Raw genomic sequence first — 72,089 nt, 5'->3', positions numbered from 1 at the left:
TATATATCTCTCTCTCTCTCTCTGCATCAAGCGAACTGAAGTCTCTCTCTCTCTCTCTCTCTCTCTCTCTCTCTCTCTCTCTCTCTCATCACACCCACCCATACACCCACACACTCCCTCCCCGACTCCTCTTACCCGTCTCTCGCTCGCCATCATCTCTCTCTCTCGCTCCCGGTGAAACAGCCCATGCGGGCATAGTGGAATATCTCCCTCTCCCTCTCTCCTATACAGACACACACATACCCCATCTCCCCCCCCGCCCCCCACCCCCTCAGCTCTCGTTGTCTCCCCATCTCTCAATCCCGTTGACTTCCCCCCCCCCCCCCCCTCTCGTTCTTGGTGTCGGCACAAGTAGCCCATGCGGGCGCAGGCAGTAACTCTCCCTCTCTCTCTCTCTCTCTCTCTCTCTCTCTCTCTCTCTCTCTCTCTCGTTCTCTCTCGTACACACACACACACACACAGACTCCCCATACCCCTCCAATCCCTCTCACACCCTCACGCGCTCCCTCTCTCGCTCTCACTCACGTTCTCTGTAATTAGCAGGCCAGCACGTAAAAAAATATAAAAATATATTATTTATTACTCCCGTTCCCACACACTCCTATCGTACACATACACACACACACACACACACACACTTACACACGGCACACACAACCCCATATACATGCACTCACACACTCACAAGCAGATACACACGGCAGTCACATACACACATACAGACACATACACTACACGCACATATGCACGCACAAGAAGACAAAAGAAAACACCACACGAAGCTCGACGCCATCGACAAAGGAAGGAGACGACCAAAGCACGTAGTGGCAACACCAAATCAAGAAGTGATGCCAAAGGCATGCCCCGACCAGCACCGAAACTGGCTAGCGCGCTACACAGACGCACCAGCGAGGCCCGCCATTCATCGGCATCTCGTCCATGCCGCATCTCCGTAGTAACATTCGTAGGGTATTATTATTTTTTGGTTTCAAGCCAAAAATCTTGTATAAAAACCCATTCTATATTGCCACCTCTCTCTAGGTGATGGTCACAAAGGCCCACCTAGGAGATATCATTTTAAAAATTCTCCTAAAACAAAGCAAGGGTCAACCATCTAAGACCCACCTCCTTGCTTTGTCTCTCCTGATTAGGGCCCTAACCTAATCATATTAACCTAGACTAATACAACATGCACCTATAAAAGGGCACTGAGAGGTCACAATCAGGGGGAAGCATTTTGGGAAAGCACTCTGGGAGAGTGGTGTAGCAATTTGGGGCGGCACTTGTGGCACTTGAGCACTGGGACTTGGGAAGCTAGCATTATGAGAAGGAAGCTATGCACACACCCTGACTCCAAGGGTCGCCACATACAAGAGTAGAACCTCCGTGTATAAGGAATTTCCTCTTGAGAACGCACTTAGTCATCTCTATCTCTCACTATCTCTCTCTATCACCACAATCGCCATCTCACCGTAGCTAAGGTTACCGTAAATATTGCTTTGAATCAAGTGTCCCCTCACATCTCGAGGGGATTTCATCACCTACACCTCTCTCTCTCTCTCTCTCTCTCTCTCTCTCTCTCTCTCTCTCTCTCTCTCTCTCTCTCTCTCTCTCTCTCGTGGTGTGTAGTATTTGTGCTATTTTAGATTACCATTGTCCGCGTCCTAGCCGCTCCAAGCTAGGTGGTGCCCCTGTTCATTTACCATGGCCAGCTCGGCGTGCACGGTCCTGACGTTGAGGCTGTTGGGGTCTATTTTACGCTTTGCACTCGTCATTTGGTGCCCCACTGAGGAAGGCTTCTCAAAAACCTAGTTTACAATGCTGAAAACAACGTACATCGTCGACCATGGATGAATGGCTGAAAGAATTCTCCAATTGGAGAACGGAAGAAGAAGAGACTGAAGAAGCACTGACCGCCTTCATTGAAATACTACTGCCAGGCTGTAGCGTCATCAATATCCAAGAGGTAAGCTCCCCATCTTGCATTGCTCGTTCTAACCAAAAATCAAGAGCATCAAGTGGGAGGGCTACGAAATGCGATCACTGCTGTCGACCAAAGCACACAATCAATGAATGCCAGCAACGAAGGTAACGAAGAGGCAGAAATCATCTACATCGACGTCCACCGCGGGGAGGCTATCCATATCAAGGGAGGAAAAAGATCGGTAAGGCCTCTCTTTCCTAAGGAATCTGCAAGTAAAGGTATAGCCTCTGCTCCTAAGTGGCCAAAAGGGGTTGCTCAAGCCAAAGGAAAGGAAGGGCTAGGCCAGTCCTAAAACTCATGACCCCAAGGAAAGAAGCACCTGGCCACACGAGTGCTTCAAGTTTGGAAAGCAGAATCGTGCCTAGTTTGCCAAAAAGAAGGCCATCCGAGGCAAAGCGACGAAAGGTTGCCTACCGATTCATGCGGCACATGCGAGTGCTGCCAGTCCACTTCAACAACCCTGAAGCAGAGGTGGTGAGAAGATTCCCATGACCTAAAGAGGAGTAGTTTGGCTACTGTCCTTGCTGCTTTGGAGGATGAGTAGAGGGTCTTCCTCCTCTCCTTGTATAGCTCATCCTGAAGAAACTGTCCACCACGGGTAAAACTTGGTGGGCTGGAGATGAGTTACAGCTAAATGGAGTGGAGTTCATGCAACAAGCCGACTACGGTAACTACTTGCAGCTGCTGCTAGCTAAAAGGCTAGGAGTGGTCAAGCGCGTCTCCATCACTCCACACGTGTTGAGCGACGAAGGGAAGGTGGAGCCTATGAAGGGCGATGACCTCCTGTGGATGTGCCGACTTGTCAACACCGGCGTGGTAAGAGTGTAAGTAAGTGCTCTACACTCTGTGCATCATGGATAACGGACCAACCTCCTTCCATTTAGGTTTTTGCAACACATGCATGTGAATATATATGTAGATAGAAAAATCTTCTATCAACAGAAGATTGTGTATTTGTTTGGTGTTGCAGTGCTAGGAGAATCCTTAGCTCCCCAAACCCTATTATCCTCCCCGTGTTGGATTACCACTCTATCAATGTTTTCATTTTTATTCTGTTTTAAATCTATCCACCCAACCTTGTAAGAAAGCCGCTGAGTCATTTGTGATATATTAAAAAAAAGGTTTGTAATTTCTTGCTCATTGATTTACCACCATGGCAACTGTCTCTTTTCCCACATTCAGTGGAAAAACTCATTGCGCACTTGCCACAATCAGTGTCGGCATTCCAGATAGGAAGCTTCTGAAGCAAATTTTATGCTTTCTCAAGCGCACCACATTTGGCATAGATATCGACCAATACAATGCCAAGCACAACATCTTTTTCAACAATGTAATTTTTGTGCCTATATTAGCATCTTCCATAGAGCCACCTGCCTTCAAGATGTCTGTGTCGGTGATTGGAATTGGAGAGTTTTGGCCCTGCTGTTGTTGCACAATCCCACAATTACTGCATTTCTGCGAGGTGACATTTCGGATAGGAAGCTCCTCCAACACTTTTTGTGCTTTCTCAAGCACACCACATTTGGCATACATATCAACCAAGACAATGCCAAGCACAACATCTTTTTTCAATAGACTCTTACTAACAAAATAATCCCGCAATCGGTGCATTCCAAGAGGCGACATTCCGGACAGGAAGCTCCTCAAGCACTTTTGATGCTTTCTCATGCACACCACATTTGGCATGCATATCCAGCAAGATAGTGCCAAGCACGACAACTTTTTTCAATAGTCTCTGACTAACTGTTAAGTTTTGTGCCCATATTAGCATCTTGCGTAGAGCCACATGCATTCAAGACATTGCCAAGCACGACAACTTTTTTCAAGAGTCTCTGACTAACTGTTAAGTATTGTGCCCATATTAGCATCTTGCGTAGAGCCACATGCATTCAAGATGCATGCGTAGGTGATTGCATCTGGAGAGGCTCTCACTTTGCATCTTCTAAAAGCATCCTAGAGATTTCTAGCCCTGCATCATTGCACACATCCCACAATCAGTGCCGACATTCCAGTCGGGAAGCTCCTGAGGCAATTTTTGTGCTTTCTGAAGCGCATATCAGCATCTTGTGCCCATATCAACATCTTGCATAGAGGTTGCATCCAGAGAGAGGCCCTCGCTTCACATCTGCTGAAAAAAACCGAGAGCTTTCTAGCCCTGCTCTCCTTGCACACATCCCGCAATCAGTGCCGACATTCCAGACAGGAAGCTCCTGAAGCAATTTTTGTGCTTTGTCAAGCACACCACATTTGGCATACATATCGACCAAGACACTGCCAAGCACGACATTGTGGCACGGAAGCTTTGGTCTGTTACAAAAGGCTGTCGAAAAAAGATGTCGTGCCCATATCAGCATCTCGCGGAGAGCCAGATGCCTTCAAGATGCACCCGTAGATGATTGCAACTGGAGAGAGGCCATTGTTTCGCATCGAACAGAAGTTGTGAGTGTTGCCTTCAATCCGATAAAAAAGAGTGTGCGACATGTTAAAAATAAGTATGCAGTCAGTTGTTTGGAAAGCGATGCCACGTGACAAAGGAGCTGCGAGATTTTTAAAAGAGGCTGCTACGCTAACGAAGTAACAAAAAAAAAACAAGGAATAGCGAGAAGGACTCAAGAGGTCTTGGCAAGATGCTTGCTATGGCTCTTGCAAGTGCAAGTTACCACCTTCCACATTAGGCATTGGCTATTATATTGGACCATGGGCCTTCTTGCAATTCAAACTTGCGAACGGTGGTAGGGGAACATGCATCACCACAAAAGGACCTTGCAATTCAAATCACACACAACAATCCCCTCAGTTTTGCACAAAGAGCAAGACCATGAGTGAAAAAGTCTAGAATGCCTAGACCACACTGAGCTTTAGGTTTAGCAACCGCTGTCCATTTTCCACATTGCCATGGTCTCCCAGTTAGTTTTTTCTTCCACGAGAACTCCTTGATTGGCTTTAGGAAGAAATTCCAATTTATCCGGGATAATTGAAGAAATGGCAAAGTGAAGATAATGTCACGAATGAAGAAGGTATTAATTATTGAATCCCTTCAATGGAAAGGAGTTAGAACGAATTCTCAGTGCTTCATTTCCTTTTCAATTCTTTCTTGAACCCAATCAAAGGCTTGCTTGTGAGTTGTTCTTCCCCATAGGTACCCCCAAGTGTCGAAAGATGATTCCTCTCTTCACAATCTCTCCATTCCATCCTGAAGAATCAAAATTGTATTCTTCTCTCAAAGAGATAAATCTTGACTTTTCTATGTTACATTGTAGCCCGTGACACCATGGAAAACACTTGTACTATCTCCAAGGCCTTCCAAATGTTATTCTCTTTCCCTTGGAGGAGAAGTAGAGAGTCATTAGGGAACATCTTAATAAGTAGTTTCTTATCATTCTGGATTTGTAGCTGTTTAACCTCTCCTCTAGCCACCGCTTGCTCCAGTAAAGCAGTAAGAGGGTGGGTGCAGGCTGAAAACCATAGTGGCATAAAGGGATGCAACCTAATATTCTTGAATTGAAGAGCAGTTCAGAGGAGCTTCCTTCCCCAAGAGTACTTACCGCTTGACAGATTTGTGGACCGAACCCCAAGGTATGCAATGTTTCTTGCACAAGTGACCAGGTTATTATTTCATACGCCTTATCAAGGTCCAGTTGTAGTAAGATACATTCTTGTTTCTTGAACTTAGCATATTCCATACCAATCATGGCCGCCAGGATGCTATCATAAATTTATCTTCCTTTAATAAATCCATGTTGGTAGGGGGAAATACACACACACTCTCACTCAAGGCAAGCCCACGACTTAAGAGGCAACAAGGACACATGTCAAGCACCTACACATGCTACCCTCATGTAGTGCCTAAAGCCTATCGGTTGACCTCTAAAGGGGTCCAATGATAATTTAATTTATTTAATTAATTATTTAAGCATTTTTCAAGCCTCTCTCTCAAAGGGGCAAGGAGGAAACTTGTTCAAATGCTACCAAGGTTACTTTATATGTCTAATGCATGTGATTGGCTAGTCTAGAGAAGGTCCAATCAACTTCAAGCTTGAAATAAGAAGAGGGGTCAATCCAAGCAATGAGGGGGGTAGCTTGACTATATACTCTCTCTCACACTCTCTCTCTCTCTCTCTCTCTCTCTCTCTCACACACACACACACACACACACACACACACACACACACACACACACACACACACACACACACACACACACACACACTCATTCTCATGGTGTGTTGAGCAAGAACTCCATCTCCTTCTCGAAGCTTGAGAAGTTGAGAGTCTACACCAACAACTCTTGGCTATGGAATGCAAATCCAACCAAGAGTCATGCTCCAAAGTGCAAGCTTTCCATCTTATTCATCTCCATTACTATGCTACTATGCTATGCTAAGCTACAAGAGTAATAGAAAGTGAGGTGATTATTTCTATCTTATAAGTTACTTCTTCTTCCTCTTCCCTACCCTCATTCCTACTAGCTCTCTCCACCTTCGATGGTGTTTGAGGTCTTGGGACTGAGGCCGGGGACAAGTTAATACTTTCATTTAGCTAAGTTACGGGAATAATTGTGGTGCATGAAGCTCTCTATCTTCATTGCACCATCAAGGTCTCAAGGAACACAAAGCTTGTATAGTACCAAGTCTCTCTCTTTATGGGAGAAGCTATCATACAAAAGCCTTTTGGAGGGGGGACCAGCTCCACATAAATCCAATCCTCAAATGTTGTCAAGTTCTCTAATTCTCTCTCTTGCAACGTATTTTTCATGCCAAGTTAATTAGGTATAATGGTTATGTTGGTATCTCTAATCAAGTTCTCCCGTCATTCTCCCTCTATTTTCTCAAAGTATTTAATAAAAATGCTCGCTACAATTTTTTTAATTATGCTATTCTCAATGTTCATAGTCCATTTCCATTACATTGGTATCAGAGCTATTGGTTTTTCTTTTATTGCTTAAGAAGAGAAGTTGTCCATGAAAGTTGGACCTGTTCATTGCAAGGGGGTAAGTGGGACAGGGATCTATTATCTTGGTTGAAATGGACTTAGTTTAGGTACACCATTGGGAACTATAGACTTAATAATGGAGTCTCTTGGGGCTTGCCTTTGACCATTATTGAGCTACTAGCAAGCTCAACAGGAACCATAATCAACCAAGCAATGTTAGACCCTCCCCACTATTCTTTGCAATCAACAATCTCTAAACCACGGGTGTGGCTGCTTGAGATCTAATTCTCAAAGGTAAAGAAGAGTAGCAACTGAGGTTTTTGAGGGCACCAAAGCACAAAGTAGCATAAACATAAGTTTAGCTAGCATGGCTGACAATAATAAAGAGAGTAGAATGAATATTGACAATTTTGATTTTGCACATGAAGGTGCTATTGAATGATGCCCCAACGTTTGTGAACTATCTTGTTACTAGGTTGCAACAAGCTAAGGGCAACCCTACCTTGCAAGCCGAAGTTACCCAACAACTTTATGCTTATGAGATTCCTTGTCTCTCCAAGAAGAGAGAGAGCTTAGGGCGTCTTGTTGAGACTTCCAAAAGAAGACTCTCTCCAATAAGAGAAGAGGACGAATCCAATGAACGAGAAAGAAGTGAAATTCTTCGAATTCGTCTGAAGATATGGCTCCATGAAGACGGCGGTCTCGACGATCCCCAACTCCTCCCAAGAGGAAAAGATCATCCTTTAGTCCTTCTCCTCATCACTCCAAAAGGGAAGAGAGGAAACAAAGGAAGAAAAAGGCAAGAAAGAGGTCACCCTCTTTTCCTTTTTCTTCCCCTTCCTCCAATGGTTATTCTTCAAGAGAATACAAGAGGAGAGGACATCGAAAATCCTACCTTGCTTGGAAAAGGTCCCACAAGCTTAAGAAGTTCAAAGAGGGAGGAAGGGGTGTCTCTTTTCTCACCTATGATGGCACCTTTGGTGCTACTGACAAAGTATTGACCTTCATCCAGCAATTCGATGCGGCCTTTGGAGACGAGGGCTTCACTGAATCCTCCAAGCTAGGTCATGTAGCTATGCACTTTCAAAAATATGCTTGTCAATGGTGGGCTAGCCTTCGCAGCAATGGTGAAGCTCCAAAGACATGGAAAACTCTACGAGTTTCCATCATGAAGCAATTCCAAGCGACGCCAAAGATAAAGTGCTCACCAAATGGCAGAGTTTGAAGTTACTTTCCAATGAGTCTATCCACAAATATGTTTTGAGACTTACATCTCAAAGCTACAACCTTTCAGAAGATAGACTTCGTCAAGCAAAAGCAACAATTATGTGCGGGATTACCTCAAGAAATGGCTGAGTATGTCAACTCCCAATGGCCCGGTTCTATCACCAAAGTCATCCACCACACTATGGTTGCATCTCGAATCAATTTCCAACAAGAGGCTAAAAGGAATGCCAAGCCTATGGAAAACAAAGATCAAAATGATGCAAAGGGGAAGAACAATGCTCAAAGTTTTTTTCCCAAGGCAATTCCAATAACAACAACAACAAGACCAAGGAGAAAGGAGTTTACAAAGGTTAAAATAAACTCTCTAGTGGAGAGCTAGAGGCTTTTTGTAAAGATCACAAATGCTTTAAGTGTGGGGAGCAAGGACATGGCTATCGTTCTTGCCCCAAAAGAAATACCCGCAATAAGACTCCTAGAGCTTCCACGATTGAAGCTCCAAAAGAGGATGCCCATTGCAAAGGATCATCCCTTTCATATGCTTGGGGGAAGGTGAGGGAGCATGATGCCTTCATCCTATTTGATCTTGGCTCTACTCACAAATTCATATCAATGGAGTTGGCCACAAAGCTGGGCATACAAGCTTTCGAGATGGGAGATATTATAACTGCCAATGGGGATTTGAAGGGACAGCAAGCCTCCATTACTCCTTGCTTGGGAAGTTGAGGCTTCATGTCCAAAACTACGTCAACAAAGAAGACTTTTTCATCTCTCCTCTCCAACATGAGGATGTTATCCTAAGGGCACCATGGTTCAATCGCATGGCTGCCAACATAAAGTTCCCTAAAAGGAGAATATACTTCACCTACAGGGAAAAGAGCATGTATATAGATGCTAATGAGTTCGATCGTACTATACCACTTGTAAATTCACCTGTTTTTGATAAGTCAATGAAAATCTCGATTTCCTCGTACATGATTTTTGTCAAAGAGTCTCTAAATGATACTAATGTTTTAACAAAACAATGTGGTAGGAATCAAGAAGAATTAGACTTGTCTAATTTTCTAAATAAATTCCAAAATGTATTTATCAATGACATCCTATGCAGTTTCTTTCAAAACAAGGGGATGATGACCATAAGATAGAGATTCTGCGTGGGAGATCACCACATAATAAACCTCGTTATAGATTTTCTCAAGCTCAACAAGAGGATATTATGAGGCAAGTCCATAAGCTAGTAGACAAGGGGATGGTGAGTCCTAGCTCCTCTCCAATTTGTTCTCCAGTCCCCGGGGGATTCACCATGGAGAAGTTACCGCACCACGTAAGTGCAGGGGAGGGGGTTTTTTTACAAGTTACATAAGCATATAAGGTAGGGGAAGGCCCCCAATAAATTATCTCCCAATCTTAAGAATAACGAAGGGGGGCATCATATGTGTGTGTGTGTTGGGGGGGGGGGGGGGGGGGGGGGGGGGGGGGGGGGGGGGGGGGGGGGTGAAGTGAGAAAAGGGGAAAATGAGAGGAATTTTTTGTGTTTCAAAATCATGGCTTCCCAAAAGAGTCTTCCTTGACCTAGTGGGTCAATAGCTACAAAGATACATGTAAGAACTAACACTGCTTTGTATCAATTGCTTGTTTTGTGATTATAGTTCATGTGCTGAGGGATGAAAGCTATAAAGAGTTTTTCTAGATGAAAATTTACACAAAGAACCTAACACAACTTTATAACCATGGTTTTTGAGTAATTTAGATAGGTCAGAATTGGATGAGTAGCAAGAGTGTAGGCTGATAGGGCACATAGTTTGAAAGTAAAACTAAGATACATTGAGGGTACATCTACTTATCAACAGAAGTGGTTCCTTAGTATGCTGCTAGTCATTATGCTACACACTCTTTGACTAGTTTTACTCAGTTAGATAATGTGAGACCTAAATTTTATATGTAAGATAGGGGTATGCTAGTTTCTTCATTGAATGTCATATAAGTGTAGAAAAGGGGATCATATTCCCTATTATGAGTCGTATATATGGATTTTATCAAAGTTGTCCGCCCGCAGGTGGCATCCCGTTTTGTATATAGAGTGAATCCCCCGGGCTCCAGTCTTTTTAGTGCAAAAGAAAGATGGCACATACCCCATGTGTGTGGACTATCGAGAACTAAATCATATCACTATCAAAAATAGATTTCCCGTACCCCGGGATGAAGATCTTTTTGATAAGCTACAAGGTTCAACCTACTTTAGTAGAATTAACCTTAAAAGTGGCTATCATCAAAGAAGGTTAGTGAATGAAGATATCGTAAAGACCGTGTTTCGTACAACGTTTGATCTTTATGAATATCTTATCATGCCTATTGGTTTGACAAATGCTCCAATCACGTTCAAGAGTTTAAAGTTCACTGGAGTATTCTTCGACGACATTATCATCTACTCCAAATCTTTAGAGGACCATAAGCAACATCTCCAGGCAGTTTTTCTGAAGGAGTACGAGCGGAAGTGCGACGCGAGAGAGAGTGCGAGAAGAAGAGCACGATGATATGGTGATCTCGCTCTACTGTAATGTGTAGAGCATAGTGAGTTCTTATTAGGTTTTTACAAAAGAATATGTGTACATACCAAGCGGCCCGCCCACTTACCTGGGCGACCACATTGGGCTTTATACCCCAACAACCTCCCACTTAAAGTCCAATGTGGTACTTTAAGTGTGAGAGAAGCTACTATACAAGCTAATATACAAGAGATGTAGAGAAGTGATGTACTACCCTACACCTAACTGCTTGCGAAAATGCGCAAAGCTCTCTGAGGGAAGTCCTTTTGTAAGTAGATCAACAGGATTTTCTGTGGTGTGAACTTTGACAAGCTGAAGTTGCTTATCCTTGAGAATTTCCTTGATGAAATGATACTTCACATCCACATGCTTTGTCTTTGAGTGATAAACTGGATTGCGATCCAATTGTATAGCACTTTGACTATCACAATATAACACAGGCATCTCTTCTTTGATTCCCAAATCTGTTACTAGTCGATTAAGCCAAATTGATTCTTTGCATGCCTCTGATGCTGCAACATATTCAGCCTCTGTAGTAGACTGAGTAACACAATCTTGTAATCTAGAACGCCATGACACTGCTCCACCAGCCAATGTAAAGACATACCCTGACGTAGACCTTCGGTTGTCTAAGTCACCTGCATAATCTGAGTCTGTAAAACCCTTTACACTTAGCTCCTGACTCCCATAGCATATACGCATACTCTTTGTAGCTTTCAGGTATCTCAATATTCCTTTCACTGCCTCCCAATGTTTCTTGCCTGGGTTTGACATGTATCGACTTACTACTCCCACTGCAAATGCAATGTCTGGGCGAGTAGCAATCATTGCATACATCAAACTACCCACTGCAGACGCATATGGAATCTTATCCATTTCAGCCTGTTCTTCCTCAGACACAGGACAATCTTGTTTGCTAAGTTTCACATATGGTGGCAATGGAACACTCAGTGCCTTTCCCTTCTCCATATTGAAACGTTGCAAAACCTTGTCAATATACTCTGTTTGAGATAACCAAATCAACTTCTTTGATCTGTCTCTCTCAATGCGCATACCAAGTATATGACTTGCCTTACCCATGTCTTTCATGTCAAACAATTTTGCCATCTTTGACTTCAAAGCTGAAATTTCTTCCAAGTGCTTGCCAGCAATCAACATGTCATCCACATACAAAATAAGGATCAGCCAACTACCATCCTTAGCTTTCTTTGTATATAGACAGTGATCGAACTCACTACGTTTGTATCCTTGAGAAAGCATAAACTTGTGGAATTTATGGTACCATGCCCTCGGTGATTGGTTTAAGCCATAAAGACTCTTTAACAACTGGCATACCCAATCTTCCTTGCCTTTCTCAACAAACCCTTCTGGCTGCTGCATGTAAATTTCCACATCTGAATCACCATGCAAGAACGCTGTCTTGACATCCATTTGGTGCAACACCAAATCTAATATGGCAACCAATGCAAGAAAGCATCTCAATGTAGTCATCTTGACCACCGGAGAGAAGACTTCATCAAAGTCAATGCCTTGTTCTTGCTTAAAGCCCTTGGCAACAAGCCTTGCTTTGTACTTGGGCTGACTATCATGAGCGGTGATCTTATACTTGTAAACCCATTTACAAGGTAGAGCCTTTTTGCCCTGTGGTAATTTAACTAGCTTCCATGTCTTGTTTTTATGCAGAGCTGTCATCTCTGACTGCATGGCCAATTGCCAATTCCCGGAGTTCCTCATTTGCACTGCTTCCTTGTAACATGAAGGCTCATTGCAATTAGTCAACATGACATAGTTCATAGATGGAACAAACCTATCAGGAGGTCGCGTGACACGTCCAGATCTACGTACAATAGGTGGCTCAGGCTCAGTCACAACCTGTGGTTCCACTCTATCTTGCCCTTGCTCCTCTTGAGCCCTGACATTTTGTCTTGCACGTGCAGGTCCATCTTCTTGGAAGACAACTCTTCTAATCTCCTCAACCCTCTCTGGTTTAGAATGATATTTGGATTCATTAAAGTGAACATCATTGCTGCGGACAACCTTTCTGGATTCGGGATCCCAAAGTCTGTACCCCATCTCACCAGAATTACCATAGCCTAGAAAGATGCACTTTCTACTCTTTGGCTCAAGTTTGTTCCTAAATACGTTTGGAACGTGAGTATATGCCTCTCAGCCAAAGACTCTGAGATGCTTGTATGAGGTCATTTTGCTTGACCATACCATCTCTGGCACTGAATCCTTCTGCAAAACCTTGCTAGGAGATCTGTTTATAAGATGAACAGCTGATGATACAGCTTCAGCCCAAAACCCATTTGGCAGCTGTGCATTAGACAACATACTTCTGACCTTCTCTTGTACGGTCCTATTCATCCTCTCAGCAACACCATTTTGAGGAGGATTGTAAGGAGCAGTAAGTTCATGTTTTATATCTTTTGACCTCACAAAAGTCCTGAAAGGCCTTTGAAACATACTCTCCACCATTGTCAGTGCGTAAGCATTTAAGCTTCTTGCCACTCTGATTCTCCACAAGTGTCACAAACGTTTTGAAAACACTAAACGCTTCATCCTTGTGCTTGAGAAAGTAAACCCATACTTTCCTCGAGTAATCATCTATAAATGTAATAAAGTAAGAAGCTCCCCCTAGAGATAGGTTAGGCATAGGTCCACACAAATCACTATGAACAAGTGCCAACTGTGTCTCTCTTCTACTGCTTCTATGCTTATGTGGCTGCTGTGTTTGCTTACCATACCGACAATGTTCACAGAATTCAAAATCATTAAATGAAAAGCCAGGCAAATAACCAGAACGAGACAAGATTTCCATTCCCTTCTTGGAGATATGTCCTAACCGGCTATGCCACAAAGAAACCTTCAGCTGCTCGGTTACATTGATTACATTTTTAGAGACATTTGATACATAAATCATGTAAAGTCCTCTAGACTTTACTCCATGTGCTACTGTCATAGAACCCTTGGATATCTTCCACATATTCTGTCCAAAAGTGGTGATGTAGCCAGCATCATCAAGTAAACCTGTGCTGATCAAGCTCTTTGTAATTGCGGGAACATGTCTCACATTCTTCAACGCGAAAGAAGAGCCATTCTGAAACTTCAATTGAACATCTCCAACACCTAAGATCTCACATGTCTGCCCATTGCCTAGCCGAACATGATCTTTAGTGGTCACATAAGAGGTAAACCACTCCTTGTTTGGAGACACATGACGTGATGCCCCTGAGTCTATAATCCAGTCACTCAGTTCATTTCCATCAGATGCTGTAAGAAGAGCTGAGTCCATTGTATTCTTCAAGAAGTATATGTCTCCTGACACTAGACTGTCATCCTCTGCAACAGTGTTTGTCACATTTATTTCTTGAATCTTCATTGAGGACTTGTTCTTCTCACCATGGTCTTCAACTTTCTCTTTGCCTTTTTCTGCTTTCCATTCTCTGCAGTCTCTTTTCATGTGACCCTTCTTGCCACAATGGTAGCATTCTATGTCACTCTTGCCTTTAGCACTGCGGGACTTGCTACGAGACTGATTCCTCTTTCCACCTTTGTACTTTTCTTTGGTCCTTCCCCTGACAACTAAGGCTGTTCCTTTGCCTTTGTCCATTGTCTTTCTATTGGTTTCTTCAGTAAGCAGACTTCCTTCTACACCTGCTATGTTCAAACCATCTGGAGGTGCAGAATTACTCAAAGCATAGGTGGACATAGGTGTCCCTTCTTTCATCTTCAAGTCAACAAGCTTCTTAAGCCAGTATACCTGTGAAGCTGCACTCTGCTTCTCATAAAGATCACTCAGCTTTAACCATGCTTGATAAGCCGACATCTCGTCTGCTACATTGAAGTAAACGCTTTCTGCGAAAGTCAGCATAATGGTAGAAAGTGCCAATTCATCCATTTCGCTCCATTCATCTTCGTCCATATCTTCTGGTTTTATCCCCTTGAGCTTTATAGGTTTTATCTGCTTCTTTTGTACCAACACGTGCCAAATCTGCTTCTTCCACAATGGGAAATTGGTTCCATCCAGCTTCTTGATATTGTAAAGAGCAGTGTCCTGTGATCCAGCCATAGCTACGCTTCACAGTAGTTTACTTTCCTGGGAAAAATTCGGCAGAGTTTCCCCTGTAAACTGACCTCTGAACCAATATCAACGTGTCAAATGAACCAAGAAAGCTTCAGATTCTGCAGAAATTTTGGCAGAGTCTCCTTTGTAAAATGGCTCTGGTGTACTAAAAACAGACCAAAAAACAGCTCAAAAAACCACTCTCTCTCTAACACTGTAAGCTGTGGGTAAACCTGTCGTGCACCTGTACTGTCTCTGACTGTCCTGTCACTGTCCTGTAAGCATAGATTGCGACAATGCCTCAACGGCAGTAAAGCAAAGATGCAATCCCAACTGTCTAACTCACAGTCAATACATCCTAGCTGCCTATCTAAGGGTGCTCGAGGGATCGTTCCAAGACCTGTATCACCGAAAGGATCTCAACATTCGAGAATCCCCCAGCTCAATAAAACCTCACTCGACCCTCAACAAAGGCTGCAGTAAATCTGACAGTACATAGACTTCCCACAAAGTCATACATCCACAAATTTCCCATTGTATGCTGTAACCGCTGCGGCGGTTGTTTGCTGCGTGACTCACAGCCATCAAACCCTCAACATACATACATCATCTCTCACAATACATCCCATGTGGAAGTACCTGCAATGTCAGGATGAAATCTAGAATATCAAGCAGCAAACACAAGCTACCTGATGAACTAGTGGATGTCGCCTACAGTTTGTGTGTAGATGCGTCCGTGTCGTATGTGACACGCCTCCAAGAACTATGAGCCGTCCTTCGATGTGTAGACAGCCACAAATCAACACTCTGGGAGTGTCGATATCCTCAACACCTGCAGTCGTAGGCCGAAAACCCCAAATTTGCAGAGTCGGATCTGCACCCGCTGAGACCACGTAGTCGAAAATGACATGCGCAGAGCTTTGTCGAAGCCGAACGGTGACCGAGATGACCTCAGAATGAAATTTGGGGCCGTGTCTTTGCCTGACGAGTTTGACTCGAATCTGAGCTGGTGACTCTAGCCTCCTGCAGTGCTGCCTCGAGCCTCGATGTGAGCTCTGATACCAGTTGAAGGAGTACGAGCGAAAGTGGGACGTGAGAGAGAGTGCGAGAAGAAGAGCACGACGATATGGTGAACTCGCTCTACTGTAATGTGTAGAGCATAGTGAGTTCTTATTAGGTTTTTACAAAAGAATATGTGTACATACCTGGCGGCCCGCCCACTTACCTGGGCGACCACATTGGGCTTTATACCCCAACATTTTCAAGCTATGAGGGAGAATAAACTTTTCATTAACCAAAAGAAGAGTGAATTTTTCCTCCAAGAGATTCAATACTTAGGCCATATTATCTCTCAAGATGGTATCCATATGGATCCAACCAAGCTTGAGGTAATAAAAGGATGGCCTGACCCAATGAGTCTACATGAGCTACAAAGCTTTGTTGGTACGTGTGCATACTATAGATGCTTTGTAGCTAAATTCTCCCAAATAGTAGGACCACTACATGACTTGACCAAGAAAAATGTTAAGTACATATGGAGTACTAAAGAGAAAAGTGCTTTTGAAAAGCTTACAGAAAAGCTTACCTCTTAACCCGTGCTTACACTACCAGATCTCTCAAAACCATTTGAGGTCCAATGTGATGCTTGTGGAGATTGCCTTGGAGAAGTTTTGCCTTAAGAAGGTCATGCCATAGAATATGAGAGTCGAAGACTTATTTCCGACGAGCGAGTATTGGGCATGTACAAGAAGGAGCAACTAGCTGTCCTACATGCCCTTGACACCGTGGAAGCACTATCTTTTGGGGACTCCATTCATCCTATGCACGGATCACCAAAGTTTTAAGTACTTCATGACGCAAACCAAGCTCTCCGACAAACAATTGAGGTGGAAAAATTTTCTTTCGCAATTCGATTTTCATATTGCTCACATTGTAGGCAAGCACAATCAAGTAGCTAATGCACTATCACGACGACCAAGAGCCAATGTGGTGTCCATAGCAACTCACAATGATCAATCTTCTATGATAGATAAGTATGCTACTGACCCCAATTTTTAAGATGTAATTTCAGCCCTTGTGTTAGGGAAGAAAGAAGAACCATTCACCTTACATGATGGTTATCTTCTCTATAGCAATAGGCTATGAATTACTCACTCTCTTGGTGAGAAAGTGATGTATGAATCCCATGCTCCTCCCTATGCGGGTCATTGAGGGATTCAAACTACCCTTCGCGGAGTAGCGATGTATTTCTATTGACCTACCATGAAGACGGACATACAAGACTATGTCAAAATGTGCGGTATGCCAAAAAACAAAGTATGATAGGGGGAAGCAACCTGGATTGCTCCAACCTTTACCAATTCCTAATTCACCATGTGAGAGCATATCCATGGATTTTATCTTTGGATTGCCCAAGTCCATCCATGGGAACACGAGAATATGGACAATAGTAGACAGATTTAGTAAACAAGCGTATTTTATACCTACCAAAAAGGCTATCAAGGCACACCAAATGGCAACCCTCTTCATATCCCACATTTTTAAATACCATGGCTTGCCAACATCAATAGTGTTGGATAGAGATCCTTGAATGACCAGTAATTTCTGGAAGGGTCTCTTTGAGAATCTAGGTACTAGGCTCAATTTCGCTTCGGCCTATCACCCACAAATGGATGGCCAAAGTGAAATAGCCAACCTTACAATCCTAGATTTACTTAAGACCTATGTTACCGAAGTAGTTCAACGTTCCCAATGAAAAAATTACCTACCTCTTGTAGAGTATGCGTACAATAACATTGTCCATACTACTACGGGGAAGGCACCTTTCGAAATCATTGAAGGAAGACCTAAAAGTCCCCTACTTAAGGTACATGGAAATATCTTCACTGCCAATGAGTATAGCCGAGAACTACAAGAATCTTTGCAGAAGATTGAGGAGGCTATATCCATCTCTCAACAAAGGCAAAAGGCTTCTTCTAACACTAGTTTGGTACCAAATCAGGACACTTAAGTGTCCTTCTATTACAAATTTAAATTAAATGCTACTTGCATTAGATAGTGTATTTAATAAACACTCTTGATATGCTTAAATATATTACCTAGAGGGTCTTTTAAAAACGTAACCTTGCATTTTAGAATCTACCATGATCAAGAACTATACTCTTCAAGTTGACCCTCGTAAAACTACAATTGATGCTTTGAAGAAATCGACTTTATAAACTCAAGAAAAAATTAAGTGACCTTGTAGAAATTTTAACGTGCCTTTTCAACAATTGTGCTATAGATAATTGAAAGTTTCTAAAATAGTAGAAAGTTCTACATGTTTGATATTGCCATTTCAAGCATGTCGTTCTATACAAAGAAAAATATTTTTTTGATATATTTGTGAGTTTTAGAAAGTGATACATTGCTTACTCTCTCCACTCGGGCTTAAGGTGAAAAGTAGAAGGGCTTTGGTATGCAAAAATTATTGTATCATTTTAAATATTCAAAACCATGTAAGAGAAAACTTTGATATTTTCATTCTTGAGACATAAGTATTCAAAACCTCAAATAATATCAAACTTTCCATGTGGATCAACTGAATGTATCAAAGTACATGATACATACACAATTGGAGCGCCTAAAACCTTGGTTTCAATGTTATTATGGAGAACTCAAGATTTTCAAGAGTTTTTGCACAAGGAAAAATTCAAAATAGAGTTCAAGCAACGATATTTAATTGAGTTAGAGAGCCGAAAAATACATAGTTTCTTGGCTTCAACATATAAAGTTACTTATAGTTGTCAAACTTCCCTAGAATAGCCCCAATTCCATGAGGGGACCTTTGGAAGACCAAAATTATGCTCTTATTCTGCACCTACTCAAGTTTGAAATTATGTTTATAACTTGTGTGTGACTTGGAAACTAGTCTTTGAAGGGACATTCCATTGTTTTGTAACAATAAGTACTTACACGTGGCTTTTATAAACATAAAAAAGGCCATCTCTACAAAACGATATAAGAATTTTATGATTTTTTTTTGTAAAAAAGCTTGAAATTTCACTAAAATTTATGATTTAGAACTTACCATAATTCTCTCCATAGGGATTGTATTTTGACATGGAGAAAAATCCAATGTTTTCTTTCCCTCATAACCAACCCATAACCAACCTATGGTCATTTCTTGAGTAGATCGACTATCGTAAGATTGGCTATCTCACTTTGGCCATCCGTTTGTGGGTGATAGGCCGAAGAGAAATTCAATCTTGTTTCTAGATTTTCAAAGAGACCTTTCCAAAAATTACTGGTCATTCTAGGATCTCTATCTGACACGATCGAGGTGGGTAATCCATGGTGCTTGAAAATCTGAGATATGAAGAGAGTTGCCATCTGATGTGCCTTAATAGTCTTTTTGACAGGAATAAAATGTGCTTGCTTGCTAAACCTGTCGACTATTGTCCATATTCTTGTATTCCCATGGATAGACTTGGGTAATCCAAATATGAAATCCATGGATATACTCTCCCATGGTGAATTTGGAATAGGCAATGGCTGGAGTAATCCAGGTTGCTTCCCTCTATCATACTTGGTCTTTTGGCATACTACACATTTTGAAACATACTCTTGTATGTCCACTTTTATGGTAGGCCAATAGAAATACATCTCTACTCCTCGGAGAGTAGGTTGAATACCTCTATGCCCTGCATATGGAGGAGCATGGGATTCATACATAACCTTCTCACGAAGGGAATGGGTAACACATAGCCTATTGCCGTGGAGAAGATAACCATCCTGCAAGGTGAATGGTTCCTCTTTCTTCCCCAAAGCAAGGGCTGGCCTTATGTCTCTAAAGTCAGCGTCAGTAGCATACTCATCTATCATAGAGGATAGATCATTGTGAGTAGCTATAGACACCGCATTAACTTTTGGTCGTCGTGAAAGTGCATCGGCAACTTGATTGTGCTTACCAACTATGTGAGCAATATGGATATTAAATTGCGAGAGAAAATTTGCCCACCTCATTTGTTTGTCGGAAAGTTTGGTTTGTGTCATGAAATACTTGAGACTTTGGTGGTCGGTTCGTAGGATAAATGGAGTCCCCAATAGGTAGTGCTTCCATGTGTCTCACCATAGGAACTAGGCCTCACCATCCCTTTGTCTACCAGTTCCTGTACTTGCCTCATAATCTCCTCTTGTTGAGCTTGTGAGACTCGATAAGGAGGTTTGTTAGGCTGTGAGCTTCCTGGAAGGAGCTCAATACGATGGTCATCATACCCTCGTTTTGGAGGTAGGTCCATAGGGATATCATCGATGAACACATCTTGGAATCCTTTTAGAAAAGTAGACAAGTCTAACTCTTCTTGATTCCTATCATTTTCATTTGATGAAGCATTATTAGCTTTTAGAGACTCTTTGACATAAATCATGTACGCAGAAACTGAGCTCTTCATTGATTTATCAAAAGAAAGAGGATTTACAAGTGGAATAGTGCAACCACGCTCACTAGCATCTATATACATGTTCTTTCCCCTGTAGGTGAAGTAAATTATCCTTTCAGGGAACTTCATGTTGGCAGCCATGCGATCAAACCATGGTGCCCCTAGGATAACATCCTGATGTTGGAGAGGAGAGATGAAGAAGTCTTCTTTGTCGACATAGCTTTGGACATGAAGCCTCAACTTCCCAATCAAGGGAGTAACAGAGGCTTGTTGTCCCTTGAAAGGTGCATCGGCTGTTACTATATCTCCCATCTCAAAATCTTGAATGCCCAACTTGGTGGCCAACTCTATTGATATGAAGTTGAGAGTAGAGCCTGGGTCAAACAAGATGAAGGCATCATGCTCTCTTACTTTTCCCCACGCATAGGAAAGTGATGATCCTTTGCAATGACCGTCCTCTTTTGGAGCTTCGATGGTGGAAGCCCTAGGAGTCTCATTGCGAGTATTCTTCTTGGGGCAAGAACGATAGCCATGTCCTTGCTCTCCACACTTGAAACACTTATGGTCCTTGCGAAAAGCTTCAAGCTCTTCAGGAGAGAGTTTGTTTTTACCTTTGTAAACTCCCTTCTCCTTGGACCGATTGTTGCTGTTGTTGTTGTTGTTGTGGGAAGTGCCTTGGGAATTATTTTGAGCATTGGATTTCCCCTTTGCATCAATTTAATATGAGAAAATCATTTGGGTTGGTTAGATATTAGATTTTATGACAACATAAATCCAGTCCTCAACTGTTGTCATGTTCTGTAAATTCTCTCTCTTGCAAAAGTATTGTCTATGCCAGGTTAACTAATTGCTATAATTATGTTGCTATCTTCAATTATGTCTACCCGCTATGCTCACAAAATCATTTCTTGAAAGTACTCTCATTAAACTCCGCTACTCTCAAATTGAATAGGCAAATTCCATTACATTGGTATCAGAGCATTTGGTTTGTCTTTTCTTGCTTAAGAAGAGAGGTCCTTAAGTAGACTATAAATGGTTGATGTTGTTAATTATAATAGGGTAAGTGGAATTGGGATCTATTATCGGTTTTGTTGAGGCCACTATGTGGGGGATGGTGCACACCTCGGGAGCTTTGGACTTAATAATGGAGTCTTTCTAGACTTGCCTACGGCTTTACCATTATTGAGCCATAAGAAGTCCGAAAGGAGCTAACCCTTGGCAACTCTGCTATGTTAGACCTACTCCTCTACTCTCTATAATTAACCACTTTGAGCTGTGGGTGTAGATACTTAAGAGCCGATTTTCAAAGGCTAAGAGGAGTGGCAACTAAGGTTTTGTATTGCAAAAGCATACACTAAGTATAAACATAAATTTTGTTAACATGGCTGACAATAATCAAGAGAGTAGAATGAACATTGATAGCTTTGATTTTGCACATGAAGGTGCTAATGATGATGCTCCCATGTTTGTGAATTATCTCGTCACTAGGTTGCAACAAGCTATGGGCAACCCTGTTTTGCAAGCCGAAGTTACTCAACAACTTCGTGCTTATGGAATTTCCCTTCCTCTCCTAGAGGAGAGAGAGCTTAGGAGGCCTCTTGAAGAGACCCCCAAAAGAAGACTCTCTCCCATTCGAGAGGAGGAATCCAAAGAGAAAGAAAGCAATGACAGTCTAAGTTCTTCTGAAGATGTGGCTCCACGAAGACGGCGGTCTAGACGATCGCCTACTCCTCCCAAGAGGAAAAGTTCAACCTATAGTCCTTCTCCTCATCACTCTAAAAGGCAAGAGAGGAAACAAAGGAAGAAAAGGGCTAGGAAGAGGTCACCCTCTTCTCCTTCTTCTTCACCTTCCTCCTCTTCCGATGAAAGTTATGGCTATTCTCCTAGAGGATACAAGAGGGGAGGACATCGCAAATCATTTCCTGCATGGCGAAGGTCACAAAAGCTAAAGAAGTTCAAGGAGGGAGGAAAGAGTATCTCTTTTCTCACCTATGATGGCACCTTTGGTGCTACCGACAAAGTGTTGGCCTTCATCCAGCAATTTGATGCGGCCTTTGGGGACGAGGGCTTCACAGAGTCCTCCAAGCTATGCCATGTAGCTATGCACTTCCAAAAATCAGCTCGTCAATGGTGGGCTAGCCTTCGTGGCAATGGAGAAGCCCCAAAGACATGGAAAACTCTACGAGTTTCCATCATGAAGCAATTTCTTCCAAGCGATACTAAAGATAAAGTTCTTACCGAATGGCGCGGCTTGAAGCTTCTCTCTCATGAGTCTATCAACAAGTATGTAGACAAGTTTTGGGATTTACATCTCAAAGCTACTGTCTTTCAAAAGATAGACTTTGCCGAACAAAGACAACAATTCTGTGTGGGATTACCTGAAGAGATGGCCAAATACATCAACTCTCAACGGCCCGGTACTATTACCGAAGTAATCCACCACACCATGGTTGCTTCACGCATCAATTTCCATCAAGGGGCTAGACGTAATGTCAATCCCATGGAAAACAAAGATAAAAATGATGCAAAGGGGAAATCCAATGCTCAAAATAATTCCCAAGGCACTTCCCACAACAACAACAACAACAACAACAACAATCGGTCCAAGGAGAAGGGAGTTTACAAAGGTAAAAACAAACTCTCTCGTGAAGAGCTTGAAGCTTTTCGCAAGGACCATAAGTGTTTCAAGTGTGGAGAGCAAGGACATGGCTATCGTTCTTGCCCCAAGAAGAATACTCGCAATGAGACTCCTAAGGCTTCCACCATCGAAGCTCCAAAAGAGGATGCTCATTGCAAAGGATCATCACTCTCCTATGCTTGGGGAAAGGTAAGAGAGCATGATGCCTTCATCTTGTTTGACCCTAGCTCTACTCTCAACTTCATATCAATAGAGTTGGCCACCAAGTTGGGCATTCAAGCTTTTGAGATGGGAGATATAGTAACAGCTGATGCAGCTTTCAAGGGACAACAAGCCTCCGTTACTCCCTTGATTGGGAAGTTGAGGCTTCACGTCCAAAGCTATGTCGACAAAGAAGACTTCTTCATCTCTCCTCTCCAACATCAGGATGTTATCCTAGGGGCACCATGGTTTGATCGCATGGCTGCCAACATGAAGTTCCATGAAAGGAGAATTTACTTCACCTACAGGGGAAAGAACATGTATATAGATGCTAGTGAGCGTGGTCGCACTATTCCAGTTGTAAATCCTCTTTCTTTTGATAAATCAATGAAGAGCTCAGTTTCTGCGTACATGATTTATGTCAAAGAGTCTCTAAAAGCTAATAATGTTTCATCAAATGAAAATGATAGGAATCAAGAAGAGTTAGACTTGTCTACTTTTCTAAAAGGATTCCAAGATGTGTTCATCGATGATATCCCTATGGACCTACCTCCAAAACGAGGGTATGATGACCATCGTATTGAGCTCCTTCCAGGAAGCTCACAGCCTAACAAACCTCCTTATCGAGTCTCACAAGCTCAACAAGAGGAGATTATGAGGCAAGTACAGGAACTGGTAGACAAAGGGATGGTGAGGCCTAGTTCCTCTCCCTTTTGTTCTCCAGTCCTTTTAGTGCAAAAGAAAGATGGTACATACCATATGTGTGTGGACTATCGAGCACTAAACCATATCACTATCAAAAACAGATTTCCCGTGCCTTTGGTAGAAGATCTGTTTGATAAGCTACAAGGCTCTACCTACTTCAGTAGGATTGACCTTAAGAGTGGATATCATCAAATAAGGATAGTGGATGAAGATATCCTAAAGACCGCGTTTCGCACAACATTTGGTTCTTTATGAATATCTAGTCATGCCTTTTGGCTTGACTAATGCATCAGCTACTTTCAATCGTCTCATGGAGAAATTTTTTAGACCATATCGTAAATTCACTAGAGTGTTCTTTGATGATATCATCATCTACTCCAAGTCTTTGGAGGAACATAAGCAACATCTCCAAGTGATTTTTCAAGCCTTGAGGGAGAACAAACTTTTTCTCAACCAAAAGAAAAGTGAATTCTTCCTTCAAGAGATTCAATATTTAGGTCATATTATCTCTCACGATGGTATTCGTATGGATCCATCAAAGTTAGAGGTAATAAAATCATGGCCTAACCCAAGGAATCTACATGAACTAAGAAGCTTTATTGGTATGTGTGCATACTATAGACGCTTCATAGCAAAATTCGCTCAAGTAGCAGGACCACTACACGACTTAACAAAGAAGAACGTTAAGTTTGTATGGACTGCTAAGGAGCAAAATGCTTTTGAAAAACTCAAAGAGAAGCTTACTGCCCAACCATTCCTCGTGCTTCCGGATCTCTCAAAGCCATTTGAGGTCCAATGTGATGCGTGTGGTGATTGCCTTGGAGCGGTTTTGCTTCAAGAAGGGCATGCCATAGCATATGAGAGCCGAAGGCTCAATAGTGATGAACGAGTCTTGGGCATTTATGAGAAGAGCTTTTAGCTGTTCTACATGCCCTAGACACATGGAAGCACTATCTATTGGGGACTCCATTTATCCTACGAACCGACCACCAAAGTCTCAAGTATTTCATGACGCAAACCAAGCTTTCCGACAAACAAATGAGGTGGGCAAATTTTCTTTGGCAATTTAATTTCCATATTGCTCACATAGCTGGTAAGCACAATCAAGTTGCCGATGCACTTTCACGACGACCAAAAGTTAATGCGGTGTCTATAGCTACTCACAATGATCTATCCTCTATGATAGATGAGTATGCTACTGACCCTGACTTTAGAGACATAATGTCAGCCCTTGCTTTGGGGAAGAAAGAGGAACCATTCACCTTGCAGGATGGTTATCTTCTCCACGGCAATAGGCTATGTGTTACCCATTCCCTTCGTGAGAAGGTTATGTATGAATCCCATGCTCCTCCATATGCAGGGCATAGAGGTATTCAACCTACTCTCCGAGGAGTAGAGACGTATTTTTATTGGCCTACCCTGAAAGTGGACATACAAGAGTATGTTTCAAAATGTGTAGTATGCCAAAAGACCAAGTATGATAGAGGGAAGCAACCTGGATTACTCCAGCCATTGCCTATTCCAAATTCACCATGGGAGAGTATATCCATGGATTTCATCTTTGGATTACCCAAGTCTATCCATGGGAATACAGGAATATGGACAATAGTCGATAGGTTTAGCAAGCAAGCACATTTTATTCCTGTCAAAAAGACTATTAAGGCACATCAAATGGCAACTCTCTTCATATCTCAGATTTTCAAGCACCATGGATTACCCACATCCATCGTGTCAGATAGAGATCCTAGAATGACCAGTAATTTCTGGAAAGGTCTCTTTGAAAATCTAGGAACAAGATTGAATTTCTCTTCGGCCTATCACCCACAAACGGATGGCCAAAGTGAGATAGCCAATCTTACGATACTCGTTCTACTCAAGACTTATGTTACCGAAGTAGATCAATGCTCACAATGGGAAAAGTATTTACCTCTAGTAGAGCATGCCTACAATAATACTGTACATACTTCTACGGGGAAAGCACCTTTCGAGATCATAGAGGGAAGACCTAAAAGTCCCTTGCTACTCAAAGTACATGGTAAGATCTTCGCCGCCGATGAGTATAGCCGTGACCTACAAGAATCTTTTCAAAAGATTAGGGAGGCTATAGCCATCTCTCAACAAAGGCAAAAAGCTGCTGCTGATAAGCACAGAAGAGCCTTAATGTTCAAAGAAAATGATTGGGTCTTACTCAAGTTTCCTAAGGCTCGATTAAGGCAAACGACGGGCAAAAATCCTACGGGCCATCAAAAGTATTATGCTAAACTAGCAAAAAGATCCTATGGTCCTTTACAAATCTTGAAGCCCATCAATGAGACGGCTTATCAACTCAAGTTGCCCAACCATTGGCTTATACACAATGCCTTTCATGTAAGCCTACTTAAGCCCTACAAAGAAGAGCCACCAACTGAACCAATTATTGAAGACCCTCCCGAAGTTGAAGACCAAGAAGAGGTGCTACAACCCGAAGCTGTCCTTCGGCATGAAGACAAGGTACTACGACATGGTAAGATAATCCGACGGTATCTTATTAAGTTCAAAAATTATCCTTTTGAAGATGCTAAATGGATGCAAGGATTACAACTTAAGGATAATATGAACCTTGTCAATGCTTACAATGCTACATTAGAGTAAGCAAATGTACAACTCTCTTTTAAATGACTCATGTTTTTGTCTTATAAGACTAATCCTCTTTTTAATTGTGCACAAATTTAACTAGTATGCATGCTTAGAATCATGTTTGTGATGACGACGTCTCTCAAACACCAAGTAGAATTTGTCACTCTACTTTGGGAGAATGAAATGGACTAAAGAGCAGACATGCTTGCGGCAGCTATGTCTCCCAAGCACCAAATGGATATGTCGACAAAGAAGACTTCTTCATCTCTCCTCTCCAACATCAGGATGTTATCCTAGGGGCACCATGGTTTGATCGCATGGCTGCCAACATGAAGTTCCATGAAAGGAGAATTTACTTCACCTACAGGGGAAAGAACATGTATATAGATGCTAGTGAGCGTGGTCGCACTATTCCAGTTGTAAATCCTCTTTCTTTTGATAAATCAATGAAGAGCTCAGTTTCTGCGTACATGATTTATGTCAAAGAGTCTCTAAAAGCTAATAATGTTTCATCAAATGAAAATGATAGGAATCAAGAAGAGTTAGACTTGTCTACTTTTCTAAAAGGATTCCAAGATGTGTTCATCGATGATATCCCTATGGACCTACCTCCAAAACGAGGGTATGATGACCATCGTATTGAGCTCCTTCCAGGAAGCTCACAGCCTAACAAACCTCCTTATCGAGTCTCACAAGCTCAACAAGAGGAGATTATGAGGCAAGTACAGGAACTGGTAGACAAAGGGATGGTGAGGCCTAGTTCCTCTCCCTTTTGTTCTCCAGTCCTTTTAGTGCAAAAGAAAGATGGTACATACCATATGTGTGTGGACTATCGAGCACTAAACCATATCACTATCAAAAACAGATTTCCCGTGCCTCTGGTAGAAGATCTGTTTGATAAGCTACAAGGCTCTACCTACTTCAGTAGGATTGACCTTAAGAGTGGCTATCATCAAATAAGGATAGTGGATGAAGATATCCTAAAGACCGCGTTTCGCACAACATTTGGTCTTTATGAATATCTAGTCATGCCTTTTGGCTTGACTAATGCATCAGCTACTTTCAATCGTCTCATGGAGAAATTTTTTAGACCATATCGTAAATTCACTAGAGTGTTCTTTGATGATATCATCATCTACTCCAAGTCTTTGGAGGAACATAAGCAACATCTCCAAGTGATTTTTCAAGCCTTGAGGGAGAACAAACTTTTTCTCAACCAAAAGAAAAGTGAATTCTTCCTTCAAGAGATTCAATATTTAGGTCATATTATCTCTCACGATGGTATTCGTATGGATCCATCAAAGTTAGAGGTAATAAAATCATGGCCTAACCCAAGGAATCTACATGAACTAAGAAGCTTTATTGGTATGTGTGCATACTATAGACGCTTCATAGCAAAATTCGCTCAAGTAGCAGGACCACTACATGACTTAACAAAGAAGAACGTTAAGTTTGTATGGACTGCTAAGGAGCAAAATGCTTTTGAAAAACTCAAAGAGAAGCTTACTTCCCAACCAGTCCTCGTGCTTCCGGATCTCTCAAAGCCATTTGAGGTCCAATGTGATGCGTGTGGTGATTGCCTTGGAGCGGTTTTTCTTCAAGAAGGGCATGCCATAGCATATGAGAGCCGAAGGCTCAATAGTGATGAACGAGTCTTGGGCATTTATGAGAAGAGCTTTTAGCTGTTCTACATGCCCTAGACACATGGAAGCACTATCTATTGGGGACTCCATTTATCCTACGAACCGACCACCAAAGTCTCAAGTATTTCATGACGCAAACCAAGCTTTCCGACAAACAAATGAGGTGGGCAAATTTTCTTTGGCAATTTAATTTCCATATTGCTCACATAGCTGGTAAGCACAATCAAGTTGCCGATGCACTTTCACGACGACCAAAAGTTAATGCGGTGTCTATAGCTACTCACAATGATCTATCCTCTATGATAGATGAGTATGCTACTGACCCTGACTTTAGAGACATAATGTCAGCCCTTGCTTTGGGGAAGAAAGAGGAACCATTCACCTTGCAGGATGGTTATCTTCTCCACGGCAATAGGCTATGTGTTACCCATTCCCTTCGTGAGAAGGTTATGTATGAATCCCATGCTCCTCCATATGCAGGGCATAGAGGTATTCAACCTACTCTCCGAGGAGTAGAGACGTATTTTTATTGGCCTACCCTGAAAGTGGACATACAAGAGTATGTTTCAAAATGTGTAGTATGCCAAAAGACCAAGTATGATAGAGGGAAGCAACCTGGATTACTCCAGCCATTGCCTATTCCAAATTCACCATGGGAGAGTATATCCATGGATTTCATCTTTGGATTACCCAAGTCTATCCATGGGAATACAGGAATATGGACAATAGTCGATAGGTTTAGCAAGCAAGCACATTTTATTCCTGTCAAAAAGACTATTAAGGCACATCAAATGGCAACTCTCTTCATATCTCAGATTTTCAAGCACCATGGATTACCCACATCCATCGTGTCAGATAGAGATCCTAGAATGACCAGTAATTTCTGGAAAGGTCTCTTTGAAAATCTAGGAACAAGATTGAATTTCTCTTCGGCCTATCACCCACAAACGGATGGCCAAAGTGAGATAGCCAATCTTACGATACTCGATCTACTCAAGACTTATGTTACCGAAGTAGATCAATGCTCACAATGGGAAAAGTATTTACCTCTAGTAGAGCATGCCTACAATAATACTGTACATACTTCTACGGGGAAAGCACCTTTTGAGATCATAGAGGGAAGACTTAAAAGTCCCTTGCTACTCAAAGTACATGGTAAGATCTTCGCCGCCGATGAGTATAGCCGTGACCTACAAGAATCTTTTCAAAATATTAGGGAGGCTATAGCCATCTCTCAACAAAGGCAAAAAGCTGCTGCTGATAAGCACAGAAGAGCCTTAATGTTCAAAGAAAATGATTGGGTCTTACTCAAGTTTCCTAAGGCTCGATTAAGGCAAACGACGGGCAAAAATCCTACGGGCCATCAAAAGTATTATGCTAAACTAGCAAAAAGATCCTATGGTCCTTTACAAATCTTGAAGCCCATCAATGAGACGGCTTATCAACTCAAGTTGCCCAACCATTGGCTTATACACAATGCCTTTCATGTAAGCCTACTTAAGCCCTACAAAGAAGAGCCACCAACTGAACCAATTATTGAAGACCCTCCCGAAGTTGAAGACCAAGAAGAGGTGCTACAACCCGAAGCTGTCCTTCGGCATGAAGACAAGGTACTACGACATGGTAAGATAATCCGACGGTATCTTATTAAGTTCAAAAATTATCCTTTTGAAGATGCTAAATGGATGCAAGGATTACAACTTAAGGATAATATGAACCTTGTCAATGCTTACAATGCTACATTAGAGTAAGCAAATGTACAACTCTCTTTTAAATGACTCATGTTTTTTTCTTATAAGACTAATCCTCGTTTTAATTGTGCACAAATTTAACTAGTATGCATGCTTAGAATCATGTTTGTGATGACGACGTCTCTCAAACACCAAGTAGAATTTGTCACTCTACTTTGGGAGAATGAAATGGACTAAAGCGCAGACATGCTTGCGGCAGCTATGTCTCCCAAGCACCAAATGGATTAGTCATCTATCTTGGAAAGATGTCGTAGGGTAAAAAAGGGATCCTCTACCCGCTAAGTACGATTGACTAATGACTAAGGCTTTATCTCTTCTACCTCATAGTCAAGGACGACTATGATTCCAAGAGAGAGGTAATGTCATAAAATCTAATATCTAACCAACCCAAATGATTTTCTCATATTAAATTGATCACTTAATGTGAGAGAATAAACGGGAACAAGTGTTAAGATATAGATATGTGCTTATAGATCTATCTCAACACGGGGCCATTAGTAGAGGGACCCAAATGGGAGATGGTTTATCAAGAGCAAGGCTAACCAATGGAGCATAAGACCTTAGGGTTAGCTTCATTGAAGACCTCCAATAATGTGTGTAAAAGTCCTTTGACCTTAGGTAAGCTAGGGCTGAGCTTGAGGTGGGAACCCGGCCCAAGCTCGAGGTGCTTGTCGTGCTTGAGGTGCTTGTCCTGCTTGAGGTGCTTGTCATGCTTGAGGCGCTTGATTAAGATGCTTGAGGTGCTTGACTGGCTCCATGCTTGAGGTGCTTGACTTGCTACATGATTAAGGTGCTTGAGGTGCTTGCCTGAGGTGCTTGCCTGATATGCTTGTGGAAACACCCCCTAGTTCAAGTGCTTTATCATGCTTGATGACTAAGGGGCTTGCTCATCCAAAGTCAACAATATCCCTACAAGGAGGGGGGCGAGCCTACAAGGGGGGGGGGGATGAGAGAGAACACACACACACACACACACACACACACACAAGGGAAGCCCCAGCTTGAAGAGGCAGCAAGGACACTTGTCAAGTTTCTCCCCATGTTGCCCTCATGGTGTGCCTGAAGCCTATTGGTTGGCCACCCAAGGGGTCAAATGATAATTTAGGATATTTAATTAATTGATTTTGCATTTATCAAGTCCTCTCTCTCAAAGGGGAAAGGGGGACACTTGTCCCAAGGCTACCCATGTTGCTTGTAATGGCTCCTGCTTGTGATTGGCTAGGCCTGGAGGGGTCCAATGAGCTTCGAGCATGAGCTACAAGGGGGGGTCGACCCAAGCAAGCTAGGGGGGTGCTTAGGGGGTATACTCACCTTCACACACTCACAAACACTCTCATTGTGTACTATGCAAAGTGCAAGAGCTCCCTCTCCTTCTCCAAGCAAGTAGAGGTTGAGAGCCTACACCAACACTCTTGGCTATGGAGTGCAAATCCAACCAAGAGCCATGCTTCAATGCTTAAGCTTGCCATCTCCTTCTTCTTCATTACTATGCTATTATGTATGCTAGCAACAAGAGTATGATAAGTGAGGAACTAATTCTTTCTCGTATGAAATGTTTCTTCTTCCTCTTCCCTACCCTCATTCCCTGCTAGCTCTCTCCACCTTCGAAGGTGTTTGAGGTCTTGGGACTGAGGCTTGGGATAGTTAAAGCTTTCTTCAAGTTTATGTTATGTTTGTGATGCATGAAGCCTTCCATCTTCATGGCATCACCTAGGTCACAAGGAACACAAAGACTGTATTGTAACAAGTCTCTCTTTATGGGAGAAATCATAATACAAATGCCTATTGGAGGAGGGACCGGCTCCACATAAATCCGGTCCTCAACTGTTGTCATGTTCTCTAAACTCTCTCTCTTGCAAAAGTATTGTCTATGCCAAGTTAACTAATTGCTATGATTATGTTGCTATCTTCAATTATGTCTACCCTCTATGCTCACAAAATCATTTCTTGAAAGTACTCTCATTAAATTCCGCTACTCTCACATTGAATAGGCAAATTCCATTACATTGGTATCAGAGCATTTGGTTTCTCTTTTCTTGCTTAAGAAGAGAGGTCCTTAAGTAGCCTATAAATGGTTGATGTTGTTAATTATAATAGAGTAAGTGGAACTGGGATCTAATATCGGTTTTGTTAAGCCCACTATGTGGGGGATGGTGCACACCTCGGGAGCTTTGGAGACCAAAATTATGCTCTTATTCTGTACCTACTCAAGTTTGAAATTATGTTTATAACTTGTGTGTGACTTGGAAACTAGTCTTTGAAGGGACATTCCATTGTTTTGTAACAATAAGTACTTACACGTGGCTTTTATAAACATAAAAAAGGCCATCTCTACAAAACGATATAAGAATTTTATGATTTTTTTTTGTAAAATAGCTTGAAATTTCACTAAAATTTATGATTTAGAACTTACCATAATTCTCTCCATAGGGATTGTATTTTGACATGGAGAAAAATCCAATGTTTTCTTTCCCTCATAACCAACCCATAACCAACCTATGGTCATTGCACCTTCAAGGGTGCAACATTATGTCCTTGTGCAAAGGATATTTCAGGGCTGTTTGTGACGTTGCAAGAACAATCCCTACTCAATGTGTGTGTGTGTGTGTGTGTGTGTGTGTGTGTGAGAGAGAGAGAGAGAGAGAGAGAGAGAGAGAGACTTCAAGACCGTAATTTGCAGCACGACGACACCTCAATCAAAGGGGTGGCACTTAGAGTCGGTTCACACAAGAGAGTGGTTCGCAATGATTGCCAACCAGTTATGAACCTTTTTGGTTCCCATGAGTAGATTACAAAAAAAAATTGTGAACTGGTTGCCATTGTGTTGCAGCCCAGCTTCATGTGCGTGGGGAGGAGCGAAGTCGCAACCACAGATAAGACAAAGAGGTACTTTTGAATAAAGCACCTCCATTGGCAATTTCTTCCGTTTCTAGCCTATCTATTCTCAAAATCGCATTTTGCAAGCTAAATATAACTTCTTGCTCTGCAACATTTTCATGCACGTGAACTCAACAAATGCGAGTTATAGGTTGCAAACAGGTTCGCAACTCGACGTCCATGTGAACTAACTCTTATATGAACGTAGCGGCTCGAGAGCATCAGGGTAGGGTGGAAGGCCCTCATCACAATCTAACAAGAGGTAGTAAATGAAGCTAACAGTGGGATCAACAGCGGACAAGTTCAGGCACAAACCAAAGGCGTGCATGGACATTGGATGTGAAAAAGTAAACAAGGACACAAAAAGTAAACGAGGACATTTGGGGGGGGGGGGGGCAACTTTAGAATGTTGTGAACTCACATAAGTTTCAACAAACCACACTCGCATACGTGGTTAGCTCACGGAGCTTTCATCCTCGAGCTCGTGGGTTCGAATCTGAGACCTCCACTTGTCGTTGAATTTTTTCTGCACCATTCCCCCACCTGAAGATCTATGTGCTTCAACTCTCACCAATTTAGGGTTGTTAAGAGCCCGTGTCAAATAGTGTTGAGGGTGGAAGGCTGCTGTGCATCACCTAATTGCCTTTTTCCTACCGTATAGTAGGTGCGTGAGCCTTTATATAGAGGCCCGTGGGAACTCTTTTTCTGTTTTAAGATAAAAGAGTCTGCATCATCTTTTCCAGAATTAGAAGACAAGACAAGAGGGAGCCAGCGAGTCGTGAATTGCTTGATTAAAAGCATGGCTCAATGAACACTCAGAGTAGTATCTAGTATTTGTTGGCATTGCCGTAAGGCAGGGTCTATAGGGAGAAAATTTGCTAGCATGGCCATAGGGGATTAGGCCAATGGGGCAGTAAGGGTGTGTTTTTTTTGGGGTGGAGGGCATGCATGAAATTTTTATTTTTGTTAGCTGGATTGGGTGCATTTTGGGCGTGGAAATTTGGTTGTGTGTGTGTGTGTGTGTGTGTACACTTTTTCCGTGCTGCAGGTGAGATAGCGAGGTTGCGAGAGGGAGGACGGGATCGTGCAATTTTGGAGAGCTGTAGCCTCTCTCTCTCTCTCTCTCTCTCTCTCTCTCTCTCTCGTCAATTGTATCAATCAAGATGATAAACAGGACCCAAAAGTGTATAAACCCAAAGTAATTATGCAAAATTACGGGATATAGGATGACACGATCTCCACAAATTACAACAGCAGTTATATCCCCTGTTGTTGCAAGAGTGTAGTCTAGCTAGGCAGAAGCCCCTGTTTTTCAGAATAGTGCCGATGCAGACTGCAGTTGATCATAGGCTTCAGCTCGAAAACTGTAAGGTGGAGAGCACCATGAGAAGCTCACCATTAAAAAAATGTATTCTGAGGCACCCTTCTACACTCTGTGCTTGTTCTTCGTAAGAAAGCCTTCTGATTTTTTATGTAATTTCCTTTCAGCTATCTCAGCTAGTAGAGTTGGAATTCAAGCACAGATGCAAGCAAGTATTAGAGTTGGGCTTTCCCATGCATGAAGTCTCAAAGTTGTTTGCCCCTGATTGGGAAGGCGACATTACAATCGTCATGCCAGGCATGTTGGCACAGGTAAACTGCTGTTTTGCATTGGATGGACTCCAGTAATTTAGATTGAGTAGTGATATATGCTTATGGGGTGCAAGCTTTCTTGTTGATGGCAAAGCTTCCTACAGTACAAACCAGAAACTTCAAAAAGTCTCCGATGCCAACTAACAGAGGATGGACAGTTTCAGGATTTGCAAAGCACATCCCATCTTGGATTTTTTTATCATAGGACAAGTCGATAGGAAATAGTAAGAATAAGGGTATTGAGTCTGCCTTACCAATTGATAGTCCTTGGACCAGTGCAGGGACCTTCTTCGAAAACACGGCTTTGTGTAATTCAAATGTTGGAAGTGATGGAGAGAGCAGCTTGGATAGCTTTGATTAGTCTTGGACAAACGCTGGCGGTCCTTTCAGGCGATCTCTGTCTGCCAATAAGCTCATTGTAATGATGGGATTTTATAACGATGCTACAAATATGAGGGCAAAGTAGGCACATATGTGGAATCAAAAGGGCCTCAACAACAAGTATTTTGTCTTCATGGGATTCAACACATATACTAGGAAGATGGGAGCAGATGAGATGTCATTTGGAGTAAGGTTTTGTGTCATGTTCTATATAGCCTCAAGAACCATGCTCAAGCACATATTGGAAGTGTGATATTTGCACGATTTGTGTAGGCCTCTGCATGGAAAAGCTCTAGCCTCTGATGGGGCAGAGCTGTGTATCTACTTGTCTATATGGTCTTCCACGATACTATGCCCTTCAGTTATGGGTGAGTAACAGCTTCGACCCTCAGCTTTTGGGGATGCCTGCTGTTAAGGATTGATGGATATGGCCAAGTGAAGGCCATCCTTTTTCCTTTTCCCGGAGGGTCAAATGTCATGGATTTCCGAGTGGCTCTCACCAAGAATTTCCATGCAGAGCTAAGAGAGTACCCATATGCTCTAGAGCTCGAGGAGCTGGTAATGCATTTTCGTTATAATCAGAAACTTATAGGGCTTATCCAAGCTCCTTTAGAGCCATTCCCACAACCCTACTAAACCTTGGAAACCATCTCAAAACATAGTGAGTCGCAAACCTTGCATGATCCAGTGGTTCCACATTTTGAAGGACTCCACTTACAGAAGGAACCCTTTGAAAGGTGACAATAGGCCTGTTTGACTTTTTAAAACCAAAACTATTTTTTATTTTTGTGTGTTTGGGTGCATCGGTTCATTAAGGTTTTCCCTTTATGCATTCTATGGGGACCCATAGGCAGCCAACCAATATCCTCATGGCATCAAGGAAGAGCCAATTAGCTCAAGCCAATCTTCGTCGCATGTATAAGCATCTATGTTCACAAGCGGGCTCTTACAGCAGACACTTTTATATCTTCTTATCTGAGCAAATTTCTAGAGATATCACAATAGATGCACACTCAGTTTTCAAGCATTTTTATCCAGAAAGTTTGCTATGGACTATGGATTTCACCTTTCCCCTTGTGTTTGCAACACATTTTTCAGTCTAAATTGTGAATTTTTTTTTGTGCCATTTTTCATAATATTATTGGCAACAACATACCACCTTTGGGACCCATTTTATTTAAAGTGCTATCTGATTAGCTTTAGTAGTTCTCCACATATTTGTATGATTTTAAGGATATACCTGATATCTTTAAGCAAAAGGATGAATTTTGACATCTCTGTGCAATCAAGGACTCATATGCCTTGCAGACAGGATGTGAACCCAAGGGTCAAAAGCAATGGCATTGTGATCAGTTTTGCCTACTGATAAAACCTTGCTTGCGCTTATTGACAAACTTTGCACTATGAGTTTAATCTCCAAAAAAAAAGATTTAGCAGGTTTGACAATCAAGCATGAAGACTACATGGAAATAGACTGTTCACTGTTTGATCACGCGATTTGTGTAATATTGATATTAATTCTTCATGCTTCCGGCTGGGCGCTGTGCACCGGGAGTGGACACATTGTGAAAGGTACAACCTTGAAAAACTTGTCGAGCCAGATTCAGCAGCAATGCATGTCATTCTGACATTACAAGGTATACACATTGCATGGTCGTTTTTGGCACAAAATGGTGGAGTTTCAGTACTCTTAAGTAGTTAGTGCTGAAATTACAAGGAGTTCACTGCATGGTTGTTTTGGCAGAAAAAAGGTGGGAGTACTCAAAGTAATGTTGGCACGATATGCGATTGTCATCATTCGTGGATTCTGAGAATAAGAGGAAAAACAGACTTGGATGATGTTTTGGCAGAAAAGGAAGTGGTTTGTTGCTGTTTTTGCAACTCAGGTTCCATGTCTCAATGTGACTCTATGGAGACGAGTCACGTTGAGATGCACACCTCTATGGTTCTGGTCTCCTTCCTTTGTGTTGCGGCTCTTGTCTGAGATATTATCTCAATACTCGACCAGGTTACTTGCCTTGTATTCCGAAGGGAGATGGCTTCGCCCGTGGGGGATGCACCGTATCTTTGTACAAACTATCGGTAGACGACCCTTGCAGTGCTTACTATATTACTTGCCAAACAGCTTACTATGTTCCTGCTTACTATGTTACTTGAACATGAATGCCTGCGAACATCTGACTCTCCTTCACATTGCACCATTTTTGGTACACGATTATTACCATGTCCAGTCGATGCTTTTGAGTCTTGAAATGTTTTTTCTGATCGAAAATAGGTACGCATGTCACTGTGAAAGTAACATGAAACCCAAAAACGATATTTGAAAGGCATAACAAAATCCCTTCTATGCCTACTCTGAATTCTCTTGCTGGGACCGTACTGCAAACGAAAATCACTCATTGCATCTACTACACAAGTGCCTGCCGAGACGACATTGTCTGCTGTAGTCTGCCACAGCTTGCTGGATTGGAATTGCAAACTTATACAAGCCAAATCAGATTGCTTAAAGCTTTCCTCCCATCTTCAACAGCTGGGTTCAATAACTCATCTGGAAAGGCCATCATTGCGCATTATTGAAACAAACTGAGCATAATCAATTTGGCCACCCTGCAAATAGATCATGAAAGACTGGTCACACAAATCAGCACCTTCCTTCGAAAACTTTGTGTGTCTTCTCAATCTCTTCCACTAGCTTTTGAATTTCTGCTTCCTCCATCGCATTCTCAAGACAGGTCTGTTTTAACTCGTCCATTGTTATAAGCCCACTGCCATCCTTGTCGAAATGAGCAAACGCAGCTTCTAGATTCTTTTCTTTGTAAAGCTTACTGAGATGGAATGTTACTGCCATGAAATTCCTTCTGCTAATGCTGCCCCTTCTGCTGATGTCCACCTATTTGATTCATCTCGAGTTCAATGAAGAAGAAAAGGCAACATTCTCAGAGCGATCATGGTTCAATAACATTTTGAACCAACAATTTCAATTTTTACTTTAAGGCAGTGCCGTCGTCTACTGTAGACGACCTTGTTTCAGCAGCAGGAGGCAGCTGCTTACTGCCTTGACAGAATGGGCATGCTCGCTGCTGCTGCCCTAGCCTCATCATCCCTATCCCTCAAAAGCACAACAGGGCACATCCTCTTCTCCCCCGTAGCCAGCCTCACCTTTGACAGCAAGCCCACCACCGGCCCCCATGCCCGAGCTATCTTGCAAAGCAGCCCCCTTGTTGATGCCTCTAACCCCAAAATCAATCAGAATAACCCAACAGTTACCCACAATGGCACCTTGGTGGACGAGGCCACCCCCAAGCTTACCCATCATGCCAGCTCCCTCTCAAATGGAACCAATACGCAGATTCTTCAGAGCACTCATGATCAGGCATCTCCCCTTCCTGCCATCCGTCCCCCCACCCAGCTGAGCCTCGACGAGCTCCTTCGCCATGACTTCGAGAATGCCAGAAACTTCCCCGAGGCCATTTGCAATGCGGCCGACACCCTCATCACTCAATTCCTCTCCCCTGCAGAGCTCCTTCCCTCTGTCGATCCTCAAGTGCAGCTAATTGGCAACTGCGCTCCCGTGGCAGAAACTCCTCCGACCCCCTGCTCTGTTGTGGGCAAGCTCCCATCTGATCTCAATGGCGCCTACTTGCGAAATGGGCCCAACGCCACTTACCTACACCGTGGGGAAGGCTGGCATGATACATTCTGTGAAGATTAAGGATGGGAAGGCCACATATTGTGCGCGTTATGTCAAAACCTCGCGCTTTCGACAGGAGGAAGCAGCAGGGCATCCTCTGTTTCCTAAATTCTTTGGCAGTATGTCAGGCATACCGGGTGCGGCGCGCACTGCTGTGGTAGCCTTAAGAACAGTCTTTGGTTTACTGGATGTGAGCAAGGGGTGGGGGTTGTCTAACACTAGTGTGGGGTTCTTCAATGGGAAGGTGCTATCCCTTTCTGAAGATGACATCCCTTATGTAATCAAGGTCACAGAGTCCAGCGATCTTGTCACGGTTGGAAATTTCAAGCTACCAGGCACATCTAACGTGTGTGCTCACCCAAAGTTTGATGCATCCACAGGGGAGATGTTTGCATTCAGCTTCACACCTCCTTCGTTGCCCCCTTTCTCATTCTTCCGAGTCTCTGCAGATGGTATCAACTCCAGGGATGTCCCTGTCCCACTCCTTGATATGACTTTGCCATAACTCGTAGATATGTCGTTTTTCCTGACAATCAGCTTGTCATTAGGCCTGTGGAGTCTGTCAGAGGGAAGAGTGCTTTGGCCACCGATGACATGAAGACGCCGAGGTTTTGTCTTCTTCCACGGTATGCCCTGCCAGATGAGGCATCTCTAAAAGCCCAATGGTTTGAAGCACCAGGATGCAACTGTCTACATTATATAAATGCATGGGAGGAGGGTGATGAAGTGGTGATTGTCACACCGGTACTCTCCCCTCCCAAAGTCATTCTCGAGGTGCCCGCGGTGAACTTAGCATGCACACTATCAGAAATCCGGCTCAACACAATGACGGGGACGGCATAGATGCGGACGTTATGGGTGGGGAACTCCGAGGTATGTGGGGAGGAGATGTAGGTATGTGTACCTAGCAAATGGGTATTTTCCTCAATTCACAGGAGTGGTGAAGGTGGATCTGTGCTTTGGCGGAGGGGAGGCGGTGGTGGCGAGGAGGGAGTATGGAGAAAAGTGCATAGGAGGGGAGCCATTTTTTGTGCCAAGGAAGAGTGAGAATGCAGGGGAGCAGCTAGCTAAACCTATAGTTGGTTCAACACATATGTACAGTAGCTAGATCCCTTTCATTTGTCCCCAAGTTGTGATTATGGTTATATTATATTGTAAAAATTGTTGTATAGTAGAAGGTTTTTACATCCACCAATGCGTCCAAATTTTGGAGGTTTTGTTACCCTCCAATTTTAAATTTAGAGGTAATGATTTTTCTACAATCAGCGCCATGAGGAAGGGTGGATATATAACCATGCATTTAAGACTGCACATTGTTGTATGTTACACCCTCGAGGGGCTGCAGCGGGAACAACCTAGGATACACCCCTCAGGACTAAGTAACACGGGGTGTTGAATGATGTGGGAGCCGTGGGATCGACGGGCGAGAAGTGAGGCACGAACATCAAGAATGCGCTCAACCGTTCGATGTGTCCGAGTTTACTTTATAGCATTTTTGTTAACTTTATATATTTTTGTTTTGCCTACTTGGACAACCAAATGCACGCGCGCTCGTGGTTAGGGCACCAGCCTCTCAACATGGCCATCTGGGTTTGAAACCCATTCTGTGCACCTGGCGTTGACCTTTTTTCTACCGTCCGCCACCTTTGAGATTCCCCCCCTTCAACGTCGTCCGTCGATCCCACCGCTCAACCGTCATTAAGACCCCGTGTTACTTAGTCCCGTGGGGATACACCCATTGAGAACGCAACTTGTGAGCCTCAAACCCTCGACCTTGAGTTCACACTTCACCAATGGAGCCACTTCTTGGGTAGTTTGGAGGTAAATTTCAAAATTTGTAGGTGGGATTACATTGATGTGAAGTCATTTTAGGAAATTTGGGCGAAAACATTCACATGACGGTACCTCTACAATGGCAAGCCTTGCACCCGCTGCGTTCAAGTGTCAGGGCTATACCCATTTTGTGTACCTTGTCATTGGCAATGTTTTAGCACTGTCAACTTCAACTGTAGTATAGCTTGGAAGTCCATGTAAGCCCTTATACTAGTTTGTAACATTCAATGGCCTAGTAACTTGTGTGTAGTGGAAATAGCATGAACATAGTGAGCATTTCATTAGGATAGATTCCTAATAAGAGTAACAAGAGTGCTTCGGTGGAGAGAGCAACAAAAAGTATAACACCTAGTTAGATAGCATGAACAATACTTCAAAAGAGAGAGAAATTAAGCTATTGACAACAGTTGAGGACCGGATTTTCATGGAGCCGGTCCCCCCTCGAAAAGGCTTTGTATTATGATTTCTCCCATCAAGAGAGACATTTTACAATACAATTCTTTGTGTTCCTTCAATACTAGCTAGTGCAATGAAGATGGGAACTTCAAGCACTAAGAAAAACACTTATTAAACACAACATCAATTCCCTCACTGTCTCAGACCCAAGACCTCACACATGTTCGAAGATGGTGAGAGCTAGCAGGGTATGAGAGTAGATTGAGAGGAAGGAGTAGTCTTACGAGAAAGATGTACATGTCCTCAATAATCACTCATATTAGCATAGCTTAGCTTAGTAATTAGCATGGTAGAGGAGATGAGCATGCATTGAAGCTTGGCTCTTGGTTGAATTTGCATCACAAAGCCAAGAGTTGTTGGTGTAGCCCTCCCTTCTCACAAGCTTGGAGTAGGTGGTAAGCTTTCCATTAAAGCTTCAGAAGGACAGAGAGAGTCTTCTTGCTTCACACTTGAGTTTGTGTGAGTGTGTGGATAATGCCTTGAGAAAATCAGCCCCCCCCCCCCCCCCTCTCTCTCTCTTGGTCGACCCCTCTTGCTATTTGCTCATGCTGCAACCCTATTGGCCCTTTCCAGGCTTAGCCAATGAGTATTAAGAAGCATAAGTGATAGCCTTCTGACATGTGTCCCCATTTTCCCTTTTGTGAGAGCTTTAGGTAATTAATAAATGCAACTAAACTCTCATTGGACCCCTTTGCCTCCTGGCCAATAGGAATCAGGCAAGCCATTAGGCTGTTGAATGCTCATTGGACCCCTTGGGAGACTGTCCAATAGTCTTCTAAAGAGCTTAATTCTTATTGGTTCTTTTATTAAGTTTTTTTTAAATTAATTAAACTAGATTTACTCTAGCCTAATTCTCATTGATCCACCTCCATGGCCATCCAATAGGATTTGAGTACACCTTGTGGGCATTTGGGCTAGGGAGCTAACATGTGTCCCTCTTTCCCCTTGTGTAAGGAAGCTTGTGAGTGTGTGTGTGTGTGTGTGTGTGTGTGTGTGTGTTTCTCTCTCATCCCCAACTTCCAGGGCTCGCCCCCTCCTATGTAGGACTTGTGAAGACTTTTTGGGACACACACAAAGCATCCAATTTCCCTAGTGTTTGACCTTTGGACACAACCTTTGAATTTTGGAACCTTAGAGTTTTGGAAGTCTTAATGGGATGAACCTTAGGGTCTTTTTAGCCCATTGTTGCACATTGCTCTTTTGCAGATGGCCCCCCGTTTGGATCCCTATTTTCCCTCCTTAGTATTCCTACTGTGGCCGATCTGCTAGCTTAACCAATATTCTAACTTTTTCTCCCCTGGTACTTCCCCATATTAAATGATTAGTTTAACATGAGAAAATCATTTAGGAGAATTAGATATTAGTTATTATGACAAGTTTCTTCTCCTTCTCTTTTCCTCAACTAAGATGAGGGATAGATAGTGTAAAATATTTTTTTTAACAAAATAAAGAAAATGCCCCTCTTCCTAATGTTAGTGGGCACACACTCTCCTATGGTCTCATATTAGGCTCTATGCCATTTCTATCAAAATGACCTCGAGGACTTTCAAGAAGTTCGTCAGCTATGTTATTTGCTTTGATGTACCAAATGCAATTATAAGATCATGTATACTAATTGATCCAAAATGTAAAACTTTCACATGGCTTTGTGTAATGTAAAGTACCTATGAGTATATTATGAGCATGCTATATTGGGGATCACAGGTGGACATCAATTGATTTATACAATGCGCCTACCATGGTTGAAAGTGATGTTCTTGGCCAAAGTTCAATTATCTCTCGTCTTATTTCTTGTTTGTTCACATTCTTCATGCCAACGTTTTGTAGAAATGCCGCTATCTTCAAAATTTTAGTGGGTATACACTCTCCTATGGTCTCATATTAGGCATGGAATCTTGTTAAATGCAGGATGTATTCAAAGTGACTGTGAGGGCTTTCAAGAAGTTCATCAACTATGTTATTTTCTTTGATGTATCAAATGACATTATGAGATCATGTATAATAAGATCCAAAGTGTGAGACTTTCACACGGTTTTCTATACTATAAAGTGCATAAAATGAAAGAACGCATTGTGAGCATGCTATGTTGGGGATTACATGTGGACACCAAGTTAGCTCTACACTATACTTAGCATGGTCCAAAGTGATGTTCTTGGCCATTATTCAATTCTCTTATTTATTATTTCTTGCTTTTTCACGTACTCATTACACTTCGTGCCAACGTTATGTAGATGGCAAGTGCTCTTATTAAGTAAGCATTTGATTCGATAGTTTATTATGCTCATGGTCTTGATGCTGCTATATTGAGCATCAGGGTTGTGCATAATTATTGTACAAGAGTCATCACACTAAATGCCAACCTTGCAATCAAATCTCATCTCAATTTATCATTTGAGTGTGTTACCATGGTGCATGATAACTAACAGTGTGGGGACCAAGCCACTTCGGCTTCCCTTGGCCCCATTTAGGTCACGAAAGTTAGCAAGAGGGGCATCACAATCCTCAACTCATCTCATTCGTTAAAGCTGTAAGAGAAACCCATTGCACGTCCTTCTTAGACGTATTTGTTGTAGATGTTGAAGAGGGGTAGGTTGCTTAGATAGCTTGCTAGGAGAATCCCCATGTGCTTAAGTGGAAGGGAGGAAGTTGGTGGGCCCTTGGTAGGATCCTTGCTAGAACAATTTTTATGAGCAGACCTTGCATCACACAATAGAAAGAGCACTTGGCATGCACTTGTAGCACAAGTGTCAGGCCAAGGGTCCACTCCCTATTGACATAGTAATAGATCTCATGGTAGGGTTTTGTTTGGCACATGTTGTTAGACACAAGGTGTGAAACATGGTCTAGGAACTCATGGAGATTGGTTTAGGTAGTGTGAAGAAAGGTTTACAAGGTTCCCTCTCATTCATGTCGCTAAATGTTTCCCATTATCTCCACATGCAAGTTCATCTCGTTCTTGATAAATATCCTATTTTTTAACATCTTTAGGTGAGACATATTCCACATGTGGAGAATATGAGTCTCTAGGGCTGACTCTTGCATCTTTTATTCAATATCGTGTCATGACAAAGTCCTTAAGTGTTGGTCAAATCCGTATATTAGACTTTTGTGTGCATGTAGTATCGGGAACAATTTTAGTGGCCAAGAATTATCGAATACCTAGTAAAACTTGTTAAGACTACAAGTATTGTTGAACAACATTGACGGAGGGTTGTTTATGCATATAGCAAGGCTATGTTGTGTTAATGAAAATATTTCATGTTTATAGTTTGTACTAAGATGTGATTCATTTTCACATTCTATTATGGTCCAAATGTGTTGTGATTGGACCATAATAGAATTCATTTTTACATTTTATTAATGTCCAAATGTGTTTCACATAGTAATTATCGTGGGAAGTATTTACTAGAGCTATTTATGTGTATTATTCCTTCCTCTTCCATGTGTGCTATGAGCATAATATCCGCCATAAGGATTGGCAACTATAGTTATGAAAATGTAGGTTCGGATAAACTCTTGCAAAATGCATGCACACTAGGTGTTATAGGCACTAGTGTTTAGCAAAGGTAGATTTGGAGGGGCATGTAAATTCATGAAAGTGATAGCCTATGAAGCATTTTGCACCACATGTTCAATATCTCTATGGGATTTATTATGGGTCTACCAATCACCACTGAACACTAGTGAGCCCATGTTTACCAATCATTTATGTCTATAAACAGTAGGAAGCAATCCAATTGGAAAGATTATCTCTCTAAATTGGAGTTTGCTTATCATAATGTAAAGCATGTTGCAACTAGGTTTAGTCCCTTCATGTTTATGTTAGGTTTTCAATTGATAGTTATGGTTGGGTTATCTACTGATGAGAAATGGCAGCAAGTCAAGGACTCAATCGATGCTGATGGGTTAAATTAGCATGTCAATTTCATGGAAAGTTGAGTAGAGGTATTCTTATACGTTCCAACACCTTCACAAAGTCTGAAAATTGGTCATTCATTTAGTCACCTCTTAGTTGCGGTGACTCATTTAATAACTCAAGTGAGTTATAAACAGAGTCCACACATTATTTTGGATATAAGATGTCCATTGTCTACACAAACATTTGCAAAGGGACAACAATGTAGAAAATCAAGATGTTCTTCTTGGTTTCATTGAACCTCCTATTGAACCGTGTATCAGTCAAATGGTGGACAACTCGATCGTGAGGGGTGCCATTGTGGAAAACATTAGCGTTCTTAAGAAGATATCACCACTTTTGTTTTTGAGGACGGGAACACTTCTCCAAGGGGGGAGTAATGCCAGGCCAAGGGTTGGACCAGGACACACATGCAGTATGGGGGTTTATACGTAGCTATGCGCCAAGGGGCCATGGGCCTATATATAGTATGGCTAGGTGGTTATAAGCATGTGGCTGTTCCAAGGGTCTTACAACAAGCAAAATTTCATGCCATTATATTCCACTATTTGAACATCTAGGTTTGTTGTTACACATGTTTCACTACATTTTTTGTTTAGAAATGAAGCTTAGCTTTAAGTGCAGAAGAAGAAGTACTCAATCCTAGTTTATTCAAAAATCTTTCAGAACTAAAATCATGACAACTTCTATCATCATGCAAAAGAGAGAAAAGTTTCCATCTATCAAACCAGGCATTTTAGAATTTCCTAGAGTGTTGTTGACTTCATTGAGGAGAGAATCTTCAATCCAATGCTCATCCATACCCACACTCACATGCATGTAGTTCACACAAATTTTGAAAGAAAATTGGGGTTTGTGAGCTAGCTTTTTCATGGAAGATCGAACATGACAATTAAGAATGATGTGCCCATGAAGCTTCCACTTAAAAACAAAGAAGACTAGTGTTTGGTGAAATTGATCATGCACTATTTTTTTCTTGGTTGGGGCTTTGAATTTGAACCAAAATGGGCACACACATGATACATTATTAGTGATGTAAGGTAAGCATAGATTATTCTGAGGTATTTGTTAGTTGTTAGGCTAATTGGAGCAACCAATAGAAGATAATGTGGGATTTTTTTTTGTAAATTCCCATTTGTATATGATATCGATATGTCACTTAAGTGGGTCATCTCAACTTGACAATTTCTATTCTTTTGGATGTACACACGAGCCATTATTGATTAGTCATAGCTAGAAGTTTCCAATTTGTAATTGTCTCATTTCTTGGGCTATCCTAGTCTTCTATGTCATCCCTACAATTTTGATTGAATTTTAGTATGGTTTGCTTGACAAAACAATATAGATTGACTCACAGTCATAGTCTTGTTTTTTATGATTTTGGGTGCGTTGAGAGTGGGTATCATTGACATTGTTTTTCATTGACCTAAAGTTCATGTTGCCTCCATGCCCCCTAGCCAGGCCAATAATGTCCCTCGTATTTCCATTAATGTGAGGTTCTTGCTAATTTTGAAATAAGATTAAAGTGGAGTGTGAATTATTGTTTAACATTTGGTGCCATTGTTGGGCATGTAGCCACTTAAGCTAGTGAAAACATTCCACTCATAGTTGCTATCTCTTAAAAACTCCCTCTAGCTCACTATAGGGTAATCCTTCTTTCTGCACGTAGGTGACCATTTTTGGTGATCTATGCTGGATTTTAAGATACTAGGGTGGGATAGTCTCTTAGGCTCTTGGGTGAGAAAAAGAGATATTCACTACATCAGTGTTGAAAATTGTGTTGATTTGATGTTTTGGACATTTCATGAACTTTGAGTTTTTTTGCATCAGCAGCAGGGCAAGTAATTATCCATTGGAGGAGTCAGCCACCTCTTTAATGACCAAGATTTTCCAAAGTGCATTTTAGAGAGATATCTTGTGTATTGGCTTTGAATTGTGTTGTGCAAGTTTGCTTGAGTTTTTGGGATTAAACAGAGTTGCAAAATCTCTAATAAGTATCGCGATATTGAACAAGTGAGTTGAAATTGGACATTGATGGTGCACTTAGCTCGTGCGTGCTATGAACACTATGCATACCAAATTTTGGTCAATTTGTACGTCAAAATTGAGATCAACACAGGAATTCAATAAAAAAACGCAAATAAACAAAAAATTTACGAAAATTTCTTGAAATAAGATCCAAATTGTGCACAAGCAATGTCATGGATTCATCAAGCATATGACTATCAATCATATTAGTTTAGACTAAATCTAAGCCAGTGGTGTATTATTACAAGACTGTTCTGGAGTGAGACTAGACTAGAGTGATATGGTATGGAGGAGTGATACTGGACTAGAGAGATATTGGTCTAGAGGGATATTTCTCTGTTAGGCCAAAACTAGAAAATTTTCAAATTTTTTGGTCACATTCTATACATATGATAGATTTAGCCTGTAAGTGAAGTTAAAACAAAATTTGGACATTTTGATCACCTATAGAGATCGAAAACTAAAATTAGAAAGTTTTAAAAATTGGGCCCTTGGTCAAGATAAAATGATCTAAACTTAGCCAAAATTAGCCACAATACTAAACTTGACCTTTGGAACAAGTGCATCAAGTCAAAACTCTCACAACAAGTCCAAATCTTTAGGCAATACTAGACTATTGTTCATAAGGGGGATATCTGACATAGTAGTCTTGTAGATACACTTAACGTTACAAGTCTTTGAACTAGGGTAAACAATGAACTCTAGAGACTAAGATACAAACACAAAAAGCTCATGTTTCTTGGGCCTAAAATTGTTTTGCTTTTGATACACAACTACAAATTGAGTTAGGTATAAATAGGGAAAAAGCCATTTTTAAAAAGGGTTTCCAATTCAAAAAATTTAGGGTGTCCAGGATAGGTATCCTAAGACCCTAAGGACCACTAGGGCAAAAAGGGGGAGATCACCAAAAGTTGGCTAGACCATAAAAGGAGAAAAAGGGCATTACTTAGACTAATCTTTGAGATTCATTGTTTAAGTTAGATGAATCAATAGGACCAAAAGACAAAGACAAAACTAAGGTTATGAAACTCTTTGCACATTGATTGCAGACTATGCAATATGTATAAAAGTGGATTTGAGAGCAAACCAAGGGATGTATCCATCACACCTCAAAGCTTGGCTTCTGGATCTTGAAGGAGTGGATATCTGGCTCATGTAGAGCCATACCAACAACTTGCACCAAGCTACTAGTGATCCATAATATGTATCATGGTACAATATGGATCATCATTTCAACTTTGAGGCCAAGAGGTGTAGTTCAAAGACCTCTAGGCAATGCAGACTCCCTAAAAGAGACCTACAATTCCAAATTTCTCATAAAGGGTACCATCAAGTTCCAAATACTCCAAGGAATTAATCCAAACAAGAAAAGTCACTTTTGGATAAATAATTTAGTATTGTGATTAGTATAAGTTCAAGTGTTCCCTTTCCCCCTTTCATCATATTGTTTTGGATCCCTCATATGGTTTCGGACCCCTCCTAATGTTTGCATTTTGAGAGCCCTAGGGAAAGATGACCCCTCTAAAGTCTAGAAGCATGTTAACATGCTACGCTTTTTATGCTAGTTCACATGTGCACATGCCAACAAGCATACCTTGCTAGCGTAAGTTTTGGCATGTCAATCAACATTGTAGAAATAATATTTGTATTCCACTAAATTGAAAAGTACAAATTTTTTTGACACGGCTATCCCTTTGATGTGTGCAAGACGATGGAAAGCTGCAAAGGTCATGATCCCCATGCAAGGCAAATTGTATAGAACTTTGTCAGCGTTTAATGCTACTTATGGGATTTCCATGGAGGGTTTAGATCCCAAAATGGTAAAGTGGGAGCAAGTCACTAATGGAAAATGGTTCACTGTGTTCAAACAAACAAAGGATCCCAACCAATATCCCATCAAATGCAGCACCATCCACACTAACATGTATGAGTCGATGATGAAACTACACCACAATGTATAACAGAAGGGTCCAACCAACAAGGAACTTTCTTTGCATTTTTAAAGGGTTTCATGAAAGAATTCATACCTTTTGTGATTACAAGTGGGGCAGCCCGTTGGCCCAAGTTTATGGTGCAGTACTTGTAGGATATTTGAGAAAAGGGCTATTATTTGAGGTCCATGTTAACACGTGGAGATTTTGAAATCCCCAGCTTCCAGATCAAGAAATTGAGGATAAGTCTACTAAAATTTGAGAGGAGAACATGGCCTTTGTAGGTACAAGTACTACAAAATCTACCAAGGCCACACCTCTGTCTTATCAAAATAGTCAACATGAGATAGAAAATTCTTCATTTTGTGGGTTGGACGGATGGCAATCCATGAAGACAGCTGTCTTTATTTGAAAACACAAGTACATTATGATAAACAAAATCTCAAAAATGTGCACGAGGGCCTAGAAGTTGCAGGGGCTTTTGGAATGCAAAAAATGTGAAGATCACTCCAATTGTCTTGGGCATGAGATAGAGGTTCCAGACACAATTGTAGAGTAATGATGTGGATGCACATAAAAAATTGGAGCTTGAAATCACAATATATACAATGAAAGACACCATAGAGGGTTTGGGGTTTCCTCATAGTGATGACGAGCCCATTAATAGTGACATAGACATAACTTGTCAACTACTAAATATTCATAATTTTCATATATGCACTCTATGTTTGGTACATGTGCTCAGGTAACTCAGGTACCTACCATGTTCTTAATGTCTTTGTTTTGTAGGTTGACATTGCACAATCCAAAGCGTAGACAGAGCTCTAGAGGTCAACATGAACTTTTGATGCATGATGTAGGGTTCATTTTTCTAGACCGCCCTCATGAATCTAGCCCTTGCTAGTTTTACGAAGGATAGAGAGGTACAAGACAACATCACAACAAACCTGTGTATTAGTTGTGGTTTTCCCCTTGAAGTACAACAAATTCTTGCAATGTTCAAGCTGCCTTGTGAACATAACTATCACCTTCTATGCTTTGCTTCTACATGCTCCCTTGGGATTGAATGTAGGGCTGTCGCATGCAAGGGAAGCATACATACCAAATGGTTCTGCAACCTTGCAATGCAAGGACATCCAATCACACCAAAAATTGTTAAGATAATCAACCTTGAATGTACACTTACTAGCTAGCGTATAAGGAATGCAAGCTACCATTTTGGGTATGCTGGTAAGTACATACGGTCTGCAAGCTAGCACACTGGGTATGCTAATTAACATACTTGTCTAGCTAGATAGTACACTATAACTACAAGTTAGTATATTGAGTATGTTAGTTAGCATACTAGGTTGTCTAGTTAGTGCACTGGATCTGCTTGTTAGAATATTAGGTGTGCTAATTACCATAATGGATATGCTAATTAGCATACTAGGTTGACTAGTTAGTACACTAGATGTGGTTGTAAGATTATCACGTAATCTAGCTAGCATACTAGATTAGTGCATTAGCATAAAAAATATGCTAATTAGCATAATGGGTTGGTTGGGTAACACAGCTAGTAAGTACATTGGATTTTTCGTAAGAATATTTGGTATGCTAGTTAGCATATTGGGTTGGCTAATTAGCATATTGGGTACGCTTATTAGCATGCTCAATCTATAAATTGTTGGATATGCATGCCATATTCCACATGGGAATAAACTATAGGCCACTTGGATGGATTGGATAGATCTGTGGTCCAATGAGAACAAGAGCACTATCTCTGTTGCCAATAGTTGCAGAGTACCAAGCCTATAAAGAGGCTCCATTAGATGTATTTGGTGAGTGTTTTTATTTTATGCCTAGTTTATATTATGAATGCCTCTTTGTTGTTTACCTCTCAAAGCATAACATAAATTAGCATACTTGATATGCTAGTTAGCATATTGGGCTACTTAGCTAGTACATTGGGTATGCTAGTAAGCATTAGGATTGGCTATTTAACACACTGGATCTTCTTGTTAGAATATTAGGTATTCTAGTTAGTATACTCGATAGCTAATGAGCGTATTGAGTACACTAATCATCATACTTGATGTATGGATTAGGATACTGGATATGCTAATTAGCATATTGGGCTAGTTAGATAGTACACTAGATTTTCTTGTAAGAATATTGGGTATGCTAGCTAGCATATTGGGTATGCTAATTAGGAACCTGGATATTGTAGCTCACTAGGAAGAGAATGGGCCCCTAGGAGGGCCTCTTTATTTGCCATGAGCTTATAGAAGTGATTAACATTTTGACAATAGGTGTACGCCATGTGTGCAAGAATGGTGGTTGTGTAAGAGATGTGTAAAAATGATCAAAGGTTACACTTTCCCCCCAAAAAGGAGGTTGAAAATTTTATGATTTTCGGTCTTCTATAACTCTCACATATGATCTCTGATTTGATCGAAGATTATATATATGAAATCTATGCATCGAGTTCTTTCCATAGATATGCTACATTATATGGTTTTACCCGCTAGATTTTAGATTTCCTTTTGGGGGGACATTAGGGAAAATTTGGACTCTCAAAAGGGCCCTATAAGGAGATTTGACTTTGCCTCTCTTGTTCAAACTGGGCAACTTGGTGAAGTACATAAACGCTTTGTTAGAACCCTATCAACCAACATATCATTTGAAAGATCTTAGAAAGTATGTTCTAAATCCCCAAACTCTGACAAATTAGGAGTTGATTCGTAGAAGTTATGGCCTCCTCACTGAACCTGAAATGTGGGGAGAGATTCCATTTATATGACGAAGTTGTCACATCAAAAAATGTAATCTTTTAGAATATAAGGAATCTGATGGCATGCTATATATCAATGGATAGATCTCAATGAGTACATTCTAAATCCAAAAGGTCCGACAAAATTTCATTTCATTTGTAAAAAATTTATCGTGTGCCCGTTTTGGACAAGAGAGAGAAAGTCAAAGTCCTTATAGGGCCCATTTGAGAGTCCAAAATTTCCCTGTGCTCGGGTGACTTAGCTACTGCAAGCATGTCTGCTCTTTAGTCCATATCATACTTCCAAAGTAGAGTGACAAGTTCTTCTTGGTGTTTGGGAGACGTCGTCACCAACAAACATGATCCTAAGCATGCATACTTCTCAAATTTTGTGCATAATAAAAGAAAAAAAGTGTTTTATAAGGAAAAAGAATTGTTCATTTAAAAATGAATTTTCATACGCTTACTCTAAGGCATCATTGTAAGCATTGACAAGGTTCATTTTATCCTTAAGCTAGGTTTTCTTACATCCATCTAGCATCTTTGAAAGGATAATTCTTAAACTTAATAAGATATCATCGCTTGGTGAGTGTGTGTGGGGTGTAGCGTTTGAAAAAGTGTGCTCCTATAAGGAAAACATGTTGACTCAAGCTCCTTAGTCAATAAGCACCTCAAGCACCTTAGTCAATAGGCACTTCATGCATCTCCCAAGGGATTTACCATGGAAAACTTACTACACCACATAAGTGCAGGGGAGGGGTTGTTACCTCATTGGCTAACTTGAATTCCCTGATTTGGTCTTACTTGTTGGGTCATACTCTCTAGCACTCCTAAACCATAAGCACAACGATATGAAGATTTATCAACCACAATCTTAAAAATAAGGGAGGGGGGTATCATATTTGCGGGGGGGGGGGGGGGGAGAAGTGAGAAAAGGGAAAAATGAGAGGAAGTTTCTGTGTTTCAAAATCATGGCTTCCCAAAAGAGTCCGTCCTCAAACTTGTGAGTCAATAGCTACTAAGATACATGTAAGAACTAACACTGCTTTGTATCAATTTCTTGTTTTGCGATTATAGTTAATTTGTTGAGGGATGAAAGCTATAAAGAGTTTGTATATATGCAAGTTTACATGGAGAACCTAACACCTCAACTTTCAAGGAGAGACAAAAAATCATGAAAATAGAGATTGTCCGCACGGTGATTGAATGCAATCTCTCCTTCAAAATTCTTCGGTTGGAGCGATGGAAGAGGATGATCATAGCGATTGTCGCGGTTGGTCCATGCGAGGAGTGGACGGGTGTGTCATACCAAAACATGAGAACAAAGAAGCTAGATGAAGAGAAGGCAAGGATTGACAAGTCGCTTGAGCCCGTACGTCACAAAGTGATGGCGCAAGATGACCATCTGGTAGAGAAATGGCCAAGTGGACAAGAGAAACTGAATGGACTATAACCATGTTTTTGAGTGTTTTAGATGGGTCAAAATTGGACGAGTAGCCAGAGTGCATGCTGATTGGACACATAGTTTGAAAGTCAAACTAAAACACATTGAGGGTACATCTAGTTATCAACAGAAGTGGTTCCTTAGTACGTTGCCAGTCACTATGCAACACACTCTTTCACTAATTTACTTTGTTAGATCATGCGAGACCTAAATTTTATGTAAGATAGGAGCGTGATAGTTTTCTTTGTTGATTGTCGTATAAGAGTAGAAAGCGGGTTCATATTCCCTAATATGAGTCATATATAGGGGTTTTATCAAAGTTGTCCGCTCGCAGGTGGCGTCCCATTTTATATATAGAGTGAATCTCTTGGGATGCATCTTAGTCAATAAGAACCTCAAGAATTTTACTCAATAGGCACGTGAAGCAGCTTAGTCACCTGAAGCACCTGAAGCACCTTACTCACGTGAAGCACCTCAAGCCTAAGGTCTAAAGTACCTAATGGTCCTAGGCCTAAGGACTTTTAACACTAATTTTTGGAGGCTTTAATGAAGCTAACCCTAACGTCTTTTAAGCTCCACTAGATGCACGTTGCTCTTTGATAGACTATCTCCTTTTGGACCCCTATTGAGATGTAACCATCTCTCCTCTTGGTCCCCTGCTGAGATAAGTCTAGAAGCACTTATTGCACATTGATCTTTGGTAGACTATGTCCTTTTAGACCCCTATTAAGATGCAACCATGTCATAATAATCAATATCTAATTCTCCTAAATGATTTTCTCCTCTTAAACTGATCATTTAATATGGGGAAGTGCCAAGGGAGAAAAAACTAGAATATTGGTTAAGCTAGCATACCGGCCACTTTAGGGATCCAAAGGAGGGAAAATAGGGATCCAACGGGGGGGCCATCTGCAAAAGAGAAATGTGCAACAATGGGCTTAAAAGACCCTAAAGGTTCAACCCATTAAGACTTCCAAAATGCTAAGGTTCCAAAATTCAAAGGTTGTGTCCAAAGGTCAAAAGCCTAGGGAAATTGGATGCTTTGTGTGTGTCCCAAAAGTCTTTCTTAAGCCCTACAAAGGAGGGGGCGAGCCCAAGAAGTAGGGGATGAGAGAGAAACTCACACACAGACACACACACACAAGCTTCCTTTGTACGCAAGGGGAAAGAGGGACACATGTCAACTCCCTAGCCCAGATGCCTACAATGTGTACTCAAATCCTATTGGATGGCCTTGGAGGTGGACCAATGAGAGTTAGGCTAGAGTAAGTCTAGTTTAATTAATTTAAAAACACTTAATTAAAGAACCAATAAGAATTAAGCTCTCTAGAAGACTATTGGACATCAACAACCCAGTGGCTTGCCTGATTCCTATTGGCCAGGAGACAAAGGGGTCCATAAGGTTTAGTTGCATTAATTAATTAGAAAAAGCTCTCACAAAAGGGGAAAGGGGGAAACATGTCAGAAGGCTATCACTTATGCTATTTAATTTCTATTGGCTAAGCCTGGGGAGGTCCAATAGGGAGTGAGCATGAGCAAATAGCAAGAGAGGTCGACCAAGAGAGAGAGGGGGCTGATTTTTCAAAGGCATTATTCACTTACACACTCACAAAAGCTCATGTGTAGAGTAAGAAGACTCTGTCTCTTTTCTCAAGCTTTAATGGAAAGCTTATCACCTACTCCAAGCTTGTGAGAAGGGAGGCCTACACCAACAACTCTTGGCTTTGTGATGCAAATCCAACCAAGAGCCAAGATTCAATGCATGCTCATCTCCTCTACCATGCTAATTACTAAGCTAAGCTATGCTAATATGAGTGATTATGTGAGGAGATGTACATTTTCTCGTAAGACTACTCCTTCTTCCTCTCAATCTACTCTCATACCCCGCTAGCTCTCACCATCTTCGAAGGTGTGTGAGGTCTTGGGTCTGTGACCGTGAGGGAATTGATGTTGTGTTTGATAAGTGTTTTTCTTAGCGCTTGAAGTTTCCATCTTCATTGCACTAGCTAGTATTGAAGGAACACAAAAAATTCTATTGTAAGGAGAATCCATAATACAAAGCCTTTTGGAGGGGGGATTGGCTCCATGCAAATCCGGTCCTCAACTGTTGTCAGTTGCTTAATTTCTCTCTCTTTTGAAGTATTGTTCATGATATCTAACTAGGTGTTATACTTTTTGTTGCTCTCTCGACCCAAGCACTCTTGTTATTCTCATTAGGAATCTATTCTAATGAAATGCTCACTATGTTCATGCTATTTTCCGCTACACACAAGTTACTAGACCATTAAATGTTACATTGGTATTAGAGCACAAGGTTTCTCTTTTCTTGCTAAAAAAGGGAGGTCCTCAAGCTAGCTATAAATGGTTGGTATTATTAATTGCATGTGAGTAAGTAGAATAGGGATTTTCTAGCCTTGCAGTGCGCCTGCCTTTGTGCAGTTAATGGGGCATCACCGTCAAGAGCTATGGTCTTAATAGTGGAGTTCTACGGGGCTTGCCTACGGCTTAACCACTATTGAGCTATTAGAAGCTTGACAGGAGCCAGTGATGTTTTGTTGTTGAATAATCCTCTCTTCTATTCCTTGCAATTAATGGTATTTGAGCCATGGGTACAGTAGCTTGAGTGCTTTTTCTAAAGGGGTAAAGAGGAGTAACAACTAGGGCTTGAAGTGCCAAAGTACACCTAAAAAGTTTACACCTAAAAAGTTTACACCTAAAAGTTGTTAGAATGGATTACAATAGTAAAGACAGTGAAATTAATGTTGATAACTTTGATTTTGCTAATGAGCAGGCTACTAATATTGCCCCGATGATTTTTAACTATCTTGTTTCTAGGCTTCAACAAGCCATGGGCAATCCATCTCTCCAAAGTGAAGTGCAACGGCAGCTTTGTGCTCATGGAATCCTCCAAGCTCCCCACCATGACGAGAGAGCACCTAGGAAGCCTCCTTGTGAAACTTCCAAAAGAGGCTCTCTCCGATTCGAGAAGAAGAAGAGGATCCATATGAAGGGCTGAAAAATTTGCTTCTTGATGACGCATCTCCTTCTCAAATGAGAATGCAAGAGGCCCCACCGAAGGAACGAGAAAGAAGTGAGTCTCCTGCCACCTCATCGGAGATGGCTCCACAAAGATGGTGGGCTAAATGCTCTCCATCACCTCCAAAACAGAGAAGACCATCACATACTTCTCCACACCATACTTCAAACAGGGATGACAAAAATCAAGAGAAGAAAAAGGCGAGAAAGAGGACACCCTCTTCTTCATCTTCTTCATCCTCTTCCTCTTATGAAAGTGATGGTGAAGACAAAGAAGATCAAGGTAAGGAAAAGGCGAGAAAGAGGTCATCCTCTTTTCCATATTCCTCAAATTCTTCACCTTCTCAAGAAAGTGATGGTTGAACCTTTGAACCATAAAAAAGAAGAGGCCATAGGAAATCCTATTCCGTGTGGAAGAGGTCGTCCAAGCTCAAGAAGTTCAAAGAGGGAGGGAAGAGCATCTCTCCTTACCTATGATGGCATCTTTGGTGCTACGGACAAACTCTTGGCCTTTATCCAACAGTTCGATGCTGCGTTGGAGATGAGGACTTCACAGAGTCCTCTAAGCTACACTATGTAGCTATGCACTTTCAAAAGTCCACCAGGCAATGGTGATCTAGCCTACGGGCCAACGGTGAAGATCCACGAACATGGAAAGCTTTAAGAGCTTCCATTATGAAGTAGTTTTTGGCAACCGATGCCAAAGACAAAGTGCTCACTGAATGGCGAAGCTTGAAGCTCTCTCCCTACGAATCCATTTAAAAATATGTAGACAAGTTTTGGGACTTACAACTCAAAGGCACTGTCTTCAAGAAGTTGGATTTTGGAAAGCAAAAGCAAAAATTTTGTGCGGGCTTAACTGAAGAAATGGCGGAGTATGTCAACTCTCAAAGGCCACACACCATATTGGCGTTTATACACCATACTATGGTGGATTCTCGAATCAACTTCCAAACGGGGGCTAAAAGAAATTTTAAGCCCACGAAAAACAAGGGTTCCAATGAGCCTAAGGGGAAGGACAATGTCCAAAAGTCTCCTAAGAGCAATTCCAACAAAGCTAAGGAGACGGGAGTTTACAAAGACAAAAATAAGCTCTCTCCTGAAGAGCTTGAGCGTTATCGCAAGGATAACCATTGTTTCAAATGCAGCAAGCAAGGCAGCAAGCAAGGGCATGTGTACCACGCTTGTGCCCAAAAGAACACCCGCCATGAGCATCCTAGCGCTACCTTGGTCGAAATCCAAGAGGAGGAAACTCACCACAAAGGATCTCCTCTATGCCATGCTTGGGGAAAAGTAAGAGAACATGATGCTTTTATTCTCTTTGACTGTGGTTCTACTCACAATTTCATATCCACAGAGTTGGCCACCAAGCTAGGCATACAAGCTTACGAGATGGGAGATGTCCTACCCGTAGACGGTGTTTTCAAGGGGCAAGAAGCTTCAGTCACTCCCTTAATCGGGAAATTGAGGCTCCATGTCCAAAGCTATGTGGACAAAGAGGACTTCTTTATCTCTCCTCTCAAGCATGAGGATGTAATCCTAGGGGCACCATGGTTTGATCGCATGGTTGCCAATGTTAAATTCCTTGCTGAAAGGAGAATCTCCTTTAGGTTTAGGGAAAAAGATATGTACATAGATGCTAAGGAAATGGGTAACACCATACCCATTGTACATACGCAAGCTTTCAATAAGTCAATAAAGAGCTCTATTTCCGTGTACATGTTTTTTGTTAAAGACTCTCAAAATGAACCTAATGTTTTAGCAAACGAAAATATACACAATCAAAAGGAATTTGAGTTATCCAATTTTCTCAAGGGGCTTCAAGATGTCTTTATTGACGACATCCCTTGTGAGCTACCTCCTAAACGAGGCAATGATGACCATGCAATTGAACTTCTTCCAGGAAGTTCACTACCTAACAAACCTCCCTATAGAGTTTCTCAAGCTCAACAAGAGGAGATTATGCGGCAAGTGCATGAGTTAGTTGAGAAGGGCATGGTTAGGCCTAGCTCATCTCCATTTTGTTCTCCTGTGCTACTAGTGCAAAAGAAAGATGGCATATTGTATGTGTGTTGACTATAGAGCACTAAATAGGATCACTATCAAAAATAGGTTTTCCGTTCTACGTGTAGAAGACCTATTTGATAAGCTACAAGGGTCCACCTACTTCAGTAGGATTGACCTAAAAAGTGGCTATCATCAAATAAGGATAGTTGATCGAGACATTGTAAAGACCGCATTTTTCACTACGTTTGGTCTTTACGAATACATTGTCATGCCTTTTAGCTTGACCAATGCACCAGCCACATTCAATCGCTTGATGGAGAAGCTATTCAGGCCTCATGAAACCTTTACTGGAGTGTTCTTTGATGATATCATCATCTACTCTAATTCATTAGACGAACACAAGCAACACCTTCAGGTAATATTTCAAGTTTTAAGAGAGAATAAACTTTATGTTAATCGAAAGAAAAGTGAATTTTTCTTACAAGAGATTCAGTATTTAGGTCACATTATCTCTCAAGATGGCATCCAAATGGATCCATCAAAGTTAGAGGTAATAAAAGGATGGCCTAAACCAAGGAATCTTCATGAACTAACAACCTTTATAGGTGTGTGTGCATACTATAGACGCTTCATAGAAAAGTTCTCACTAATAGCAGGACCATTACATGACCTAACAAAGAAAATTGTTGGGTACACATGGTCTGCCAAGGAGAGCAATGCTTTCAAAAAGCTTCAAGAAAATCTTATCTCTCAACCTGTGCTTACACTATCGGATCTCTCAAAGCCATTTGAGGTCCAATGTAATGCTTGTGGGTGGTGATTGCCTTGGAGCTGTTTTGCTCCAAGAAGGGCATGCCATAGGCTATGAGAGTCGAAGGCTCGACCCTGTTGAGCAAGCTCTAGGCATATATGAAAAGGAACTCCTTGCAGTTCTACATGCCTTAGACTCATGGAAGCACTATTTATTGGGGACTCCTTTCATTCTGCGAACGGATCACCAAAGTCTTAAGTACTTCATGACGCAGACCAAGCTCTCTAAAAAACAAATGAGGTGGGAAAATTTTCTTTCACAATTTCATTTTCATATTTCTCACATTATTGGCAAGCATAATCAAGTAGCCGATGCACTCTCAAGATGGCCGAAGTGAATGCGGTTTCCATAGCAGCTCACAATGATCTATCTTCTATGATAATGAGTATGCTACTGATCCCAATTTTAGAGATGTGATTTCAGCCCTTGCACTAGGGAATAAAGAGGAACCGTTTACTTTACAAGATGGTTATCTTCTCTATGGCAATAGACTATGTGTTACTAACTCACTCCGTGAGAAAGTAATGTATGAATCTCATGCTCCTCCTTATTCGGGGCATAGAGGGATTCAGTCTACCCTAAAGGGGATTGAAACATATTTCTATTGGCCTACCATGAACACAAACATACAAGAGTATGTTTCTAAATGGGTGGTATGCCAAAAGACGAAGTTTGATAGAGGGAAGCAACCTGGATTGCTTCAACCTTTGCCAATCCCTAATTCACCATGGGAGAGCATATCCATGGATTTTATCTTTGGATTGCCTAAGTCTATCCATGGGAATACAGGAATATGGACGATAGTAGACAACTTCAGTAAACAAGCTCATTTTATACCTGTAAAAAAGACTATCAAAGCCCATCAAATGGCAACCCTCTTCATTTCACAAATCTTCAAGTACTATGGCTTGCCAATGTCTATATTGTCAGATAGAGATCCTAGAATGAAAAATAATTTTTGGAAGGGTCTCTTTGAGAATCTAGGAACAAGGCTAAACTTCTCTTTGGCCTAACACCCGCAAACGGATGGTCAAAGTCAAATAGCTAACCTAAAAATTCTTGATCTACTAAAAGCCTATGTAACAGAAGTAGATCAAAGATCCCAATGGGAGAAGTACTTACCCTTAGTGGAGTATGCCTACAATAACACTGTACATACTTCCATGGGAAAAGCACCTTTCAAGGTAATTGAGGGAAGATAAAAAAGTCCCCTGCTACTTAAGGTACACGGGAAGATCTTCTCTGCAGATGAGTATAGCCGAGACCTACAAGAATCTTTCCAAAAGATTAAGGATGCTATCTCTATCTCACAGCAAAGGCAAAAGGTTGCTGCTGACAAGCACAGAAGAGCCCAAGCCTTTAAAGAAAATGATTGGGTCTTACTCAAATTTCCCAAGGCTCAATTAAGGCACACGACTGGCAAGAATCCTACGAGACACCAAAAGTATTATGCTAAGCTACCAAAAAGGTACTATGGTCCCTTCCAGATTCTTAGGCCAATCAATGAGATGGCCTATCAACTCAAGTTCCCCAGCCATTGTCTCATACACAATGCTTTTCATGTGAGCCTATTAAAGCCTTACAAAGAAGATCCACCTCAAGAACCAACTATTGAAGACCCACCGGAGATTGAGGACCAAGAAGAGGTGATGCAGCCCGAGTCCATCCTTCGACATGAAGACAAGGTACTAAGAGGCAGTAAGACTATCCAACGATATCTTATTAAGTTTAAGAATTATTCTTTTGAAGATGCTAGATGGATGCAAGGCATACAACTAAAGGATAACCTAAACCTTGTCAATGCTTACAATGCTTCCCTAGAGTAAGCAAATGTACAATTAAAAAATGAACAATGTTTTTGTCTTATAAGACTCTCTTTTTCTTTATTGTGCACAAATGTGAAGTAGTATGCATGCTTAGATAAAGTTTGTAGACACGACGTGTCCCGAACACCAAGTAGAGCTTGTCACTCTAGTATGGAAGATTGATAGGACTAATTTGTAGACATGCTTGCTACAGCTCAGGCTCTCAAGGGCCAAATGGACTAGTCATCCATTCTAGAACGATGTTGTAGGGATCCTCTACCCGCAAGGAAAAAGGACTAATGAATATGCTTTATCTTCTCTATCCCACAGTCGAGGACGAATATCATTTCGAGAGAGAGGTAATGTCATAATTATCAATATCTAATTCAATATCTAATCTTCTCTGCCTTAGGTCTAAAATACCTAATGGTCCTAGGTCTAAGGACTTTTAACACTTATTTTTGGAGGTTTTAATGAAGCTAACCCTAACGTCTTTAAAGCTCCACTAGATGCACGTTGCTCTTTGATAGACTATCTCCTTTTGGACCCCTATTGAGATGTAACCATCTCTCCTCTTGGTCCCTTGCTGAGATAAGTCTAGAAGCACTTATTGCACATTGATCTTTGGTAGACTATCTCCTTCTGGACCCCTATTAAGATGCAACCATGTCATAATAATCAATATCTAATTCTCCTAAACGATTTTCTCATCTTAAACTGATCATTTAATATGGGGAAGTGCCAAGGGAGAAAAAGCTAGAATATTGGTTAAGCTAGCAGACCAGCCACAGTAGGGGTCCAAAGGAGGGAAAATAGGGATCTAAAGGAGGGGGCCATCTACAAAAGAGAAATCTGCAATAATGGGCTTAAAAGACCCTAAGGTTAAGCCCATTAAGACTTCCAAAATGCTAAGGTTCCAAAATTCAAAGGTCGTGTCCAAAGGTCAAAAGCCTACGGAAATTGGATGCTTTGTGTGTGTCCCAAAAGTCTTTCTCAAGCCCTACAAAGGAGGGGACAAGCCCAAGAAGTAGGGGATGAGAGAGAAACTCTCACAAACACACACACACACACACACACACACACACACACACACACACACACACACAAGCTTCCTTTGTACACAAGGGGAAAGAGGGACACATGTCAACTCCCTAGCCTAGATGCCCACAAGGTGTACTCAAATCCTATTGGATGGTCTTGGAGGTGGACCAATGAGAATTAGGCTAGAGTAAGTCTAGTTTAATTAATTTAAAAACTCTTAATAAAAGAACCAATAAGAATTAAGCTCTCTGAGCATTCAATAGCCCAATGGCTTTCCTGATTCCTATTGGCCAGGAGACAAAGGGGTCCAATGAGCATTTAGTTGCATTAATTAATTAGCAAAAGCTCTCACAGAAGGGGAAAGGGGGGCACATGTCAGAAGGTTATCACTTATGCTACTTAATTTCTATTGGCTAAGCCTGGGGAGGTCCAATAGGGAGTGAGCATGAGCAAATAGCAAGAGAGGTCGACCAAGAGAGAGAGGGGGCTGATTTTCCAAAGGCTTTATTCACTTACACACTCACAAAAGCTCATGTGTAGAGTAAGAAGACTCTGTCTCTTTTCTCAAGCTTTAATGGAAATCTTATCACCTACTCCAAGCTTGTGAGAAGGGAGGCCTACACCAACAAATCTTGGCTTTGTGATGCAAATCCAACCAAGAGCCAAGATTCAATGCATGCTCATCTCCTCTACCATGCTAATTACTAAGCTAAGCTATGCTAATATGAGTGATTATGTGAGGATATGTACATTTTCTCGCAAGACTACTCCTTCTTCCTCTCAATCTACTCTCATACCCCGCTAGCTCTCACCATCTTCGAAGGTGTGTGAGGTCTTGGGTCTGTGACCGTGAGGGAATTGATGTTGTGTTTGATAAGTGTTTTGCTTAGTGCTTGAAGTTTCCATCTTCATTGCACTAGCTAGTATTGAAGGAACACAGAGAATTGTATTGTAAAATGTCTCTCTTGATGGGAGAATCCATAATACAAAGCTTTTTGGAGGGGGGACCGGCTCCATGAAAATCCGGTCCTCCACTGTTGTCAATTGCTTAATTTCTCTCTCTTTTGAAGTATTGTTCATGCTATCTAACTAGGTGTTATACTTTTTGTTGCTCTCTCCACCCAAGCACTCTTGTTATTCTCATTAAGAATCTATTCTAATGAAATGCTCACTATGTTCATGCTATTTTCCGCTACACACAAGTTACTAGACCGGTAAATGTTGCAACCATCTCTCCTTTTGGTCCCTTACTGAGATAGGTCTAGAAGCACATATCTATATCCTCTCTTGCTCCCCTTTTATCTTCGCATATTAAATGATCAGTTTAATATGAGAAAATCATTTGTTACATTAAGATATTAGATTTTATGATAGCCCTTAAGAGATACCTCAAGAAACTTCAAGCAAGGTCTGTGGTTTGCCAAAGAAGATGGATGAAAAATATGATAGTAGCAAAGGTAAAAAGAAATCCACCCGCTGAAGAGCTTGCAAAAAAATGTGTGAAACCTTTCTTTATTCTACTCGTATTAAATACTATAAGAAAGAAAGTGTTGTTGTGCAATTGTTATGCCTTTACTTAGTGTTACCATACATATTGTGCCCTTCACTATTTTAGCTATGCCATTTAACCTATTTTGCTTAGGGCATATTTTGGCTGGCATGTAAGTTTTTTTAATTTACAATGAAAAGGTCTTTTGCGTAAATATAATGTTGAGCAAGAGTCCAGCAACAAGAGTCCAGTAACAAGAGTCCAATATATTTTGCTTGTCCTTTATAACTTCTTCCCTTGGTATCCTTGTTTCACTACAAGGGAAGAGAAGCAGGCATTAAGTTCCTTTATCGATATAAATTTTGCCACGCAATGATTTTTTTTTTGTAAAAGGTGACTCACCAAATCCAAGTAGTTAAGAAGACAAAAAATGGAGATTGAAAAGCAACACAAACACTATTCACAGCATGCCTATAGAATTCATGAGTACCTTAATCATGTTCACCCAACTAGAGAGATCATATATGCTGAATGGTATCCTCTACCGGACCCAATATGGGTGCCTAAGAAACTGTGTGATGAAAAGCAGGATCTTTTACTTGATCTCAATGGTCTTTTGGTGAGGGTCATAAAGTTTCTCTATGGAGCACAACACCCTGCATATGCAAATGAAATGAAAAAATACAATTTAGAGGATAAGCACCTTGTGTTTTGTCTCACAAGGACAATCACATGTTTGTGGGCTGGTGCGTTCAGCTCTTTAGTGTGTATATATGGAGTAGCAGAATGCATCATTAATTCATGAATACTTATAAGACTATTTTTAAATTACGGATTGTTGATTTTTTCTCTCAAGAGAAATGCACATTGCAACCTTAGTAGGTCTTCAATAAACCTATGTTTTTAAAACATTTGGACTTGTTTTGGAGGGAAAATCATGCATAAAACATCCAAAATAGGCTTATAATTGATGATTGTTTCTACAAAGTGTTTCAAAAACCAGAACCAACTTGGCTCATTGCTCCCAAGCTAGAGCACCAGACTACTGAGCAGAGATAATAGTGTATTATATAAAATTTGAAGCCTTGGATTTTTCTTATGGAAACTTTGAAGCCCTGGCTTTTTCTTTGGCTACAAATGAATGATTGTGATGGATATGTTGCTGATAATGTGCTTGATATAAACTTTGATGCTAGTCATCAAAAAATTGCATCAGATCAAAAGCAATGATCTAGAGGCTCTCAGACCATTTGAGGTTCATTGCCAACAAATGGAAGCTAACCTAGAAGAAGAGAGAAATGAGAAAGCTAGGTTGGAGAGCGAAATCAAAGAAAATCAGTAGCATAGAGTAGACCAAGAGCATTAGAGCATACCAAGAGAAAAGAGTCCGTTCACACTACAAGTGTCCTCAGCCCTGTCATGAAAAGTAGAAGGTATGACCTCTTTGTTTTTAAAGTATGCAGTAGAATTGATTCTTTTTGTAAACCGGACCTTAGCTGTTTGGAGTTGTTATCACTAACTTTCATTGTAACATTTAAACCTATGTAAAGTCATTTGATTATGTTGGAAGTTAATGATGAGATAACTTTTTCAACATCTTGGGAACTCATTTCTACTATTTCATTTTTATGCGATGAAAAATGATGTCTTTTGTTGGGATTTTTTTCAATAGCACACTTGGTTTTTAAGATAGTAGACCTAGTATGCTAGTTAGCATATATGGTATGCTAGCTACCATAACTTGTATGCTAGTTAGTGTACAATATATATTAGCTAGCACACACTATATAGAAGTCAGCATATACTATGTGCTAGTAAGCATATACTATATGCTAATTGGTATACACTATGCCAGTTAGAACACACTATATAGAAGCTAGCATATACTATGTGCTAGTAAGAATATATTGTATGCTAGTAAGTATACACTATATGCTAGTTATCACATACCATATAGTAGTTACCATATATTGTGTGCTAGTAGGCATATACTGTGTGCTAGTAAGCATATACTTTATGCTAGTTAGTATATAGTATTTAATAGTTACCACACACTATATAGTAGTTAGCATATGATGTGTGTAAGCATAAACTATATGTTAGTTAGTATACACTATATGGAGTGTCGCAAGAAGGCGAGAAAAATATTTTGAGCGATGAAAAAAATCGAATGAATTCGAAAACATAGAGTACCTCTTTTAAATCCATGGCCTAGTTCTAACTTTGTAACACAACAAATTGATTAAAAAATAGACAAATATAATGCAAAAAAGGACGAGACCATTAATCTTGCAACCTTGAACCATGCAAGAATTTTCTAGACCCAAAACATTCTCTATTATCAAAAGAGTACATTGCAAAACCTGCAAACTGAAATTCCTAGTTCTAACTTTGTAACACAAAAATTTGATTAAAAATAGAAACATATAATGCAAAAAAGACAAGATATTTATCTTGCAACCTTGAACCATGCCAGAATTGAATAGACTCAAATAATTCTTTATTATCAAAAGAGTACATTGCAAAACTTGCAAACTGAAACTTTTTGAAGAGTCATATACATCGTCAATAAATATATACAAGGTTGCTCACGAAGCTGCAAATCAAAGTGACCATCCAATGCCATCCATCTCGCCTCCACTTCAATATACACGGGTAATATACTTCGCAAGAAAAAAACATTATAAACTAGCAATGAGTGTAATGGCACCTTTTAAAACCATCCAAACATAGTGATAGATTATTAGACACATAATGGCATAGGAATACCAAAACACATATATGATAGCAAAAAGTATATAAAAGGTCCAACTATGGAATGGAAGCCTCACTAGTCATCAAAAGGGTTCCCACCCATAGTACTATCACCCTCATCCTCCAAAGTAGGCGTTGAAGCCTTCTCCCTGCTCTGATTTTTGTGATGGAACATAGACTGCACAAAACCTGTAATAATGCTATCATCACAATCCAAAGAACCACACTCTCAACCCAAAGCTGCACATGTTGCCAACACAGGTGAAGTCCTACATCCAAACTCTAAGAAAATGTCTCTACTCCTGCATAACAACTCCACAAATGCACCCAAAAATGTAGAGATCCTCTGCAATGTTCCAGGCCAAGGCACCCAACCGGCGGCAATGGATATCGAGGTATCGGGGATATAGTGCTGCATGATAGAATCTATAGCCAAGTGTTAAAAAATAAGACATACTCTCTGCTATGTAAATAGGCACCATGTAAAATATTGAGGTGTCAAACTACACACATATAATACAAAAAAAACTTATTTTTGAAAAAAGGAACACACCTTACATAAACTACGAATGAGAAATAGCAGCTACCTGAACTCTATCTCCTCCTGCTTCCATAAAGCCATAGGGAGTGTGATGAAGCACTACTATCCATAGATAAATATGCATGTCGGAAGCAATGCACAACCTTTCCACCCATCATGGTGTATCATCTTAATTGCAAAACATCACATGAGTGATTTTTATACTTCAAATGTGAACCTCAAATACAAACTTCAAAGTGGTCAGAGACTACAGACCTGCAAAAGAGGCCATGATTAACAACCAACCTAAGTCTGATAAAGTGTCCCATGTGAGATAAATTCCTGTGTGGACATGACCCTCCGTGATCCTATCTTACATGGGCAAGACACCATAGCCACTCATCAATCCTCCATATGGAATGTCGAGGAAAATAAAATTTGTAGCCCAAACAACTGACTTGTTGGTTTGCTTATAAACAAGATAAGTGGACGGGCCTTGAGCATATGACCATGAATCTTAGCCCAAGATGGAGGCCTAACTCCCAATGAAAAATCTCCAGAAATGGCAATGTAGTCCCCAATGACAACAATACATTGATCAAAATCATTTTTGATATGACCATGCATCGAGACATTATCTGGATAATAAAAATAAAAGACACGATGCAATTGACAAGATCCACCAATATCTGAGAAAGAAACGACCCAAAATTAGACAAAGAAGCATAATAATTGACTATAAAGTGTAATGCTGTTATTAAGTACGGGAAGTATGCATAGCCTCCTCCATCAAATCATCTGCAACAGTGTCTGCTATAGCTTCTTTCCTTTTCAAGAAATCCCTTCTCAATGAAGATACTTTAAAATTACAAAGTTTATACATTTCAAGGCAAAAGATGTGGATAAGGTTTTGTATCTCTACATGAAGATGATACTCGTACTTGTGTAGCTAGTCCAACAGGAAGCCCTACACTTGAAGCTCTCAAAAAACTTGGCATGGAACTACCTCCAATTGCATCTCTGAGATCTCTCTCACAAGCTAGAACATGGCCTTTGTCCATGTCCATCCACCAAGGGCAAGCTTCAATCTCCCATGAAGAAACCCTATGTAAATTCTCCATGTCCATCCACCAAGGGCAAGCTGCAATCTCCCATGAAGAAAGCTTGTGTAAGTTCTCCAAATACATACATGAATCGGGTATGTTCAATTCTGTCCACTTTCTAGCAAGTAGTGGAGTCAAAAGAAGAATCTTTCGCGACACCAAAAAGGTCAAGAATCTTGATAAAAAAGACAATGGATACATTATTCTTACACTTATATGACTAAATTTTATTTATTTATATAAGGACTTGAAAATAAAAATACCTGTATGCCAATCTTTGTGCAGTCATACACAAAGTGTCTAGCTTTTTGAGGGCTTGTTTATCAGCATCTTTTGTTCTCATTTCCAAAGATACCTCCAAAGGTAAGAGATGTGGCCTAGCCTCAATATTTATCTCCTCAAAGTAGAACATAAGGGTACAGTCAATTGACAATACAATATCTCCACATGTACCCAACAGATCTGTCACCAACTGTGATGCTCTATCATAGACCATAGCCAAGAGACCCTCTCTACAGAGCCAGCTTGAGTGGGCTCAAAACAAAATTGAAGAACAATTTAATAATTGGTTCAAAAGTCTTATGTTCTATAAGAAACATCTCCTTTTTAAATGCCATATGTTGTCCTAGTGAGATTGTTTGCCTTTAAAAGAGATAACCATAGTAGCTTGTTTTGTATTGGAGCATCCACAACAGCAACTAAGTTTGCCCAACTTCCAAGGCCCCACCACAATGACAAGAATTTGCCAAGACAATCCAAACCCAAGTGTGGATCCACAATGTTAAGAAGCTTACAAAACAAAAGAATATGTTCATCAAATGTGTGTAATTTAAAACCATACCATGAAGACAACAATACATGTAAGCATAAAAGAATACCTTTCCAATCCTTGTCACTATACTTTGTAGTGAGGTCATGATAATTTTTCTCCTCCCGTTTCTTTAAATCCTCTTTAGCCAAGATTTCATGAGAGAGCTTGTCAACCCCTATGTTATATTCCTTGTTCATTTGTACAAGTCAATAGCTTAAGGAATCAACAATCATTGCAAAATTGCATGTATTAAATACAAAAGAGAGAGAAAAAATTCTACTCACATCATACACAAGACATGCAAGATGCCAAATTTTTATCTTTCTCTGGTAGGGATTTTAAGTATACATTTTGATCGGCAGCACAAATGTGAGTCAAATTCACAATCTCATCCTAAAGATGCATAGTGACAAGAGAATGGAAAGTCATGCTAGTCACACAAAAAAAAAACATTCAAAATTTCATATTTGCTTAAAAGACAAGAATATAACTCAAGTTCTCACAAAAACAACAAAGAGCACTTACAAGTTCATTCTTTGTAGACTGATAAGCAAGGCCATCTCTGGCACTTTGGTTATGATTGATAGTACAAAGAACTCTACAATACTTATCTTTTGATGTGGAAATTTTTTCTTTAATGGCTTGAGTCCATGCCACTATTCTATGATTTCCCTCTCAAACAAAAAACATGTGACTGACAAAATCTGACAACCTTGGGTTATTTTGCAACTCCATTTCAAACTTCGCATTGACCTCTACCCATAGTGGATCCCAATCCTTTGTAACCTCATCTACATAGGATTTATTGTTCAAATGTATAACAAAAAGAAAATCCAAGTAGAATATTGCAAAGTAAAATTGAAAAGTAACTCTCACTTGTGTCCATTTTTTCTTCTTTCTGACATGTCCGCAAGGGAACAATGAAGTACCCCTTTTCTTGCATGTAGCCTTCTTTAGCAAAAGCTGACTTCAAACCACTTAAATCATCTCTTAAACTCTTGCATATGGATAGATACAACAAAAAGGGATAGTGGGGCACTCAAAGTAGCTGAAGAGTCTAGTGGAAGCCAAAAGACCTGCACCTTTATGCGTAAATGTGTTGGATTCATCTTGTGGCTCACTAGCTACAATAATCTCATCTCTTATCTCCCAAGGCACTATCTTCAAACTACTTTCTTCAGTCACCAAGACGGGATCTACCTCATGCCAAGCGAACCTTTTCCCATCTACGGTGACATCCCATCGTTCTCAAGCAAATCCTGTATGGTTCCCATTTTTGTACCAGACACAGAGCTGATTTGGTATGTAGAATTATATGTTCCAATTGGCAAGGTATCAAGTACCCTCTTGCTAGAATGACCTTTAGATCTTCAACTGCAACAATGCCATAAGGACACAAAATAATTTAGAAAACCTACATCAACATAACTTGTAGTGAGCTCAAGTAATAAAAAAGTTGGCCATGCTCTCCTTTGTATATTGGACAAAATTTCAAATAGTACATACGAATCCCCAAAATCCACCTCACTTAAGGATTTGTAACATATGGAAAATAATTTATAAAAACACAACATTCTCTTTATAAAACTGTCGTGCAAAGTATATGATAGAAAACATAACTTTTAGTAAATTACAAAGAGTAACTTTTAATGACTTCCATGACTAAAAAAATTGACCATAGTCTCCTTTGTTCAGGGGACAAAATTTCAAATAATACATAAGGATCCTCAAGATCCATCTCACTTGAGGACTTATAACATATGGAAAACCAATAAAAGAAACACTGTGTCCAAAAGTCATAAATTTTTAAGTACTTCACAATAAAATCGAAAGCCATTCAATTCTACACAATTAAGCTCACCATGAATCTTCACAATGAAGCAGTCTGGAGGGATCTACGTTGATCCCTTGGGCTACTTTATTGAAAAGCTTCATGGCAAAGCTAAATCCTCAAGTAAGTGCAACCTCACAATGCAGTCCTCACATATGATGGAAAATGGCAACAAAGTAAGGCTACCCAAGTGTACATGTGGCCCTAGTCATTGCTAGTTTGCACATGTCCCAAAATTTTTCTACCTAGTAGATGACTTGCAACTAGTAAGTATTTCCTCAACATGTCCCCGATTCTATGATGTAGTTCGAAGGGATCTGCATCGACCCAGATCCTTGGATTCCATCAATGAGATAACCTATAAAGTTCCCATTTTACCTATAAACTAAAGCAGTCCAAAGGGAAATATTATGCAAGATCTATATTCGATTACCTCGTGTAATGTTGCAGGCATTGACTCGCACATGGCACCCTTAAGGTAGCATTTGCTTCAGGCTAGGCCCCAAATGATGCAGTGCAAGGGGATCTGCGTCGATGTAGATCCCTTGGACTGCTGCAATGCTTGGCAATTCCTGTTTCACAAGTTTGGCATGTTTGTGCAGTCCCCTTACTCAACTTCTTTTGTGCTCCCACATGCTTTTAAAATGTAAGGAAATCACACGCAATGAGGCCCCTATGTCGCACGCAATAAAAATCACCTAATGAACTTGTCCAAAGGGATCTATATTGATACAGATCCATTGAAGCCGACATAGAAGCAATTCAAAGCTGAACATTGGACATCTGAACATTAAATCAATCCAAAATTGAACATTGAAGCCTGACATAGAAGCATTTGAAGGGATCCGTGTCGATGCAGATCCCTTGGACTATGTGCATGTGACCTCCATTAGAAAGGCACCATGCCATGTGAGCGGCGTACCTGCCATGTGAATGGCACAAGGACAGAGGTGGATGATGAGATGAGGCCTAAAGACAGGGTGATGACCTGGGAGGAGCTCGAGAGTGATCTGCCATAGCTTCTTGTCTTCTCCAACACTCTCTGCCTCTCCAACTTCTTCTTTCCTGTCTGTTTCTCTCTCACTCTTTTTCCTGTTTGTTTCTCCTCGCTTATGTTTCTCTTGTCACTTCACCTCTAACTTTCTCATTTAAACCACCTTTTAACTTCATTGAATTTTTTTATAATTAATGTTAACAGACAGTGGAACTTTCTCTTAATTGGATATTAGTCAATCTTGAACTACCAAAAGGATATTTGAATTTGAATATATAGACACATATATTAGAATTTTTAAAATCTCAAGATATACTAGAAGATCTTTTTTTGGCAATAAAAGATAATATAATATAACCTCAATATTAAGAGAATCCTCTTCAGAAGATTTTTTGCTCTCAAAATTGAAAAAAACGTTCTTTACTCGCCATTTTGAGTCTTCAATGCACTGCATTGATGGGCCAGAAAGGATAAAGGTTTTTAAAATAATATGAGTTTGTTAGTGAATGATAACAAAGCACTATCCTAAGGACTATTTCTTTAAGAGTGTTCTCTAAATCACAGAAGCTTGTCATTATGTCTAATAAAAGAGATATTGCACTTTCCACTGCTAATATTAGAAGTCATTTTGCACTAGACACATCAATGTTTGTCCTTCATCCTTTGACCCTATTTGGTGAGCAGGTGAAGCTAGAGGCGATTCCAACAAGCACTAGGGAAGAAGGGTATGTGCTTGATCACAAATACTGTCAGTTCTACAAAGTTATTGGTGTCGGTAGCTCTGAGGATCCTATACCCTTAAATTTAGATCCAGATGAGTCCTCAAAACCTATCACAAGTGTAATAGAAATGATCCGAGCACTACCTAAACAAAGTCAATTGTTTCACTCCCTAATCAGATCAGAGAGATTGTCAAAGTTAATGAGCTGCCTACTTATTACGATGGATATGTGGCCCTATGAGCTTCCAGCTGTAGGTGACTCTTTTGGAATGACAGGGATGGAACAACAACACGATAGTCATATGTGGACAGACGTCACTTGTAGTTCAGATTCATTTATGGGTGATGTGTGATTCAACAAATGTTTTGGACATCTTAGATGTGTTAATGTGGATTGCCCATACTACACGAGATTCAAGATAAGTAATGAATTTCATTGGAAAGGCCGATTATTAAAATATCCACCATGTGGAGTAGTATGCCAAGAATATGGCACTTT

The 72,089-nt window shown here is 40.9% G+C and overlaps 1 protein-coding gene and 1 pseudogene across 1 annotated transcript; both read left to right on the top strand.

Annotated features, from left to right (window-relative positions):
* Positions 1 to 33,477: 33,477 nt before the first annotated feature.
* LOC147458427 (uncharacterized) lies at positions 33,478 to 36,758 on the top strand. Its single transcript, XM_086513064.1, has 7 exons — positions 33,478 to 33,974; positions 34,092 to 34,235; positions 34,517 to 34,615; positions 34,702 to 34,808; positions 34,890 to 34,984; positions 36,218 to 36,253; positions 36,361 to 36,758. The coding sequence occupies exons 1-7, from the start codon at positions 33,930 to 33,932 to the stop codon at positions 36,384 to 36,386; spliced, it is 552 nt and encodes a 183-aa protein (XP_086369190.1). The 5' UTR covers positions 33,478 to 33,929; the 3' UTR covers positions 36,387 to 36,758.
* Positions 36,759 to 36,894: 136 nt separating this feature from the next.
* LOC147458426 (putative carotenoid cleavage dioxygenase 4, chloroplastic) lies at positions 36,895 to 39,471 on the top strand (annotated as a pseudogene).
* The last annotated feature ends 32,618 nt before the right edge of the window (positions 39,472 to 72,089 follow it).

This window comes from Adiantum capillus-veneris, chromosome 5, assembly GCF_014529385.1.
Source record: "Adiantum capillus-veneris isolate H3 chromosome 5, ASM1452938v2, whole genome shotgun sequence".
NCBI classification, from domain to species: Eukaryota; Viridiplantae; Streptophyta; class Polypodiopsida; order Polypodiales; family Pteridaceae; genus Adiantum; species Adiantum capillus-veneris.
The sequence above is the reverse complement of the archived record's forward strand: the minus strand, read 5'-3'. Positions and strand labels throughout refer to the sequence as shown.

Excerpts from the sequence above, each read along its gene's own strand:
- LOC147458427 (XM_086513064.1), top strand. The coding sequence starts at position 33,930 with ATGCAGACTGCAGTTGATCATAGGCTTCAGCTCGAAAACTGTAAG. Across the intron at positions 34,809-34,889 it reads GAGATGTCATTTGGAGTAAG|GCCTCTGCATGGAAAAGCTC; the intron begins GTTTTGTGTCAT and ends CGATTTGTGTAG. Across the intron at positions 36,254-36,360 it reads TGTCATTCTGACATTACAAG|AAAAAAGGTGGGAGTACTCA; the intron begins GTATACACATTG and ends TTGTTTTGGCAG.